At 42.9% G+C, this 72,089-nt stretch overlaps 2 protein-coding genes across 8 annotated transcripts; one reads left to right on the top strand and one right to left on the bottom strand.

Annotated features, from left to right (window-relative positions):
* Positions 1-6,917: 6,917 nt before the first annotated feature.
* LOC306913248 (rho GTPase-activating protein 18-like) lies at positions 6,918-25,079 on the bottom strand (the record flags this gene model as incomplete). Its single annotated transcript, XM_079489838.1, has 11 exons — positions 6,918-6,945; positions 7,897-8,018; positions 8,618-8,731; positions 9,867-10,109; positions 13,337-13,507; positions 14,594-14,746; positions 15,189-15,266; positions 16,289-16,380; positions 24,151-24,229; positions 24,508-24,719; positions 24,944-25,079. 11 exons carry the CDS (start codon positions 25,077-25,079, stop codon positions 6,918-6,920), a joined length of 1,428 nt encoding a protein of 475 aa, XP_079345964.1.
* Positions 25,080-30,291: 5,212 nt separating this feature from the next.
* Positions 30,292-49,956, top strand: l3mbtl4 (L3MBTL histone methyl-lysine binding protein 4). Of its 7 annotated transcripts, none has more exons than XM_079489442.1 (19): positions 30,292-30,377; positions 32,122-32,217; positions 33,331-33,386; positions 33,531-33,604; positions 34,423-34,539; positions 35,141-35,276; positions 36,773-36,861; positions 37,838-37,995; positions 38,737-38,813; positions 39,309-39,394; positions 39,688-39,798; positions 40,983-41,097; positions 41,944-42,040; positions 42,377-42,499; positions 43,348-43,443; positions 44,002-44,072; positions 45,835-45,965; positions 48,020-48,082; positions 48,995-49,956. In XM_079489442.1, exons 3-19 carry the CDS (start codon positions 33,356-33,358, stop codon positions 49,145-49,147), a joined length of 1,728 nt encoding a protein of 575 aa, XP_079345568.1. In that variant the 5' UTR covers positions 30,292-30,377; positions 32,122-32,217; positions 33,331-33,355; the 3' UTR covers positions 49,148-49,956. The 7 variants fall into 7 exon arrangements, with proteins under 7 accessions (XP_079345568.1, XP_079345571.1, XP_079345569.1 ...); XM_079489445.1 differs by having other exon boundaries at positions 32,122-32,228; XM_079489443.1 differs by having other exon boundaries at positions 30,341-30,443.
* The last annotated feature ends 22,133 nt before the right edge of the window (positions 49,957-72,089 follow it).

The following is a 72,089-nucleotide window of genomic DNA, read 5'->3' as shown; positions in this document are numbered from 1 at the left end:
TAATACAAGGGACAGCTTGGCACGCACGACAGATGACGCTCCAGAATGCAGCCTTGTAACTTTTATGTTTGTAGAAGAGGCAAACTAATAGTGTTTGCTTCCTTTGATTGAATAATTGATTGAACAAGTCAAACGCATGATTCAATTTGTCGTAATATGATTTGATTTGGGTGTGTTCTAAATGAAGTGTTTGTGTTGATTATTAACTATACTATTACGGTATACTAAAAAGGATAAAGATGAAGGGAAAAGAGGCCTTTTTACAGTACAATAATGTTTCAAGTTTATTCTGATCAAACATACTGTTGACGTCAATGATGAGTCAACAAAGACTCATCATGACACATACATAATTACATTAACACCCTGAGCGGCATAAACGGATTTCTCCGTCCTATCAAAACGCTCGACGCTCAGGACGGAAATTAATAAAAGGACGGAACTTTATTGATATCAAAACCGAGCGCATTGCTCCACAGGCTGGGAACGTCTGTTGGGCAACATTCGATGTAATTTCCGGTTGGGACGTCATCCAAAATGTCCCCCCCCATTTTAGTGGATGAGACCGAAAATCTTAAAACGTGAATAACTCTTGATCTTAAAATCAATCCGTCCAATTCTAATCAAAGATTATGTTTTTGGATGACGGGCCATCGCGGTCCCGTCGCTAGTCGTGTTAGAATGAATCATACCTCCTTAGGGCGGCTGTGGCTCAGGAGGTAGAGCAGGTCGTCCAATGATCCCTGGGTCGGCAGTTCAAATCCTGGCTCCTCCTGTCCACATGTCGAAGTGTCCTTCCTTGGGCAAGACACTGAACCCTACATTGCCTCCAATGAGTCGGTCGGTGTGAGCTTGCCACCATTGGTGTGTGAATGTGGGAAGTGAGGACACTGGCGTCGACTGTTCGCCGCTTCACCTCCCAATGTATGAATGAATGAACCATTGTAAAGCTACACACAAGAAACTGTTTCTTGTGTGTAAAATGTATCAGGTCTCTGAGACCCGATGAAGACCAGAGGCAGGCGAGGCAGACGGGACGTTACCAAGGGCACACTCACACACACACACACACACACACACACACACACACACACACACACACACACACACACACACACACACACACACTCAAATCAGTGCATGTGAAACGCACACATGCATGAAAAGCCCCCCCCCCACACACACACACACGTTCACACACAATATTCTTGGTTGTCCATGGAACTCAAAGAGACAAAAACTTTCCCCTGCTCAACTGTTGTCACAACATTTATAATAATAATGATTATTATAACCAAACCTGTAAAAAAACAAAAAACGATGCCTTCAAAAACAAAATGGCCGCTGGGATTTCAGTCACAGACGTTCTACGCCACACCCTCTGTTGTCACGGTTACGGGTCTGCTTTGATATTATTGGACAGAAGGACGAACAGACGGTCGGAGACAGACAGGACGCGTCGAAATGGTTTCAAATGACAAGCAAGACTGTGTTTTTTATAAATGAAGTTAACATACTGAGAGTTTTTTTTCCCCGAACCTCACCGCTGAAATGTCTTTGTGTTTTTAGTTTTAGTTTTTTTTATTACACTGTACAGGAGAGAGAGAGAGCAAGAGCGAGAGAGAGGTCAGATGGTGACATCATAGACCAGTGGTCAGGTGGTTCAGATGGGTGGGCCGTGTGCATTTTCTTAACACATTGACCGCCCATTGACGTATAACGCCTTCTTCCGTTTTCAGTGATTACGCTAGAGGGCGCTCCTCGCCAACCTACGACAAAATCCAGCCACGTCCACAATGACGCTAAAGGATTTTATTAAAGAGGTATCTATCTCTGATTTATTTTCCCAGATCGCGTATATTCAAGCCATAATTCAACTGCTCGAAAACTAAAGAACGGAAGTTCGCGGCCACCATTTTTTCTTCACAGAATGATAGAGTTTACATCAACGGAAAAAGGTTTCTGAGGGCGGATTAATGAATGAATAAATTCATTCCTGGCTGTCAATGTGTTAACATGTTTATTTTAATGATGAATCAATTGATTGTGTTCTTGCTCGGATCAATTATGGACAACTGGATTTATTGGTATCACTTCTTAAAGGACCACTTCACCACTTTTCAACTTATCTTCATATAATAGGTCCTCACTAATAATCATGATCAAATGGCACGATTTGTTCCTACTCAGTCTGTCTCATTGGAGGGTTGTGGGCAGTTTAGAAACCCGTCCACCAGTGACATCATCATTAGGAAGATTTTTTTTTAAACAAGATTTATTTTACAAAAATGTTTTTATTGTGAGAACGGTGACTTTCATTTTCGCAACTTTTCAGGACTATAAAAGCCTGCATTTTCTATTAGCTTGGATTCCCCATCGATGATGTCACTGGAGGACGGGTTTCTGAACTGCCCACAGCCCTCCTATGAGACACAGACTGAGTAGAAAAAGATTGCGCCATTTTTTCATGATTATTAGTGAGGACCTAGTATATGAAGATAGGTTGAAAAGTGGTGAAGTGAATGTTATCAATGTTATCATTACATTCTTAGTGTTTTTGTGCCAATGATTTGAGGTCTCACTTGCAATACCTTTGCGGCCCACCAGTGGGCCCCAGCCCACAGATTGAGAAACCAGTGTTGTGCAACGTCATACAGTGTGGGCACATACTGTATATGTGCAAAAAAGCAGCAAAAAAGCACCTAGAGCAGTTGTTCCCAAAGTGGGGTCCGGGACCCCCCAGGGGTCCTTGAGGGAGTTCCAGGGGGTCCCCAGCTAAATGATAGTTTGTAACCAAATGGACCCTTATGGGTCTGTAACTTTGAGGGTGTACAAATTGAACCAAATGGACTCTCAGAGTTAAATTAACATTGTCTAGTCTTTTAGAATATAAATTAGGGTCTCAGAGATACAAATATGCCATTAAATGGGGGAACCGTAGACTATAATGCATGTCAAACTGCTTTTAAACGGGTTGAGAAATACTGCTAATTAGTGTCAATTTGGGGGTCCTTGACGTGAAAAGGTTTGGTAATCAGTGTTTTAGACAGCTAGTGGACATTTGTTTTCCCGATGCTACAAGTTGAAGCCGCGCGGCGCGCAAGCGTTTTCTCAATCTGTGGGCTGGGGTGTGTTTACATTCCCAGGGCATGAAAACCTGCATGTTGTGATTGGTGGGGAAAAATACGTTAGTCCCGCCCCCTATAAATGCTGTTTCTCCCGGTGAGATGAGGCTGCTAACGGGGTTAGGTTTGTCATGGAAATTATCGTCGTTTTTTGATTGGTTCAACTTGGATCTGATCTGGCCTTCTGAGTGACCATATGTTTATAATGTAAATATTAGAACAGATATTTATTCCTTCTGTTGTTGCTGTTGATATTACTATTATTGATATTCTTATTATTGTTTTAGTTTTTTTTCCTCATTATAATTATTGCTGTTATCATTGTTATAATTGTGAAGCACACGGACACAGACAATCATTTTTTTTGTTGATTTATCATCTGATTCAGACATGAAATACAAACCGGTCAAACACTAAATCCTCCAGTTAATGCAGGATGTTTGATTGGTGAAAGACCAGATCCTAAAGTTAATCCAGGCGTTTCATCTCTTTGGTCAGTATTTTGTATTTTAATCTGGTCTGTCTGTCTGACAGCCACATGGACTCATGGGAAATGTAGTTTTAATGATAAACACAACATTGATGATGAAATTAACTGAATTCACCCTTTGTCAAGTCCCACCCATGGTTGTGCCCCTCTTCGCACCCATTGGTTGCCGTTTGGTGGTTGGACAAAAAATCCTTTCTCTCCATCCACTACCATTGAAATGAGGTGTTTTTCAGTTGCTTCATATTGATATTCTGTGCATTCAATTCTTATTTTAAACTTGGTGTCAGTAAAAAGGAACATCATGCATGGTGACTGGGCATATCATGTTTGTTGAGATTTTTCCAAAAATGATGTTTTAGCAAATTCAACATAAACAAGGCGGAACCAGGGTGGAACAAGGCAGAAAGAGGAGCCTGCTGGTTAGTCGGTCAGTAGCCTGGGGTCCACCTAGGCTACTGCAGGATCTGCCGGGAGAATCTAGACGCAGCTGTGCGACATGAGACTAATTAATTAGAGCGACAGAGAGAGAGGTGTGCATGTGTGCGTCAATTTAACAAAGGTGCAGACGATCAGAAATCAGCAGAGAGTGATCGACGTTCACGCTACTCTATGCCGAATTGAAGTGGACTCGGTCCCAGACTTTTCTTTTTCTCCCTGGAAATAAAAACGTCTGGGTTTCCGAGGCTATAGTCACTCAGGGACCAATCAGAAGGCTGACAAATGGTGAATTCAAAATAATTTGAAGGGGATTCACGTTCACATGGAATGTCTTGGCAGTTGACACGGATGGTCTCTAGAGGGTGACGACGAGGGAATGTCGAGGGAAAAGTCATTAGAGAATTCTCTGTCAGAGATCAGACAATGAGCTCTACCCACCGTATTGTCAAGATATTGTGCTGTTTCCTTCCTTCCTTCCTTCCTGCACAGATGTTACCCAATATAGCAACGTCGTGCACTGTGTTTGACCTGAATGGAACGGAGCCTTCATCCATTTAGACCTGAGGAACGCATCAGTGTCGCCCAATATAGCTTTTAACCACTTTAACCGTTATTTTAAACTTTACATTTTGTAAAATAGCAGATCTACAAGCTCATTGCGCGGCACCGAGTGCCGCGCTACGAGCTTGTAGGTCTGCTATTTTTGAAAAGTCGTGAAAATGTATAGTGCGAATCTTTTTAACTCAAATATTTGTTTCTAGGGGAGTCCGATCGCTGGAACAACATATTTTGAGATGGGGGTCCGCGGCCAAATACAGATAATTTTGGGGGCCCTAGGTTGAGCACCTGCACTGACATAGAAACATATGTTTTTCAGAAAACTGTCATGATTTAGTTTAGAAGACATTTGTAGAATCAGTTCTCAGGTCTAAATGGGTTAATCATTGGTAACAGCTGTTAAAATTCAGCTCAGTTTATTGCCAATATGGCTGCTGTGCATAGAGCCTATATAACATCACATCCATTTATTTATTGGTGATTTTTTTTTTGCTAAATGAAATAAATTCTAAGTGTTTTTGTCGTTTTTTTTTCTTTTCGTTTTTTTGTTTCTTTTATAAAGATACACATTTGCCAAATGCTGAAGTACGATGACTCTGTTAATGTAACCTGGATTTGTATATGACTCTGCTATAGTTTAACTTGGATTATATATAACTCTGTTAATCGGACCAGCTGGGTTATATATGGCTCTGGGTTAAATCTAGCCTGGGTTGAACATGACTGTCGTTGCATCCTGGTGTTTTTTGGAAACATTTTTATTTGTCTTGTATGACTGTAAACTACTTCAATACATAAAGATATATAAACCAGAATGACATTCTACAAGTATGACTGTTGTTTGTTAACTAAGATATGGAGCTGACCTGTTCTGACATTCCTTATGTTGATCTGACCTCATCAAACCCTGTACACTCAAGACACACTCCATATATGGCCAGTACAGAATTAATTCCATATGTTGATCTGACCCCCATGCCAAAGTGCCAGCGCTCGCCCAGCAGTTTGCTGTCACCCAGGCGGATGCATGCACGCAAGGGCGAGGTCGCTTCTCGCCCTCAGGCATCTTACTGGTTATTATTATTGGTATAAAAAATGATTTTTATATCTGATCATTTGCTTTTTCTATTACTACACCCCGAAGTAAGAATATTTCATTCTTAACTGTGAGGTATAAATGTGAAAATATATTGTGGACAACATCCAATATCTCCAATAGTGACACACAAGTACATCTTGAGAGGATCTTCTTTTGTGTGTCGTCAGATGTCCTGCTCAACATCGTGCAGACATGTCTCTGGTCCTACGTGGAAGAGTCAGGTATGAGGGTGCTGCGCATAGCAGGGAAAAATTAGCCATTGGGCCAGTGGGGCCGTGGCCCAGGGGCCCTTGGCCCCCGGCGCCCTTCGGGGAAATTGGACCTGAAAAGGGCTCCTGGGGCGCTTCATTGGCCATTGATTTTGTTAAATTTAGGTCAAAAAGATGATAAAAACACGAAAATGTCGCACGCATGGGCGCTATGGGGGCCCTGCAAAATATACCGGCCCAGGGGCCCTGGTGGGGGTTAATCCGTCCCTGGCGCATAGTGTGCGAATAATATGTTTTATCAGTCAAACTCTTAATATAAGCTCAAACCACACACCGGATTTCACTCCTCCTTCCGGGTAGGAACAGAGTGCATTCTGGGATGGATTGGGCCAAATCGTGAACGCGCTGTGCCGCTGACTATCATTGCGCCATTTGCGCACGTTCACGTATGAAACATAGCCTTCACGTGTCATGCCCCAATAACATGAACGCGCACAATGATAGTCAACGGACCAGTGCTGGCTCGAGCTGCAATACCAAATTCGGCCACTATGTCCATTTCGCCTCAGGGTTTCCTCCAGGTGCCGTCTCTATTAATATATACTCTAAGATCGGGCCACCAACCGGCCTCGATGTGCAGTTTGGTGCCTTGCATGGTTTCCTCTGTCATCGGTGTCTTATGTAAAGCGCCCTGGATAAAGGTGCTATATAAATGCCAAATACCATTTATTTACCATTTATCGACAAACCCACAAAAAGGAGAAAAATCCACAAGAAGTCACTGACTTTTATATTACGATTTAATATTACAAACATGTGTGTGTGTGTATATATATATATATATATATATGATATAATTAAATACAATTATAATAAATATCATACATAGAATATATAACAAGATCATCAACAGATGGTCCATGCAAATCTGCATGCGTTCATTCATGTGTGTGCGTGCGCGCGTGCGTGTGCATGTGCGTGCGCGTGTGTGTGTTAGGTCAGGTGTTAGGTGGTTTGAGGATCCAGCTGCAGGTTGGATTAACACGATAAACCTCCAACAACACAGTGTTTTCATGGAGACGCCTCTCACCTGACAGACAGACAGACACGTTAGTGAATCAAACAAATGTTATAGAGCTGTTACATGTGTGCGTGCGTGCCGCGTGTGTGCGTGCGTGTACGTACCAATATTTCCTCCTACTTCAAATAAACACTGGTCACCTCTGCAGACAGACAGACAGACAGACAGACAGTGTAACAGCGTTAATGATGTCATTATAATGTTATGTTTCACTCCATCAATCTGGAACGAACAAATCCACTGTTTGACTCTTGTGTTCATATAAAGTCTTAGGGCTCCATCTTATGCCATGCTTTATCCTCAAGTAATAAACATTTTCCGTGAATTACGCATTTAGGAGCTTCCACTGTGCGTAAACGTTATCTTGCGGCCACACAACCCACTATTCATTTTGCCGACTACTATATTTGCGGGTGAAGGTGTGTCTGTAGACGTGTTGATGCACTTTCCCTATATTTGCTATCTTATGCACTCCTGACTCTGAGATGGTGAGACCTGAGTTGGAGTTGCCTCGGCTTGAGTCATGTTGCACAACATTCACAGCTCAGAGGTCTCGTTCTGTCTTAATTCTCCACAAATCTTTGTGATTGGAATTTTAGTATAATCAGCAGTGTCAATTCCTTGTGCTTATTGTGTTTAATTGTCCAGTCAAAGAAGTTATTAGATTTGCACAAGTGTTGGAGCTACTGGACACAAAACAACAGCCTTAATATTTCAATGAAGTTGTTTGATCTAACATGATGTGCATCAGTATTCAGTAGGCCTATACAGGTACTCCAATGCATGGCATTCCAAAATTACGTCATAGGCCAGCCAATTCTATGACTTTAATGTTTGTTTGGGACAGTTAGGATGTAATTGTATGCCATTTTGTGCGTGCGTGCATGCGTACTAACTTGTCGTCAAAGTGAGACGTGACGTCTCTCACTCTGGTGTGTCCGTCCAGCTGCATCGCCATGGACACCTTAGTGTGGAACGGAGCATGAACCCTGATGACCCCTTCACACAACACTGTCACCTACATACACACACACACAAGCACACACGTACGCACGCACGCACGCACGCACGCACGCACACACCATCATAACCTTTATTTCAGCTCAAAGTACAGTTGAGGGGCAGGCCCTCATTTGGTCAATATTTAACAAGGTTAAAAAAATGCAATTGATTGATTGACTGACTGACTGACTGACTGACTGACTGACTGACTGACTGACTGACTGACTGACTGACTGACGGGCTGACTGACTGACTGACTGACTGACTGACTGACTGACTGACTGTCTGTCTGTCTGTCTGTATGTCTGTCTGTCTGTCTGTCTGTCTGTCTGTCTGTCTGTCTGTCTGACTGACTGACTGTCTGACTGTCTGTCTGTCTGTCTGACTGACTGACTGACTGACTGACTGACTGACTGACTGACTGACTGACTGTCTGACTGACTGACTGACTGACTGACTGACTGACTGACTGTCTGACTGACTGACTGTCTGACTGACTGTCTGACTGACTGACTGACTGACTGACTGTCTGACTGACTGACTGACGGGCTGACTGACTGGCTGGCTGACTGACTGACTGACTGACTAGCAGACAGGACGTAAGGTGTGTCTCACCTCGTTCTTGTGGTTCTTGCGTCCTAAAACTCTCCGTTTGGTTTTCTCTGCCACCGTTTCCTGTTTCCTGTGGGAGTTCATCCTCCTCAGCTGAGACAGCAGGAAGCAGGGCACCTACACACAGGAAGTGAGAAAATGAGAAAGTCTTTATTGGTCATGGAGAGAAATTCAGGTGTCACACCAATCACACATATACAGACTATATAGTGTGCGTGCGTGCGTACGTGTGTGCGTGCGTGCGTGCGTGCGTGCGTGCGTGCGTGCGTGCGTGCGTGCCCGCGCATGTGTGCGTGTGTATTGTGTGGTGCATGTGTTTGGTCCGATGTAATAATAGTCCTACATCATGAGTCCGACACCCTATACCCAAAACCCAAACCTAAACCTAACCTCACCAGTTAATTTTAACCTGCCCCGGGTTAGTTGTAGCCTGCCACGCGCGTATATCTTTTCTACGTCCGAGCATAGACATGGTAATGTCCTGCCTGCCTCTGATTGGCCTACCGACACTGCCGGCCTTACCAGAGTTTCCTCCGAGGTGGAAGATACATGCTGGTTACTGAAAAAAATTAATAATAGTACGATATAATACAAGAGGATGACAGCTTGGCACACGCGACAGTAACTTTTATTTTTGTAGAAGAGGCAAACTAATATTGTTTATGCCGTTGGCCTGTTCATGTGTAAACTTGAAACATTATTGTACTGTAAACGGTCTCTTTTCCCTTGATCGTTATCTTTTTTAGTATAACAGTATTAGTTTACTATAATTAGATTAATACCTTGATCTTTATCTTTTTTAGTATAATAGTATTAGTTTACTATAATTAGATTAATACACGATAATCAACACTAACACTTTATTCAATCAAAGCAAACGGCACAAACAATAATTATTAGTTTGCCTCTTCTACAAAAAATAAAGTTACAAGTTACTGTCATGTGTTGCCATTCTCTTGTACTTGTATTATTTCCCACCACGGAGTACCCTTGCATCTCGGAGGACAGGCAAGACGGATAGTGTCGGTAGGCCAATCAGAGGCCGGCGGGGCGTTACCATGTCTATGCTCGGACGTAGAATAGATATACGCCTGCCACGCATGTCGGACTAATCTAATCCTCAAAAGTCTAATATCTCCCCCCAGGCCAGAGGGATATCCCTTTGGTCTAGTCTAGTGGTTAAGATGTTGGACTTTCACACGGGAGACCCGAGTTCGAATCCCGGGCGTTACGTGTGTGTGCGCGTGCATACCATAAACAGAACATCCTGGTACTTGATCATCATTTTGACCAGGTGGGCGGAGTCGGCCATCATGGCGAGCTCCTCCTCTTCCTGCCGGCGCCTGGCAGTGACCACGCCCATCCACCTCCTCCCGTTGCCGTGGCGACGGCACGTGTGGAAGAGGTTGGGGGCGATCACCATGGCAACGTTCCACAGAGACATCCTGTTGTAGCGCTCGTGATTCACCACCTGTCTGAGGAACTGTAACAGCACCTGGAGAGAGAGAGAGAGAGAGAGAGAGAGAGAGAGACGATCTAAATGAAGAACTGTAACAACACCTGGAGAGAGAGAGAGAGAGAGAGAGAGAGGATCTAAATGAAGAACTGTAACAACACCTAGAGACAGACAGACAGACAGACAGGCAGGCAGGCCAAATGGAGGTCTGTGGTCTACAGTGGGGTTGAAAATCACTGCTATATAACCACAATGTGAAACCTATGGCATACAGTATATGCCACATATCTTTTCAAATCTGGCTATTATGTATCAATTTGGGGGTCGTTGACATGAAAAGGTTTGAGAACCAGTGTTCTAGATGGCTAGACTCCTACAGGGCCGTGACGTAAAAAAGAAGACTACAAATACGCAAATGATTTACGAGTAGCCTAAATATTATCACATAGACCAGAACCAAGCAAAGCGGCAAAGATAGAAGTTGCAAGAGTCTCTAAAAAAGATTAGGTCTGTGGGAGTTCTGCTTCAACCCGCTTGCCCTGTCGAGTGTCACCATTGTTTCCCGTCATTTTCCTCTGTTCCACTTCTTTCTTCCAGGAAATAAAACGTCTGGGTTTCCGAGGCCACTGTTCCACTGTCTGCAACTTGTTCCTGTCCTTGAGATCCGAGGCTGTCGATAGGAAGGTTGCCAGTTCCCGCCTGATGTCCTGCGAGAGCCTGGATTCTTCTCAGACCATACTGAACAACTGTTAGCTTGCATAACGTCTTCAGACTAGGACTTAAGTCTAAGATGTGCAGCTCATCTGTGTTATCTCCAAAGAGGATGATACGATCTCTGACCATGCAACAGTACATCCTTGAACACAGACCTCCCTCATTCGGCTGCACCTTCTTCCAGGAGAAGGTCTCTGGATTTAACCTCCACAGATCACTGAACGTCTTGCCCAGACAAAGGTTTTTGCCACCGAATATGTACAGCTCTCCGTTGTATGCAAAGGCTGAATGACGCACGCGGCCTCCTAGAGGAAGCTGCGCAGAAGGCGTTTTCATCCAGAAGTTGGTCAGCGTGTCAAACACTCTGATGCTGTTGTACGGGTCCCTGTAAGTGTCGCCTCGGCCTCCAAACACAAACATCTTCTTCCCGATGAAGGTGGCAGAGTGACATTCCGAAACAGATGCTGGGGTGCCTCGGGTTTTAACTAAAGACCAGCCCACTGTGCTGCTGTCCAACTTGTAGAGGTCTTTAGTGCATCCGGTCTGGCTCCATCCTCCATACACATACATGGCCTTCCTGAAGACACAGGCCGAGTGGCCCCATCTCGCCTCCGGAACAGTCCCAGACATCTTGGGCTTGTACCATCCATGGGTGCCGACTTCAAACGCATAGAGCGTGTTGCAGTACTGCCTCGGCTCGCCCTTGCACCCTCCCCAGATGTAGATTATTTTCTCTATCACCACAGCTGTGTGGCCCCAGCGCCTGGAAGGAACCTCTGGGAGACGTGCTATTGTTCGGGTGGTCACCGGGAGCAGCTTCGCCCAGCGCAAATAGACCGTGTTGAAGACATGCACATCAATCTGATCCTTGTTGTACAACCAGTAGCCTCCGAATGTGTACACCCTGTGTCCCGCTGCTACAGCCACATGGTCAACCCCCTCTGGTCCACCTCTCTCTTTGATCACCATCCAACGTAACATCTCGCTCTCTCTCTCTGGAGTGATTTGTCTGGTTGATTCCGATAATGAACGGGACTTTTTCTCGGACCCGTCTGGTCAGCGACTATCTGTCGGCGACTAACTTCTTAGAGGAACGAGTGGCATTCGGCCACACGACAAGGAGAAATAACAATCTATCTTCCTCTGTCTCTCCGTCCGTCTGTCCTTTCTGTTCCGTCTCGCCTCGCACTCTCTGTCTATCTCCTATATGTGCCTTTGTCTCTTGCGTCTTTCCAGTAGTGTGCTATGTGATCTTCATGTAATCAGACGACCTATGTAACCTGTGTATGTAATCACCCTACCTACAGTATGTATCCGTATGTAATCACCCTACCTATCTATATGTAACTTGTGAATGTACATAATCTCCCTAGTATGTAATCTGCATGCAATCATCCTGTTTATGTAACCTGTGTATGTATCCTGCAGCTTATATAGGGCGTACGGGTTGATGTGATGTCACTTTAGTGCCTTGTTTCCCAAACAGTGGGTCGGGAAACCCGTTTTTGAGGGGATAAGAGCGTCCCTCACTTCACACGGGTGTGATTTTGTTAATTCTATTCAGATTTCCTGGAGTTCCTCTGCTGAACACTACTTTTCAGTATAGAGCGTCGCAGTCCCGCCCCCTTTCATGACGACGCCAGGCCCAGGAAATAATTCCCAATGCATTTTTCCCATAGACATTTCAAAGAGACCTTTTAAGTGTTGTACAAAGCCAACTCGAGTTGTGACAAATCATGACAACAAACACAATATTTTGGACCAAACAAATAATTACAAAGAAGAAAAACAACAAAAAAAGTGTTTTCTTCTTTCGAATTATTTGTTCGGCCCAAAGAATTGTGTTTGTTGTCATGATTTGTCACAACTTGAGTTGGCTTTGTATGACACTTAAAAGGTCTTTAAATAAATTATTTTTGAAATGTCTATGGGAAAAATGCATTGGGAATTATTTCCTGAGCCTGGTGTCATCATGAAAGGGGGCGGGACTGAGACGCTCTATAGCAAAGCAGTAGAATTAGCTTTAGGCTAATCAGTGAATAAAACCTGCAGGGGAAAACATGCATTTTCAGAAAACCTTCAGGAAAAGATCAGGAAAGTGTGAAGAGTTGGAATGGCACATCTGTACAATACGTACCTGAAGAGCCCTGTAAGGCAAAACCACACCAATGCAACTCCTTGCAACAAAACAGACCACACCAATGCAACTCCTTGCAACAAAACAGACCACACCAATGCAACTCCTTGCAACAAAACAGACCACACCAATGCAACTCCTTGCAACAAAACAGACCACACCAATGCAACTCCTTGCAACAAAACAGACCACACCAATGCAACTCCTTGCAACAAAACAGACCACACCAATGCAACTCCTTGCAACAAAACAGACCACACCAATGCAACTCCTTGCAACAAAACAGACCACACCAATGCAACTCCTTGCAACAAAACAGACCACACCAATGCAACTCCTTGCAACAAAACAGACCACACCAATGCAACTCCTTGCAACAAAACAAACCACACCACACCAATGCATGCGTGCGTACCTTAAGTGTGTCTCTGTGGGCTTCAGGTAGTAACATGGTCAACAACTGGAGAGCTTGAATCTGATGGAAGGAACAAGACAGGCCTGTACGCACGCACACATGCACATGCACACGCGCGCACACACACACACACACACACACACACACACACACACACACACACACACACACACACACACACAATATTAGTTCCGATTTTATTATTATTATTATTATTATTTTGCTTTTGACCCCCCTTTACACCCCCTTTTTCTCACCAATTAATTATGCCAATGAATTCCTCCCCACACACATTTGTGTGTTGTGTACTATACTGACTCACCTGCCCGTGAGGAGCCCCCAACCGGGAGGATATAGAGCCTTTGTCCCAACACTCCCTGCTGACAGGTGGCGCCCCAACGCGTATAGGAGTATACTTGCAGTGACAAATATCACCCTCCCCCGAACACGGGACAACTGTGTTCGAACCCACAACCTCCGCGGCGGTGGGCATGTATGCACGCTTAACGGGGTGACTGTGGCTCAAGAGGTAGAGCAGGTTGTCCAATGATCCATGGGTAGGCGGTTCGAATCTCGGCTCCTCCTGTCTACATGTCGAAGTGTCCTTGGGCAAGACACTGAACCCCAAATTGCTCCCGATGTGCTGGTTGGTGCCTTGCATGGCTTCCGCCGCAATCGGTGTATGAATGTGTGTGTGAATGGGTGAATGTAATGCACAATCTATGTAAAGCGCCTTGGATAAAGGCGCTATATAAATGCACCATTTACCATTTAACCACTGCACCACCCTTTGCCCTTTATTGGATATGCTTGGCCTCAAACGTGGCACAATATGGAGGGTAGGGTAAGAACTCCACTGAAATAAATTGGGTCCAAAATAACTTACTCAGAGGTTGTAAATTAAATAGTTGCCTATACTGTATATATCCTTCACCCTAAATGTCACGACCAAAATCAGTGTGTAAATATGAAAACGTTTCACAAATAGTGACTTCAATTAGGCCTGGGCCATGGCTCAATGGTCCAGGCACCTTGGCTGGCAATCCAGTCTGGCAGTGTGCCGTGGGTTAGACTCCCGATCCCGACGGCCTTTACTGGATGTCTTTTCCCCATTTCCTGTCAGCCTACTGTCTGTCCCTCCATATAAAAAATAAAGGCGAAAGCCACAAAAAAAAAAAAAAAAAAAATAGTGACTTCAATTAGTGTGTGTGTGTGTGCGTGCGTGCGTGCGTGCGTGCGTGCGCGTGCACCTGGTACAGCGGCGTAAGCAGGGAGGTAGCGGGAGGTGAGGAGAGGAAGAGGAAGTTCCCTGATGAAGAGTTTGAGGAGTCCTGCCGCGTCCGCCTGTCTCACCTCCTCCCAGTTCACCTCGTACACCCACGCACACCTGTCTATCTGCTCCCGAAGAGCCTGCGGTATGACACGAGGGCACGCACACACACACACACACACAGCACACACGCACACACACACACACACACACACACACACTATACTTGAGAAGACATAATATTCTCTCTCTCTCTCAGATAGTACTATAGTGCAGTGGTTAATTTGTACACTCTCAGAGTTAAAATAACTTTGATTTTACAATATACATTGGGGTCCCAGAGATAGAAATGCCATGGGGGACCGTAGCCTAATTCAAACCTAGGGCCCTTGAAATGAAACGGGTTGAGAATCTTATGGGGGTCCTTGGCGTATATTTTATAATGGGGGTCCGCAGGCCAATGAGTGTCAATTTGGGGGTCCTTGACATGATAAAGTTTGAGAACCACTGCACTAGTACTATCTGAGAGAGAGAGAGAATATTATGTCTTCTCAAGTAGTAATAGGAATGGTATGAGTATACCTTCAGTCTGGCTGCTGAACCTGGAACTCTGAGAATCCCTTCAGTCTTTAAACCTGTCTGTTCCAGTAGGGACAGGAGCTAGACACAAGGTCAAGGTCAAGGCCAAGGTAAACTTTATTGTCCACAAGGGAAATTTCACCCCCCAGCTACAGCCACACATAAAACATCAATGACAACAAAATACATTACAGAGGAAGACACAACATTACACAATTGCACACATGATGTGGATAATCTAGCCTCACACAGTTACCGCTGTTTCAGAGCCTCGTTCAACATCTTAGTTGATGCTGCTACAAACGATTTCTTAAATCTGATGTACTTCCACTTTGGTTCTTTGTATCTTCTCCCAGAGGGCAGAAGTACAAACTCGCCATTTAAAACATGGGTAACATCACTGACAATGTTTTGAGCCTGTTTTAATGTAGCCTGCTCATAAATCTGCACCAATCTGAACAATTTGGACCTCAGTTGCACTGAGAGATTACCGAACCAAACTGTGATGCCAAACCTGACCAGGCTTTCCAAGACTGCTCGATAGAACACTAACATAAATCTTTGGTCAACACCATGAACCCTGAGACGCCGGAGGAAGTGCAGTCTTTGTTGTAGTTTACTACAGAGACTGTCAACATGTGTATTCCAAGTTAGTGAGTTGTCAATACAGATCCCCAAGTATTTATATGAGGAGACCTGTGAGATAGTCGAGTCATGGATGACCACAGGCCTGTGATCACCAATACTCTTGGGGTCAAACACCATCTCCTGTGTCTTCTTAACGTTAAGACACACACACACACACACACACACACACACACACACACACACACACACACACACACACACACAAAAGAGGCTTCAGTCTCAATGTGGTTTTTAGAAAAAAGAAAAAAAGAAAACACCAGAAGGTAGAAATTTAACCCTGCATGTCCAAAACTCACGTTGCGACGCATTACGAGCCTGTTGATTGCCTATTTGTGTTGGTGTAGAGGTGGTGAAAGCGTGCACCAAGTACTACAGAGGCAGCTCACGTCCAATGTACTGTATTCAGTGTAGTGTAGAGGGTTTAATTAGGTTGTTAACGTTCTTATTGTTGTTACCTTGGTGAGGAACAGAGGGACCTTGACACCAGGATGAGACTTCCTGTCATTCTCCAACAGAACAGAGAGAGGCACTCCAAACACACCTTTATCTAAAGAGACAGACAGACAGACAGACAGACAGACAGACAGACAGACAGACAGACAGACAGACAGACAGACAGACAGACAGACAGACAGACAGACAGACAGACAGACAGACAGACAGACGTCATGTCACTGAAGTGCACACATGATGCCGTTTTAGTTGTATACCACTAGTAGTATTAGTATAGTATTACTAATACTATGGCTTAGCCTACATAGCCTTCCTCTGACTCTGATACGTGGTGTTTGATGTAGTACTATTAGCTTTGGTATTACTAGACCGTTGCCCACCGAACAATGCAAGTTGGGAATGTACTGTATGTAAACCCAACCCGGTTTTCTTTTTTTTCCCAGATATGCTGATCCTGGACCCTCAGCGATATACGCACACCGAGTTTGAAGTCGCTGTTCAGGCGGTTCTCTAGATCAGTGGCTTTCAACCATCTTCACATCAAGGCCCATTATGTATTCATCATTTGAGCCACGGACCACCGTTTGATGACATTTAGCCTCTCAGACCCAAAACTAAAGAATATTTTGTTGAGAGACAACAGGCAGGGGTGGCCTTAGGGATCTGGCCTCCTTCTTTATACTCTGGTGGCCCGTTTCAAGAGCAAATATGAGGCCCCCATACATACTCTCGACAATTATGCAGCAACAACAACAACTCTCCTCATCCGGTCGTCCCTTCACAATAAAGTGTCTCCCCTTTACCTCCCAATGCTGCACATTTTAACAGGGAACTGTGTAACTTAACATAGCGTAGGAGCAAGCAAGGCAGCGAGTGAGCGAGTGACAGGGTGGGGGGGCCTGAGGCCCCCCAGAGGGGGCAATTCTTCTACAGTCTCTAATTGTGTAGGCTTCTTGTAAATTAAGTAGCCTAATGCAGGTGTTTAAAAATAATTTAACTCCTGAGTGTAAAAACCAAATGGACCCGTAAGGCTCAAGAGTTAAAGATCTAACAGGGGTCCATTTGGTTACCAACTCTCCATTTAGCTGGGGGGACCAATGGTTGAGAACCACTGCCCTTAACCTTTTCAGCTCCATATTTAAAACATACATTTTAAGGTGTTCCAGTGGTTAGAGCAAGGTTGTGGGTTCGAACCCTCATGGGGTCGACGTCAGCAAAGGCATGCGGTCGCAAAACGGGTTCCTAACTCCAAATGAAAATGGGTTCAGATCTGAGCCAAGTCTCCTGGGGAGGCACGTCTGAAGCATGTCCTGGACGGGGTGTCCGGTCCCGGACGTAAAACAAAATCCTTGTGACCCAAAGTTGCAATTAATTAATTAATTAATTAATTAATTAATAATACCATTACATAATGAATGAAGCAATGATCATCATTAATGGTTAATTCATAATGCATTTTTGCAAGCCTTTTTCTTTTTTTTATGTGGAAAATAACTGAACTACATATGATACTCTTTTTCTACTCTTGTCTGCTCTTTTTTGCACTCTATATTCTATTTTGTTTGCTGTGTTTTGCTGTTGATGTCGTATTATATTTGTGCTGCTGCATTGTCTGAAGGAAGCCAAACAAAAATAAATTTTACTCATATGTACCTGTACACATTACATTACATTACATTACATTACATTACAGTCATTTAGCAGACGCTTTTATCCAAAGCGACTTACAATAAGTGTATTCAACATAGGTAGGGAACAAAAACTACTAATCACCAGAAGTCTTTAGTGCATTTTCTGCAAAAACAAGCAACCAAGAGTATACCTAGCGCTAAGGTAAAAGTGCAATATATCAGCTACCTATTTCCTTAACCGGATGAGACAAAATAGCTAAATCAAATGAGCATGAGCTAAAACAATTAAGTGTATCGACTAAACAAGATCCAATAAACAATACAACAATAGAAAACAAACGTTCGTACAACTAGTTAACAACAAGTAGGTCAGGCAGAGAGGAAGGGTAGTGTTTCCTGAAGAGGTGGGTTTTCAACCTGCGGCGAAATATGGGCAGTGACTCTGCTGTCCTAACATCAGTGGGGAGTTCATTCCACCACTGTGGGGCCAGAACAGAAAAGAGTCGTGACCGTGTGGATCGGCCAGAAGGACCCTTGAGTGACGAGGCAATCAGTCGCCCCGAGGTGGCAGACCGAAGTGGTCGGGCAGGGGTGTAGGCATCGACCATAGCCCGGAGATAGGAAGGAGCTGTTCCTTTCACTGCCCTATAGGCTAACACCAGGGTTTTGAACTGGATGCGGGCCGCTACGGGGAGCCAGTGTAGAGAACGGAGAAGGATGGTTGTGTGGGAGAACTTGGGGCGGTTGAACACCAGACGAGCCGCAGCTTTCTGAACAAGCTCCAGAGGTCTGATGGCAGATGCCGGAGCACCAGCAAGGAGGGAGTTGCAGTAGTCCAGGCGGGAGATGACGAGAGCCTGGATGAGCACCTGGGCTGCCTTCTCCGTGAGGAAGGGGCGAATCCTCCTGATGTTGTAGAGGAGGAATCTGCAGGACCTTGTCACTGATGCGATGTTTGCCGAGAACGTCAGTTGATCGTCCAGGGTCACACCCAGATTTTTCGCAGTCCGAGTTGAGGTCACCACAGCATTATCAATGGTGATGGCCATGTCTCGGTGCGGACAGCCCTTCCCCGGGAGGAACATCAGCTCGGTCTTGTCCAGGTTGAGCTTCAGGTGGTTTGTCGACATCCACGCCGAGATGTCAGCCAGACAAGCAGCAATGCGTGCCTCCACTTGGGTATCAGAGGGGGGGAATGAGAGGATCAGCTGGGTGTCATCGGCATAGCAGTGGTAGGAAAAGCCATGGGAGTGGATGACAGCACCCAGAGATGTAGTGTAGAGAGAGAAAAGAAGAGGACCCAGAACCGAGCCTTGGGGAACCCCAGTTGTGAGCCTGTGTGGTTCTGACACAGACCCTCTCAGCATCACCTGGTAGGAGCGACCCGTCAGGTAGGATGCAAACAGGGAGAGTGCAGAGCCTGAGACACCCATCCCCTCGAGGGTGGAGAGGAGGATCTGATGGTTCACCGTGTCGAACGCTGCAGACAGGTCCAGGAGTATCAGGACGGAGGAGAGAGAGTTCGCTCTAGCGGCATGGAGCGACTCCGTCACTGCCAGCAGGGCAGTCTCTGTCGAGTGACCCACTTTGAAACCAGACTGGTTGGAGTCCAGGAGGTTGTTCTGGTGGAGATAGGAGGACAGTTGTTTAAAGACAGCACGTTCGAGAGTTTTAGATAGGAAGGATAGAAGGGAAACCGGTCTGTAGTTCTTGATCTCAGAGGGGTCAAGTGTCGGTTTCTTCAGGAGGGGGGTGACTCTGGCAGTCTTGAAAGTAGAGGGAAAGTAGCCAGATGTCAGAGAGGTGTTAATAAGGTGGGTTAAGAAGGGAAGAAGTTCAGGTGCAATAGACTGCAACAGAGTGGTTGGGACCGGGTCCAGAGAGCATGAGGTGGGGCGACTAGAGGTAACAAGGAGAAGGACCTCGTTAGGGGAGAGGGGAGAGAAGTGGGATAGAGAGGGGATGGGGGGGGGGAGAGGAGTAGATGAAGGTAGAGAGGGGGGGGTGGCAGGCAGACGGGTGTGGGCAGTGCGCAGGGCACCAGCCGGGGGAGGAGGGAAGGAGGATCGGATATCGTTCACCTTCTTGTCAAAGAAGTTGGCGAAATCGTCAGGGAGGAGGGACGAGGAGGGAGGAGGGGGTGGTGGTTGTAGGAGAGAGGAGAAAGTTTCAAAGAGTTTTTTAGGGTTGGAAGCAGAAGCCTGAATTTTAGTGCAGAAAAAAGCAGCTTTAGCAGCTGATAGAGAGGAGGAAAAAGTAGAAATGAGAGATTGGAAGGTGAGAAGGTCCTCCGGGAGGTTGCCCTTTCTCCATTTGCGCTCAGCCGCTCTCAGGCTCCGTCTCTCAGTCCGCACTGAGTCCGACAACCAAGATGTAACAATAAAGCACAACCTTGAACCTTGAACCTTGAACACACTCAGATTTACTCGTTATAACCACTGGTGTAAAGTAACAAAATATATTTTCTCAAGTAGCCTACTGTACTATAGTCTGTACTTAAGTTACAATTTTAAGGTATTTTAGTGGAGTATTTCCAATTTTCAATACTTTTACTTCTACTCCACTACATTCAAATATTGTAATTTTACTCCACTATATTTATTTGACAACATACTAGTTACTTTTATAGATTTAGATTTGTATTACTAATACTTCTCATAAAAATGCTTCCATGGCACACTTGATATGAACCACAGAGTGTAAGAAGGTGACATCTAGTGGCCGAATGCTGTCTAGCAGCAGCTTTACGGTGTGAATAAAATGTCTGTGTTTCATAATGTTGGTAACTTTAGTCTTGGTATTATTATTATTATATATAAGTTGTCCATAAACCAATGTTGAATTTTAAATGTTTTAAAGAGTTTTAAACCTAACCACGTTACTTTATTATAATGTTTATCTCTTCAACCAATCATCTGTCTAATACAGAACCCCGTGACCGGAAGACATTGAACACATTACCCAGCATGCTATGCGTGCAGTATTTTAAAGAATATAACAGGTTTTTTTATTAACAAGCTTATGTATTATTTCTACACGTGTTTGAGTGACAGCACAGATAAAGTGATATAAATAACAATAGCCTAATAATAATAATAATAATAATAATGTGATTGTAAAATATGTAAAATGCATCAGCAGCACCGTGACTCTGTGTGGTGTTGCAGTGAGTGACTAGGTCCAGCAGGGAGCCATGCATCTTCAGTACACTCTTGGTTCTCTTCAGATCGTATAAATCTTTCGCCTTTTACTAAAGATTTCCGTGGGGAGGACCATTATGAGTATCAACTAATTTTTTGATGCTCTGCCTCACGGCGGGGCTTCCTGCTCTGTTCAATGAAAAACATATATATAGCTTACAGACAACTATCACACTATAAATTATATGTCGGTGTTTTTCATTCAACCAACCGGTCCCTTTTCATTTCAAGGCCCAATATTGATTCAGGTTGAGCCTGACCACCATTTGATCAGACATTTTCTAGCCTTCTCACAGTCAAACCCAAAACGAAAGAATATTTTGCTATGGTTGGATAAGATTATGTCCACAATTCCATGCTGTTACTGTATTGATGTTGGTACCATTAGGAGAGATAACAGGCAAAACGTTGATCAAAATAACAATATTAGGCAGGCCTATTTTACATTAGACTTCTTGTGAATTAAGTAATGCAGATGTTTAGCAATAACTTAACTCTTGAGAGCATAACATGAAAACAAATGGAGCAAATGGACGCTCTCAAGAGTTAAAGATCTAATAAGGGTCCATTTGGTTACCAACTCTCCCTCATTTAGCTGGGGACCACCTGGGGGTTCATTTTACACTCTCAATAGTTAAAGGGATATTTCACTTTCAAAAAAAAATTTGGTCATTTTGTCGTCTATTCATGCTTTTGTAAACACCCCAGGCAGTTTTTAAGTTGCTTCAATCAGTATTTAGATATTTGATATTCATTTTAGCTGCCCCGCCCCCTTCCAATACAAACCCATTGTAACTTCAAACTCCATTTTAACCATGATAGATTCATCGAAAACACCCGTTCTTTTTTCTGGTGACTGATATTGTCCTTCTAATACCTGAGGGGCCGTGTTTTTTCAATGACTGTTTTCATTTATTTTTAATAATTCTTTTGTAACAGAACATCCTTTAGGAGGAGGCCGGAGGAGAATCTAAAATTATTATTAAAAATGAATGAAAAGGCCTAGTGGTACATACCTCTGGTTCTGTGTATGCGTGGTATTCGAGGTATTTGCAGTACTTGGTGTATTCCCAGGTTATGGTACATTGTTGTCAGTTCAATGAAGGAGATGAAGGCCAGTGCGCTCATGTCTGCTGGTGACAGATCTGCTACCGCTGTCACCCCCTGCTGGGCGAGCACTGCACTGCACTACACAGTGCACACGCGCACACGCGCACAAACACACGCACACACACACACACACACACACTGTGTGATTGGCCGGAATATGATCATGTATGATGACAAGAGCGCCCCTCACTTCACACAGGTGTGATTTTTTTAGGGGCTTCCTATGTCCAGCTTTGGACACAAACATTGAATGCCATTAACATTGAATGCCAACATTGAAGACAAAAGTGAGAGAACGCAAATTCTGATTGGCCGGAATGAGATGATGTATGATATTGTATGATGATAAGAGCGCCCCTCACTGTGATTTTGTGTGTGATTTTGTATGATCTATCTATCTATCTATCTATCTATCTATCTATCTATCTATCTATCTATCTATCTATCTATCTATCTATCTATCTATCTATCTGTCTGTCTGTCTGTCTGTCTGTCTGTCTGTCTGTCTGTCTGTCTGTCTGTCTGTCTAATTGGAAAAGGTTATACTATAACATTGTGTGAATAGAATGACAGGGTCAAAGGTCACACTCACAGGCAGGTCAGGGTTATTGTCTCCATTGACACAGTGACAGTCCATGCAGGCCCCGCCCCTCATTTGTTCGGACACACCCTCAGAGTATGGCGTGTCACGCAGTAGCCAATGAGAACACTCCAATTGGACGACGCTTGTGGATGAGTGTGTGTCCGATGGAGAGTGTGTGTGTGTAGGACAGTCCATGTGTTTTGTGTCTGTTGTAGGACAATCCATGTGTTTTGTGTCTGTTGTAGGACAATCCATGTGTTTTGTGTCTGTTGTAGGACAGTCCATGTGTTTTGTAGTGTTTTGCAGGCAACACAAAAAGTCCGTTGTAGGACAGTCCATGTGTTTTGTAGCGTGCGTGTCCGTTGTAGGAGAGTCCATGTGCACTTCCGGTATCTGATCCTGAATGGGTGAGAAACTTGGGAAAGTTGGACGCCCTGGAAGTGCACGTGCACACACACACACACACACACACACACACACACACACACACACACACACACACACACACACACACACACACACACACACACACACACAATGACAGATTAATGCACGGATCAAACATGTGCCGGGCGTGCAGAGGGCCTTCATGGAGCAAACGGGGACCCCTGGCTTTGCTACCTGAAAATCTATGATTCAGTAGTCAGTCAGTTATTTGAGAAGATCTACTTCCAATCTAACCTGACTCCGCCAGATGGGGCAGCAGAGAGTACACTGGGTTCCCCCCTCCTGCTCCCATCTGGGAACTCTCAGGCAGACTTGATGCCCGGCCACAAAACAAAACAGCAGCAGCTAGAAGCTAGAAGCTGCTGCTAGAAGCTGCTAGAAGCTGCTGCTGATTGGCCAGGCCGTTTTGTGGCCGGGCATCAAGTCTGCCTGAGAGTTCCCAGATGGGAGCAGGAGGGGGGAACCCAGTGTACTCTCTGCTGCCCCATCTGGCGGAGTCAGGTTACTTCCAATCTCCAGTAGGTCGATAAGGAGATAAAGAAAAAGGCCGCACACAGGCTTTGAGTGTCGGGCAAATGCTCTCAAGTGAGGGCATGCTTCTGCTTTTGCCAAGGAAAGTATAATGAAAGGATGTAGGAGTATGAGGTCAGCCAGTTGCTCTCCCCAGGTTGGCGGAGGGAGTGTAGTGCCCAGGATTACATTAGATAATTGAAAAAATGGGTTACAAAATCGTGGGATAAAAATTGTAAAGAGAAAGGAAGGGACGTGAGCCACGTGACTGGAGGCCGCTCATGTCCATAAAACTCTATGGGCACACTTTTGCGTGACAGGGTGTACCTTTCTATGTCTATGGGCAGGCAGGCAGGCAGGCAGGCAGGCAGGCAGGCAGGTACCTCTGTGTTTATGGATGGTCTTGGTAGACTTATGGTAGCGTTTTGGTTTGGAGGGGGGAGTGGGGTTCTCATCACTGCTCTGTCAGTGAAATAAATGAAAAGACAATAGTCAGCAAAACAGTGAACAGTACAGTTAGTACAATCAAACGTTATGCTAAAAGGATAACACAAAAAGTATCCAGAAGATCCTACTGCCAAGCCCAATTGTATTTTGAGCTCAGCCATGGAGTCATATCTTTAATGACTTTTGGTAGGTCATTCCACGTTTTGGTCGCAGCCAGGATAGTGCGTTTGAGCCGAATTTTGGGGTGAACGAGATCATTGCTGTGCTTGAACAGTGTCCAAACAAAAGCGTACCGTATTGAACAGATCTTGGACGTGTGGGATCGGCTGTCTGTTCTTCTTCCTCATGGTGTGGTTGTATTCGTGCAGCTTCTTCCTCACCGTGGCGGCCTGTTGCCGCGACAACGTGGACAGCAGGGCCTCCGTTGGCCCCTCCCCCGACGACGGGCCTTCCAACAGAGAGGATAGTCCCGCCTCCACCAGCCACGCCTCTTCTAGCTCCGGCTCTGGATGGGGAAAACGGGCGCAAAAAAAGGGGAAAAGGAGAAGAATGGAGCATATATATAATTGATATAATTGCAGATAATGATCAGTTTGACTATCCAAGCCATCTTATTTTTTCTTTTAACTTGTTAAAAGGTTTACTTGTGACCTATAAACACAGGTCCGCCACCCAACCTATAGGCCACAGTCCTCTTGGTACAGTGAGGTGTTGTATAGAGTATGGTACCATCCACGTGACTGGTGTCTTCCTCGTCTTCATCGTGCTCTTCATCTCCCTGCTCCTCTTCATCAATGCTCCTCACCTCGTTCCACAGGGTTTCCATAGCAGCATGGCGGCGCTCAACGCTCACGTCAAGTGACATCATCCTGGAGACATCAGAAAGACAGGATCTGACAGGATCAAGACCTGTTGTTCATTTCCACTGAGCCCACTCCACGACCACGTACTGCTCCATCGGAGAGTACACAGTAGCGGAAAGTAGCCTACTTTTACTTTACTTTAGTATTATGCCAATTATTCTATACTTGATACTTCCACTTCATTACATCTCTGAGGAAGATATTGTACTTTTTATTCCATTGTAATTATTTGAAAACTTAAGTAAAAGTTACAGATTTAGTTTAATATGACAAAACACATTAACCAATGGTTGTATTGGTCAGCTCTCAGTACAACAGTAGAAGACTGGTTGTACTGGTCAGCTCCCAGTACAACAGTAGAAGACTGGTTGTACTGGTCAGCTCCCAGTACAACAGTAGAAGACTGGTTGTAATTGTCAGCTTCCAGTACAACAGTAGAAGACTGGTTGTAATGGTCAGCTCCCAGTACAACAGTAGAAGACTGGTTGTAATGGTCAGCTCCCAGTACAACAGTAGAAGACTGGTTGTAATGGTCAGCTCCCAGTACAACAGTGTTATACTGTACAGTGTACTGGTCAGCTGCCAGTACAACCACAGATTTGGGGGCCGTTCACACCTAAGAGACAGCTGTCTCCTCGGTGTCTCCTGTCTCTTCTGTGTCGTAAGCTTACAATTCATTTCCAATGGGAGTCACGTGGTTTGACGAGACAACCTTGTTCCATGGGGAGGAGAAGGGCAGAAGCCAGGGAGCAAGCTTGTCTCGTCAGAAGGGCATCGATAAACACAGACGTTGTCGCCTGGATCAACCATAGGTCTGCTCATTCACAGACACACGCAAGACACTTGTGTCCTGTGTCTTCTGTGTTTCATGGCCGCCTCAATGCATTTCCAATGGGAGTCACATGGTTTGATGACACAACCTTGCATGGCTGTCTTCTGGCTTCCCCCCCCATGCAACAAGGTTGTGTCATCAAACCATGTGACTCCCATTGGAAATGCATTGAGGCGGCCATGACACACAGAAGACACAGGACACCAGTGTCTCTTGCGTGTGTCTTAGGTGTGAATGAGGCCCAAGTCTGCTCATGAGGGGCGCGACAATGCAAGCGTATAGTCACGGGCGTGTGTACGAAACGAGCACACATATGCGTCAATTTCACAGGACCGCGCTCACGTACTGCTTGCGTTGTCGTCCCTCGACTTCTCTCCTCGACTTGTGCAGAAAAAGAATGCAGGTCTCATTGAAAATGAATTACTATAGGCGTGTTAATCGCTGCCCATCTGAAAGGACCTTAATACTGTTGTACTGTTCAGCTGCCAGTACAACATGTATTAGACTGTGGTTGTAACTTGTACTGGTCAGCTCAGTACAACAATGAAGTACTCGCACTCGCTCGCACGCACGCGTTTGTGCTGGTGAGGTCAGCTAGGTGGTGTTCTTTCAACGTACTATTATAAATTAATATTTTTGTGCACGCGTGAGTGAGAGAGTTTGTGTGCGTGCAGGAAGTGATGTTTGTAAAGTGTGTATTGATTGATGTGTAATGGGCTGCTGTTTCCCGGGGGAAGCTAAAGTGCAGCACACAATGCACTGCTTAAGAGTTTCCTGGCTAACGCTAAACACTGCTTCATAACAGTGTCATGGCTAAAGCTATGCTTGCTACTAGTGTGTGTCCCAAGTCTCAACTAACATTCTAATACTGTAGCCGACACAACTAATGCTATACTGTTGCTGTCGTTGTTTTTAAAAAATAAAAAGGAACGGTTTTGGACGTACAGTTTCCACAGGACAACAACAATAACAATATACTGTCTATATACTAATGGTTCTTGACTTCCTGTGGGTCCTTAAAAAGTCTTTAAAAGATCCAATACCGGCTATGTCCTACCTACATTATCGTAAATTTATACTATATTTGCTGTAGGTGATCGAGAAAATGCAGCCTTTAGTCAGTCTGCTTTCTTGGTTAAAGTGGAATTACCCACAGCTATTAGAATAATATTCATTAGAATAATATTCGAATAGGCTATAATATAATCGAATACCGCTCCTTTGCACAGCTTTGTGTGTATGTCCGTTTAAGCACGGAATGTGTTTGTAGCACGGAATCTGATGATTCGATTGGCTGATATTAATAATATGATGACTTTGTCATCATCATGATGAAAGGCACTGCTCACTTCACACAAGTGTGATTTAAAAAAAATGTCTTCTCCATGTCTTTGCACGGACGGACTTCGGCTCGGGACACTGACGGGTGGTAAAGTATGCCCACTTGGTCTGGGGATATATTGCCCTCGTAAATCAGTATAGGGACTCGGAGTCGGGACACCATCTCCAAACAAATGCACAGGGCACCGGTCTCGTTATTCAATTATTCAAAAAATCAGGGTCCGTTCTCTCTTATCATCGTACATCGTCATACATAATCTCATTCCGGCCATTTACAATTTCTGTAATGTTTGTGGTTACATATGTTACTTGTGTAATACATTGTATATTAACATATCTACCATACAAAGTCTTACAACACAGGATGTATACACAACACACAGCAATGTATTCTGGGTAAACACTGAGGAGCCTGAGTAATGATGGCTATTATAATCAACAGCTTATCAATAATCGACAATCTGTGGTCAATTCAAACAGGGAAAAGAAGTAGGAAGTCTTACCTGCAGACTAGAAACAACTCCACAGCATAGATGATAATAATAATAAAATAATAATAATAATAATAAATAAAGAAGTAAAGGATAAACACATCCACACAGCGAGGTAGGAACTGCACACATAGGAGAGGATTGATTAGAGAGACTGAAGAGACAACAGATAACAGAGAGAGAGAGAGGGGGGGGGGGAGGGGTTAAATGTTCGTCTTTCCTCGCTCCTTTTAATCTTAAGTGAAATGCACGCACGCACACACGCACACACACACACACACACACACACACACACACACACACACACACACACACACACACACATTTTGATTTAGTTTTAGTATTATTTTAGTCATCTGAAATGTTTTGGTTTTAGTAGACTAATATTAAGATTTTAGTTGACTATATCTATGGTTGAGTTTGTCGACACATTTTTAGTTTGGTGCAGGGCCTTGATTTCATAGTAATGCCTGCTTTTACACTTGGTTTGGTTGCATCATGCATGCCAAAATGTGAGCTTGTAAATCTACTATTTTCAAAACACAACCAAGAGTGCAACCAAACAAACGTTTATAAACGTTTTCATTCTGTACATGAACTAAAGACCAAAATAAAACATTGAAAGTGAAAGTGAAACATAACATGACTCATCTTTTAGTCAGGAGGGGCAAACTCCATCCTCGTCTCTCCTTTTAGTTCTACTGGATCTCCTCCAAAACCTTTAGTCTAGTTTGTAGGCTATTTGTTGACAAATTGTCAACATACTTAGTTACTTACTTAGGGTGATATTTCCGTACATGCTAAACCCCTTATCCCTAAACTTCTTTTCCGTTTTTGCCTTTTTTTTAAACTATTTTGCAAAACATTTTTTAATATAGTCAAAATAGCCAATTTACAAGCTGCTCACAACGTGTCGATGTAGTCGGCTAGTTGAACTATTAAAAAATGTTTTTCAAAATAGTAAAATAAAAGGCAAAGAAGTTTATAGGGTCATGGTGGTCCGTGGACCACTGGTGGTCCATGAAGGTATTGCATGTGGTCCCTGACCATGCATCTAGTAATGTAGGAAAGTGAAGATTTGTATTTTAATTTAATTGTATTGACCACAAGTTGAGAAACAATGCAGTAAATTACCTGGTGATGATGACGACGCGTCAATGTTATTAGTTCCTGGGATGTCGGACATCAAGAACTTCCACAGAAAAGGGAGTTAGAATCTCAAGGGAAACCGTATTGGTTTGCCTGGTTGAGTCACCATTATAAGGAAATGTGCCCATAATCAATCGCACGTGTCTGTTCGCTCATACATACAGTAAGTTACAATGAACAGAAACGTGAGTTTAATATGGAAGGTTAATTCCCCCCCCCCCCCCCCACACACACACACACCACGCCCATATCCCCCCCTCCTCCCAACACAACAGTGGTCCCCAGGTTGATTCTCAGTCAGGGTGGTGGTCCACTCCCCAGGTTGATTCTCTCAGTCAGGGTGGTGGTCCCGGGTTGATTCTCAGTCAGGGTGGTGGTCCCCAGGTTGATTCTCAGTCAGGGTGGTGGTCCCCAGGTTGATTCTCAGTCAGGGTGGTGGTCCCAGCTGGTTCATAATCAGTTGAAAACCCCCGGGGATAAGGGGTTTAGCATAGATGAAAATAGAGCCCTATATAGTCATTAGGCTATAGCCTACAGTTTTTATTTAGTTTTCGTCTGTGAAAAAGGTAATCGACGAACATTTGTCGTTGACGAAATTAACTGGTGGCAGTATAATACTCGTATAGTAGTATAATAGTCCTAGTATCAGGGTATTGTCATAGTTATTATGTATTTATATGTCGTGCAGTAGCCTAGTTCCCACAAACAATGGGAGGGATTTTTGGGTCACAGGCCCATTTTTCATAGCCTGACTTGACCGTGAGCCATGTTACATTTTTTATGGGTGATGAATAAATATAAATAATATCCCTTTTCATACGTTTTTTTTTTTTACTTTACTACACACCCTCCGCCAACCTAGTCCCCATATGGGGACATGGGGAGTGTCCCGGGCCCCGGGAGAGCAACGGACCTGAACTCATGCTTCCTTCATGCCTGAGTGTCCAAGTTGCTCCTTCATACCTGACAGGGCAGGGGAGAGTTTCCCTGGTTGGACGTAGCGCGTGGAAGGAACACGTTATTCCAACCAGTTCCTTTCCCCTCCATCAGGCGCCTTGGCTGGCCAGGGGGAGGCAGTTGAGAGACCAGGATTACTGCATGTTTTTTGTGAGGGTACCTACCCAGGGGACGTTTTAAACATGTTTTTATAATTATTATATAAAAAGTTAAAACATAAATTCCCATGAATTCAAATGGTAAAAAACGTTTATGAAATAGTGAAAATAACAGATCTACAAGCTCACAACACATATGAGCTTGTAGATTGTCTTTCTTTCTTTCTTTCTTTCTTTCTTTCTTTCTTTCTTTCTTTCTTTCTTTCCCTCCCTCCCTCCCGCCCTCCCTCCCTCTCTCCCTCTCTCTCTCTCTCTCTCTCCCTCTCTCCCTCTCTCTCTCTCTCTCTCGCCTCACAGTGATTCCGTGCATGCGCATTACACTCAGTTCCGGGTTGGTTGTTGTATTGACAGCAGAGCTACGCTCGTGATACGGTAGGAAACAAACCGATCAGTTCATTCATTAATCAATACAGCTGATCAAACGTGGATTCACACGAGGTACTTCTACACACCCCTGACGACTGTTTGACGGCTTTTAACGCCGCTGTTGCTGGTGAGGCGTGTGTGTGTGTGTTTGTTTGTGTGCGTGTGTGCGTGCGTGTGCGCCCGCGTGCGCGCGTGTAACACGACGAGCCCACAATTTAACTGCTCCTAATTGTCTGATGACTTTTCGTGTGTGTGTGTGAGTGCACGAGATGGGAGGAATCAGGAATGTAGTATTTAATTGTACTACTGCAGTAGTATTGATACAGTACAGTAGTAGACATTAGTATTCATTATGTATTTACAGGCATATCAGACACGCCCCCATCCACCCTAGATCCCACATAAGCTTATTCAACTTCATACTCCTTATTTAACCCCCATTTTCAGCTCCCACTCCCCTAATTTATTGAAAGACAAGAACACAAGATATACAAGTCAAGAACAATGATGGAATGAAGCGTTTAAGCGAAGTCATTGGAGAGACAATTTTATTAAATGTAAACAAGGAAGTGAATGTGGTCTGTTGTGCGTTCTGAGTTTTGACTATAGGCTGTCACGATGTCACTTTACTTGACAATTTGCCACACAAATAATTGCACGTTGAAGACAAAGTGTAAACACAAACATTGACGGGGGCAGTACTTAGTTTAGACCGTTTTTGGTTTAGACTAGTCATTGGTTAGACCAGTCATTAGTCCTACAACTACAACCTATCTCAAACCCTCACCCTAAACCTAACCTCCCATGGGGCAGCACACCTAAACATAACCTTAACCCATGTCTAACCAATGACATTGACGACGCAAATTGTGATTGGCCGGCATGATTGGGTGGGAGACGTGTCATTGGTTGAGAATGAGATGATAACAGCGCCCCTCACTTCACACGGGAGTGGTTTTATTGTAGACCTGGACACACTGGTCGGTGTTCAAATACAATTACATCTAGGCTACCATTACTGTATTAACCTATTACTTTTATTTTATTATACTAAGCATGTCTGTTATATATGATTTTATGTTCTGATTCGTTTTAATATTAATATAACTAGAGCGGCCTACTTGGAACGATGCAAGTTGGAGTAGGCTGGACTGGATGCTAGGGCCGGGACAGTATGGGATTTTTGTTACCGCGGTAATCGTCCTCCCCCTTACCGTCGGTATGGCGGTAATTACCGCCGGCTCCATACATGGACCCTGGGCAGGGGCCCTGTCCAGAGCCCGGGAGGCATGCCCAAATATGGAGTGGTGTGATTGTGATGTCAGAACAGGCCGGCTCCTTATATGGACATGGATAGGGACCCTGTCCAGAGCCTGGGCAGAGGTCTTTTTGTGGCAGTTCTGGATAACCGTGAGTCCGACCGACTCGACACCGGGCATGTGCACCCCTGTGGTGGTGTGGACGGCGCGTGTGTCGAATTTGAAGTCGGTGGGGGGAACGGTTCCCGAGTTACGTGGATTACACACACACACACACACACACACACACACACACACACACACACACACACAGAGACTCGGTGCATTTATAGTTAGATGCATGGCAGTTCATCAGCTATTTTTGCTTGTATTTTTGTATGTTATGTTATAATATTCTGATTTATTTTAATATTGATATGTAAGTATGACAGTTAAATGACATAATTATGATTAGTTTTAATATTATTATATTAAACAAACCTCTCTTTCAGAAACAAGTATCTGATTGGATTGGATGAGTTGAGTTGGGCCGTCACTCTGCTATGACGCTGACGCCCTGATTGGCTGCAGGAGAGGGTCAACACAGAGTAAGACGCACGTATGTGCGCGCGCGCGCACTCACACACACACACACACACACACACACACACACACACACACACACACACACACACACACACACACACACACACAAGCAACTAAGCTGTTATGATGCGTTCAGACCTGCAGATACAAAGCTACAGGCTACCATTCATATCCGATGGAAGCCAGCAGCATGAAGATACGTAAACAAAGCTACAGCCTACAATCCAAGTAGAGCTGGCTTAAACTTCAGCTACAAAGTCCACACACTTCCTGCTTGAAATGGGGGGGATTATTTCCATCAGCCAGTTCCCTCACCCTGTTCTTTTTTTCTTTGTTTATTTTTTTCCCCCTTTTATATTTTCCTCACTCGTCGGACACATGCTTGCCGTCAACGCGCGGATGTGGTGATCAACACTCCAACGGCTGCTCGACGAGAGATACACTGTGTCACTTTGCATATCGTTTGTAGCTGCCAGTGTGAACCATAGATGGTCTGTAAAAAAACTGGTTTCTACAGACCCGTTTTCAAGCCCTTTTTTCCCTGCAAATTCAAATCCATCGTCTTGGAATTTCCGGCCCCGAAAAGCAACCAGAAGCGAATGCTATTGGATGGAAGGGCAGCGAGGGCGGGGTCTTCACTCAGTACAGCCAGTAGAAACCCTAGAAGCATACTCTACTTATACATCATCAAGTTTAAAATCAATGGGACCATAATTTACCAAAAAAAAGCATAATAATTGAAAAGGAAACTTTAAGCTAGCGACTGAAAGCATATCAAGTAGGCCTATTTATGACAATGTTTACTAAGGTAATTATAAAATCCGGTCAAATCCCCATTGTAATCAACTGTAAAGGCTCATACATAGTCTGGATTTTCGGTGATTTGGTGACCACCAAACTACAACATGACGTCACAAGCCGCGGTGAAGAGCAAACCACCGCCCCAGCCCTTCTCTCTGTTTTTACTCACCACTGCGCAACGTTATTTCAGCTCCGGTGGTCACCTCACCACCGGAGCGGTGGTCACCTCACCACCGAAAAACCAGACTATGAATGAGCCTTTAATCGACTTTAGTGTGAACACAGCATTAACCCTCATGGCTGCTTGTTTTCAGGGCTGAACTGGAAAACCCTGCAACCATGAAAAACAAAGTAACCAGCAGTACACAAGGTACGATGACACACGCACGCATGCAAACACACACACACACACACACAAACAGATATTTATTTATTTACTTTTTGCTGTAAATCAGTGGTTCTCAAACCTCCCGTGTGTGTGTGTGTGTGCGCGTGCGTGTGTGCGTGCGTGCAGGAAAGCGCTGGAGTTGGTCCAGATACCTTCAAGAGCAGAATGCTGAAGTTGCCCCTTTAAATCTGTTTACACAGGTAACACACACACACACACACACACACACACACACACACACACACACACACACACACACAAACTTTCTCTATCAGAACAAATGTCAACAGGTTAATGATTTCTAAAAGATCTAGAGTGGTAACCGGAAATCCCCACCCAGTCGCTCGCCCAGTCGCAATGCGCAAAAAGGGAGTATCCCCTGCCTTTTCCCACTTCTACAAGGACTGGGGACGATGACGTTGCGGGGTCTCTCCGCGTTGCTTTGCGTCATAGAGTTACCTTGTGTGCAGGCTCGTGAGTCGAGCCTATTGGTTGAAACCGTTGTCACTTGTTCATGCATAGCGCCCCAGCTGCACTTCCAGAGTCTCCTATTGGTTGAAACCGTTGTCACTTGTTCATGCATAGCGCCCCAGCTGCACTTCCAGAGTCTCCTATTGGTTGAAACCGTTGTCACTTGTTCATGCATAGCGCCCCAGCTGCACTTCCAGAGTCTCCTATTGGTTGAAACCGTTGTCACTTGTTCAGCCACCAAAGAGACTCCAGCTTCACTTTTCCCTCTCGGTTCTGGGGGCGTGGCCGCTGTGCAACGCATTGTGAGCTTTGTAGATCGGCCACTTGCTATTTGTTAAGAAGGATATTTGATACTGTCAAAGTCTAAAACCAAGAACATTTACTCGTTTGTTCTAGTTTCTTAAACTCACAGTACTTTCAATATTGTTGTTTGAAAATGTGCTTTATTAATAAAGTGGATTGAATCCTCTCTCTCTCTCTCTCTCTCTCTCTCTCTCTCTCTCTCTCTCTCTCTGTCTCCGTGTCTCTGTGTGTGTCTCTCTATCAGTACCAGGCGTTCTCAGTTATCAGTACCAGTACCAGTAATGGTTTCCAGGTGGGGATGAGACTGGAGGGCATTGATGCTCTGCACCCCGCCATGTTCTGTGTCCTGTCTGTCGCCGAGGTAACACACACGCACACGCACCTCATGTGTGCGCGCCTCACGCGTGTGAGGACTTTAACATTTTAGGACGGCATTGAAAATAGCAGAAAAATAGCAGATTTAGAAGCTTCTAGATCTGTTATTTTAAGTATAAAAATGGGAAAGTTTACACACAATATTGCAACACGGCAACGTTATTCTTTCTGCAACAACGGGTGTCGTTGTTTAGACTAGCAATAACTTCTTCCTAGAAGAGCAAATAAAACTCCATCTTTACAGTAGAAAAATCTCTTTTTAACTCTGCAGTCCTGATGTAGCTTATGACTCCAGCTCTATAAACAAATGCAATGTTCTTGGAGTTCTTCTAACTAGTCAACTTACATTACCTTAAATAGACAGTCAGCTAATTGCATTTACATTCTTTCTTGGTCTTCAGCGAAACGTATAATTGTCAATTAACAACAGATTAAATTGCTTGGTTATTTAAACTCCAGTCAGTGTACAAATGTAAGCCAATGGAATTGACAGTGAACTTTGGGTGATGTCACCCAACTTAGTTTATCAATCCGACGTAACGCCTATGACTGCAGGTGATTTGTTGTTTGTTTGTGTGTCCTCTCAGGTGGTTGGCTACCACCTGCGTCTCCATATTGATGGTTACTCGGAGTGCTATGACTTCTGGGTAAACGCAGACTCGCAAGACATCAGGCCTGCAGGCTGGTGTAAACGGCACAAACACAGGCTCCACCCACCCAAAGGTAAGAGCCAATCAGAAACCACACTGGCACCACCCACTCAACAGTAACAACCAATCACAAAATCACATCACAGGCCCCACCCACCCAACAACTAAGAAAACAGTCAAATAGAGCGTCACAGTCGCGCCCCCTTGAGAGACCCGGAAAAGAATTATCCGTTCATCTTCCTCATAGACTTTTCAAAAAGTATTTATTTAAAGACGTTTACGCCGCGGACAATAAACACAATGTTATGGGCCGAACAAATAATTAGAAAGAAGAAAAAAATGGCAGGTTACAACACTTTTTTTGTTGTTTTTCTTCTTTGTAATTATTTGTTTGGTCCAAAATATTGTGTTTGTTGTCATGATTTGTCACGACTCGAGTTGGCTTCGTACGACGCTTAAAAGGTCTTTAAATAAATACTTTTTGAAATATCTATGGGGAAAATGCATTGGGAATTATTTCTGGGGCCTGGCATCGTCATGAAAGGGGGCGGGACTGCGAAGCTCTATACAAACAAACAAACAAACACAACAATTTGTATGTGTGATTGTCTGCAACAACAGTTACGCCAACATTATGTAGACAGTAGACACTGGAGTGGAAATGTATTTATGTATTGTTTTATTCATGTATTTTAAACTTAAAGGACCAATTCACCCATTTTAAACCTTATCTTCATATAACTGGTCCTCACTAATGGCCATTATAAGATGACATCATTTGGTGTACTCACAATTTGCAGTTTTAACAAAAACAATGTCTAAACAAAAGTTTAGACATACTAAAATGAATGTTATAGCAGTGATTCCCATGAGGATATTGCAAGTGGGCCCCCAAATAATTGATTAATCGTTTACCCGCCAGGAACATAGGAATTTTAAAACGTAGAATCTTGTAGCCTGCCACAAACGGAAAAGCCGTTTTAACAGCGATGTATTCATTAATGCATGTTTTAATACGATCGTATCGAAATCTACCGTCAGTTAGCTTTGTTATGCTTCTGACACAATGGGCGCGGCCATTTTGAAAATGCGCGCGCATCCACTAACATTGTCGGCTCTGTTTTCAGACGGCTTTATCTCACAGAAGCGACATTGCAGAGGACGCTTTGTCCCAGACAAGCGTTTTCAACGGCCTGTAGCAGGCGCTGTGATACTCGCGGTCCACTTTTTCCACCACCGACCGAGAGAACGAGCACCAGCTTCGTCAACACACACGGAATGGTTTCATAGTAAAATGCGATTACGGATATTTGGCTCTTCAAAGTAAGTGTCACGCGTGATTAAACCATGGCAATACGCAATCGAGGGATTAATTAATGGCGGCAGGCTAAGAGTTAAGATGGTAATGACAATATAACATTGGCAATTTATGTATAAAAAAAATGGCATTTTGTCTCGCAAGCAATTTCAAGATTAAGTAGACCCTGACCCAGAAAAGGTTGAGAACCACTGTTATACAATATGACTTTAAGTGTGCGTGTGCGTGTGTGTGTGCGTGTCTGTCTCCAGGTCACAGTGAGACAGGTTTTGACTGGGATAAGTACCTCCAGTCCAAGAACGCTCAGGCTGCCCCTGATTCTCTGTTCAGCTCTCAAACGGTTAGTCTGTCTGTCTGTCTGTCTGGACGAACTTTATCATAAAACATTTGTTGACTAAATTGTAATATGTGACACAGTGCAAGTATTAGGTCTAGTTTATTTGAATGAATTCTTAATAATATATTGCAGGGGAGAGTATACTATTGCAGAGGAGAACAGAGTTCTCATGTGAAATGAACATGCCCAGAAAGAAGAAAAAGAACAGAAATTGTCTGTAATATTATAGATCTGCAGGATACTGGGCATCTGGGCAGCTTAACACTGGGTTCCTAAAATGTTTTTTGGGCCCCCCCATCTTTTCACCCTTCTCACCCCTGACCTGTTTGCATGCCTGCTTAAAGAAAGATGGAGTGCTGTGATTTGTTTCCACCCTAAAACATGATCATAAGGAGGAAGATTTTTTTTCCAAAAAGTGTACAGTATTTATTCAAATGTACTTTGTTTGTGCACATGCCCACCAGTTCATTAAGTATGCCTGGTTTGCCTGGTGGGTGGTGATGGGTGGTGATCCACCTGAACTGAAGTCGCACCCACAGCTGTTGTTGTGTGATAAAGGGGGAGGGGTTAGGGGAGGGCATGATACTGTGATGTCACTATATCACTCTATCAGTTTTTTGACAGTTTTTTGACTGTCAAGGTGTCAATCTCCAGGAAGAAACCCTAAATACAAAGGGAAGATATCATTGCACATAACAACCAAACCAAGGGGTCTAATGAAGTACTGTCACCAGTCATAAACATGTAAAACTGCAAAAAATACAAAAATCACGGCACGCCATCTTTAAGTGTACCAATGAAACCACTGAAATATAACTTATAATCACAATGTATTTATATTCTGGTGATTCACTCTCCAAAATGTACGTGGAGTCTGACTTACATGATAATGCCTGATTTATGACAAACTCACAAGCTGTGAGCGTTATTATTATTATTAGTTAACAGTATGTGTGTTCTACTGTGTACATTGTGTTAGCCCTCTACTAGCGCCACCTGTCAGTTTGAGGTGGGAATGCGTCTGGAGGCGGTGGACAGGAAGAACCCGTTTCTGGTGTGCGTGGCGTCCATCAGTGATGTCATCACACAACGCTTCCTGGTTCACTTTGACAACTGGGACGACACCTACGACTACTGGCAAGTAGGGATGGGGTTAACCCATTCTGACCTGAGATCAGATTCTAAAAATGTCTTCTACACCCTGACAGTTTTCTGAAAAAGCTATGTTTCTATGTCAGTCGTTCTTTGATTTTTCAAAAATAGCAGACCTACAAGCTCGTAGCGCGCCACTCGGTGGCACGCTATGAGCTTATAGATCTGCTATTTTTCAATAGCTAAAGCATAACATAATGCTAACACAAAAAGGGGTTCCCGCCCAAAATGGGTTAAGAACCGCCTCTATCGCGGGATCAATTCCGACGTCGTTGAGAATCGGAAATCAATAAGGTTTTTGGATTATCAGTTCTCTTACGTGACTCCATGTCAAATCACTGGCACAAAAAACATGCAATCAAAACACTGGCACAAAAAGCATACAGTATGTCATTCTAAGAAAGCGTTTGACTTCTGTTGAAATGCCTCCCACAACTACCAGTGAAAACAAGGAACATAAATGCAATAGCTTGCATATACATATCGCTTCAATGTTGTGCATAAGTTGTCTGCAGGAATTAAATGAAAGCGCTAGAGTGCCTCAGAGTAGCACCAATTTGCCAACAGATACCAATAGAAGAAAATAATCGATAGTGGGATTCAGAATGAATCGGATCAATAAGGATCATTAAAAATTAAGTGGATTGATACTGAGGAATGTATTGATTATTCATAACTGAACGTATTGTTTATTGATGACTGAATGTATTGATTATTGGTTGACAGGTGTGACAGCAGCAGTCCGTACATTCACCCTGTCGGCTGGTGTGAGGAAAACAAGAGACCACTGACTGCACCTCAGGGTACACGCACGCACGCACGCACGCACGCACGCACGCACGCACGCACGCACGCACGCACGCACGCACACATCTCTATTTTGAGGGGAGCATTTGCCGAACACAGACAATCTACCAGCTCACAACCAGACTTAACACGGTCAATTAAAACATGTATTGGTCAATGGCCGAACGAAAACCTTGCTCACAACACGTCACATTATCTCATATCTCATTATCTCATTACACACAAACACTTACAAAAAAGAACTCACTGGCTGCCAGTCAAACAAAGAATCCACTTTAAAATACTGCTCTACTGTGTGTGTGTGTGTGTGTGTGTGTGTGTGTGTGTGTGTGTGTGTGTGTGTGTGTGTGTGTGTGTGTGTGTGTGTGTGTGTGTGTGTGTGTGTGTGTGTGTGTGTGTGTGTGTGTGTGTGTGTGTGTGTGTGTGTGTGTGTGTGTGTGTGTGTGTGTGTGTGTGTGTGTGTGTGTGCATGTGCGCGCTTGTATGTGCAGGTCATCCCAGTCCAGAGAGCTTCCTGTGGTCAGAGTACCTGGAGGAGAATAACTGGACGGCTGTTCCCATATCTGCTTTCACTGTGGTACGCACGGATGCATGCAAACACAAGCTCTCTCTCTCTTTCTCTCTCTCTCTCTCTCTCTCTCATATATATAATACTGCTCCAATCAGGATGATTGACAGGTGTGTGTGTGTGTGTGTGTGTGTGTGTGTGTGTGTGTGTGTGTGTGTGTGTGTGTGTGTGTGTGTGTGTGTGTGTGTGTGTGTGTGTGTGTGTGTGTGTGTGTGTGTGTGTGTGTGTGTGTGTGTGTGTGTGTGTGTGTGTGTGTGTGTGTGTGTGTGTGTGTGTGTGTGTGTGTGGTCCAATCCAAACAGAGAGCTCCTCATGGTTTCTGTGTCAACCAGAAATTGGAGGCGGTCGACCGGAGGAACCCCATGTTGGTCCGTGTCGCCACGGTAACAGAGACGGACGAATACAGAGTTAAGGTACTGTGTGTGTGTGTACACGTGTGTTAGAGGTCTGCATGAGTCCAAGTTGGACCCATTCCGAGTCTCAACGGATCCAGCGATTATCGGAGAATAGTAGCTGACCTGAGATCAGATTCTAAAAATGTCTTCTACATCCTGACAGTTTTCTGAAAAAGCTATATTTCTATGTCAGTCGTTCTTCGATTTTTAAAAAATAGCAGACCTACAAGCTCGTAGCGCGCCACTCGGTGGCGCGCTATGAGCTTGTAGATCTGCTATTTTTCAATAGCTAAAGCATAACATAATGCTAACACCAAAAGGGGTTCCCGTCCAAAATGGGCTAGAACTGGCGATCCAACCAATATACCCATATATGGACATTTCAATGCATGAGCACATACTGATGACATCAGGGATCTCCATAAATGGACATAAGAGGTACAAGACTGACAGATACAGAGTTCTCCACATATGGGGCATAAAAGGGACACAGATATACAAAGGATCTCTATATATGGGCATAGACAGACTGGTACAACGGGTACTCTGACAAAGCCCTCTGCACTGCGACTCAGACATATTGGTCGGCTCGGCGGTGCGACATAAGTGTGAGGGTCACGTAGCGTATAGCGGCCCTGACCTCTAGTTATAAAAAAAAATAGCAGACCGAATTTAGTGATTGACCAGAATCAGTTTTAAGCATTATGTTGAACTTTAGCTATTGAAAAAGGTTGAGCACCACTCCCCCACTGACATAGAAACAAACAACGGTTTTTGAGTGGTACAACCATAGAGTGCAGCCACTCCAATGCCCAACTTTGTCCCTATGTCTGTCCCTTTGTATGTTTAGGGTACCAACAGTTGCACCACTCACTTCAGACAGGTCCGATTTTCAGAAAACTGTTAGGATTTAGAAGCCCTTTTTTAAAATCGGCCTCTGGTCTAAATAATGGGTTAATTAATTATGTAATTTTCAGCCAGTGAAAAACCGTCACCGTTGACACCGTTATCTGTTATCTGTGTTTGCCGAATCTCACTTTGTGTGTGTGTGTTTGTGTGTGTGTGTGTGTGTGTGTGTGTGTGTGTGTGTGTGTGTGTGTGTGTGTGTGTGTGTGTGTGTGTGTGTGTGTGTGTGTGTGTGTGTGTGTGTGTGTGTGTGTGTGTGTGTGTGTGTGTGTGTGTGTGTGTGTGTGTGTGTGTAGATTCATTATGACGGCTGGTCGGATAGGTTTGATTTGTGGTGTGACAGTGAAGATGGTGACCTTCATCCTGTTGGCTGGTGTCACCAAACAGGACACCCCCTAGAGCAACCTCCAGGTACTGACTGTTGATGCTATTCCTAGCTGCTATTCCTAGTTTTTTACTGTTCCTAGTTTTCCTATTCCTAGTTTTTTACTGTTGCTGCTATTCCTAGTTTTTTTTTACTGTTGCTGCTATTCCTAGTTTTTTACTTGTTTGTTTATTTGGCAAGGGGAAAATGATTAACATATATTGTATTAGTATATTGCACCAGAGGTGTCTTAAGAGCTATTTTGACATAGTCAAAGTACACAAACAAACATAGGAAACATGCAACACAGTCCTAGCAGACAAGGGAATATTCTGTAATAAGAATAATAATCGTGAACATTTTAGAAAATAATTGAATATCTTTTACACCAATCTTGTATGGGGGTGCACAACATATTTTCGGATGGGGTCCGCGGCCAAATCCATATCATTTTGGGGGTTCTTGACATGAAAGGGTTTTAGAACCACATGTTATAGACAACCGCCTGTCCGACCGGCTCTCCGCCGGGCAGCGCCCTCCCTCGGATCTTCGGCGACGCGTGCTCGGCTTTGATGTCGGTCGGTCGAACGTTTCTCGATATATGTGAACTAGAGCACTTCCCGTCTGTTGGTCTAGGACTCATTTTTTGGGTACCTTCATTTTTTTGTTTCCTATATTTTGTTTTTAATTATTGGCATTTCTAAACATTTTCAAAAAAACATTCCCGAAAAAGCTAAATGTTTCCATGAATTAAAAACAAATTCCAATTATATTTTTTTTCAGTAATTTCGTGAAGAAATCATAGAAAAATCAAAGGAACTCCATAAATTAGAAAACAAATGAAATGAAAATAGTTACTACTACCTACCGCTAATGCTAATTTTGTGTCTTAGGCCCCTCCCCCATCCCCTCCTCCCAGGGGGCGTGTCCTACTCCAGGATGTCGAGGTGTCGGCCATGTTAGAGGTGCAAAATACACAGGACACCACAGGTCAGTCTCACACACGCACGCACACACACACACACACACAAACACACGAACATTACAAACAAATGCAACGTAAATATATACTGGAACTAGCAAAGATGCTAAATTTAATCTGCAGACCCCACACAAAACATAAACATATAACAGACAGGCAGAGAGCACACTACACCCCACGCACGCACGCACGCACGCACGCACACACACACGCTCGCACACACACACACACACACACACACACACACGGTGTGAGATTCGGTGCAACATCGTTGTTTGACAAGTTTAATTTGAAGCTGCGTGTGTGTGTGTGCACGTCTCTCTCTCTCTCTCTCTCTCTCTCAGTGCCTTCGGTTGTCCATATTCAGACATGAACCTGCGTAAGGAGGTGGGGCTTCCTGACCGGCTGGGCGTAGACAGAATCATCACCCTGGTGCCGCTCACCCCCATACCCCGCGACACACACAGGTACTACACACACACACGCACGCACGCACGCACACGCCACACACACACACACACACACACACACACACACGTACCCCCTCCCTCCTTGGCAGTCCATCGTTGTCGAAGAGGACATAGCTTCCTTACGCTGTGATGAGTTTGGTCAGCGGTTGCATCGTCGCTGGCCACCATGTCACTGTAGACCAGGGGTTCTCAACACGTGGGCCGCGACCCCTCGGGGGGTCGCCAAATTATTTTTTACATATAGTACACATAGTACATGCATATACCTTCCCTAATGATTATATCTGGTTTCAGTATTTATTTATGGTGTTATGTGCTGCAGTCAGAACTGCAGCATCACTCCCAATCTTCCGCCGTAGTCTGAAAACCCACCTTTTCAGACTCCATCATGGCCCATAGCACTTACCCTACCCCCTTAGATAGCATTTCTGTAGACTTAGATATCATTTGATACAGACTTATAGCATGTTATGCAGACAGCACTATACTTGCATTGTATGTAGTCATAGCACATCATAGTACATATGTATAGCATAGTATAGTATATATGTATAGTTTCATTATATAGATATTCCACTGTTACGTTCTTAGCTTACGGTACGCATGTTTCATGATAAATGCTTTTTATGTGATGTATTCCCATGCTTTTTTGTTCTTGCTTAATGTAAGTCGCTCTGGATTAAGGCTAAATGCCTAAATTGTAAAGTGTGTGTGTGTGTGTGTGTGTGTGTGTGTGTGTGTGTGTGTGTGTGTGTGTGTGTGTGTGTGTGTGTGTGTGTGTGTGTGTGTGTGTGTGTGTGTGTGTGTGTGTGTGTGTGTGTGTGTGTGTGTGTGTGTGTGTGTAGGTCGGTCACAGAGGAGGAGGAAGACAGACAGGAGACTCCGTCTGTACGAGAGAGGCTCGTGCTCACCTTGGGGAAGAGACCCAGACACACAGACAGGTAGACACACACACACACACACACACACACACACACACACACACACACACACACACCACTGGGGCAGTACTAGGCTTGGGTCCTAGAGTGGTAACCGGAAATGTCCGGCCATTCATTTCTATGGAGTTGCTCAACCAGCGCATACAACCCCCCTTCTTTCGTGTTGGTTTTGATGATGTCATTGGACACTTCCGTGTCGTTTCGCGCCATCATAGTTTTGTCTAGCATGTGCAGTGGTGTCTACGTGCAATCCCGTGCAACCACTCGTGAGTCGAGCCCATTGGTTTATGTATTGGGCCCAGCTGCACTTCCAGAGGTGGCCACCAGGAGCCTTGAGCTTCACTTTTCCCTCCTAGGTCTGGGGGCTTGCTATTTTCCACAAACCACAATGGTGGTTTGTGGCCATTAAAAATAGAGAAATTACGGTAATGCCGAAGGCCTGTTGTTTTGGTTTTGAGACAGTTGGACCTGTTACTTGCAGAGATGGATCAATGAATAGAATCAATGTAATTACGCGATAAGATCATTTAATAACAAACGTTGAAATGTTGATTGCAGCTCTCAACCAACCAAATTCTGTCGAGTCAAAGAGGAGGAGAAGGAGCTACCGGTGAAAGCCTCTGTTCCAGGTCAGTGTGTGTCTGTGTGTGATTATTAGTGTTCAGGCCTGACGTCGAAATTAAAAAAAAAAAGTTTTCTAAATCATGACAATTTTCTGAAAGATTTGAGGGACATTTTAACGATTTTTCAAAAATAGCAGACCTACAAGTTCATAGCGCGCCACTCGGTGGCGCGCTATGAGCTTGTAGATCTGCTATTTTTCAATAGCTAAATTATAACATAATGTATGTAACCACCAAAAGGAGTTCCCGCCCAAAATGGGTTAAAGCGCAGGTAAGCAGTCTCACTGTACTGTAACCCAGGGCAGCGGTGGTTAGAGGTGCGCCCTTGTTGCCGAAAGGTTGCCGGTTCGATTCCCCGGACGGGCAGGACAAATCCGGGTCAGGAAGTGATTGGTCATCACTCACCTAGACTCGCGTAGCCAGACAAATATTACACAATCTCTGAATGCTATATAGAGTCTGGAACAACACCTCCTGAAATCCGAGTAAGGAAGCTGCCATTTCCGTTCCTTTGTTTTATTTTTGTATTTCCTTTTCTGTTAAGCAACAAGCTATATTATGCTTAGATGATTTCTACTCATATTAAGATAAATTTGCGCGACTATAAAGACGAAACGGAAGTGGGGAGGAGGTTCCACTGCCGCTTTATATTTTACTCATGAAAAATGCTCCAGACTGTATGATGAAGCATTTGGAAATTGCGAGAGCCAACAGTCTGGTAACGTGAGACTATCACACACCCAACACCGCTGAAGTGCCCTTGAGCAAGGCACTGAACCCCCCAACTTAGTGGCCAACAGTATAAGACTGTGGTTGTACGGGTCAGCTCCCAGGTTTTAATGTGTGTGTCTGTCTGTGTAATAGTACAATGACCAGCTCAGTGGCCTTGTGGTTAGAGTGTCCGCCCTGAGACTGGGAGGTTGGGGTTCAATCCCTGGGCCGGGTCATACCAAAGACTAAAAATGGGACCCAGTGCCTCCCTGCTTGACACTCGGCATCAAGGGTTGGATTGGGGGTAAGTCCCTGTGACATACTAGCGTCATGTCCAGGGGGTGTACTTGTACATCAAGCTGCCTCACGCTACAGAAACAGGAGATAGGCTCCTGCCCTATTGGCCCCATGGCTCGGCAAGGCTACTGTCTGTGTGTTTCTATGTGCAGGGCGTTGCTGAAAATGAGCACTTGTGCTCAGCTACTACCCTGGGTAAGTAAAGGAAAAAATAACATTTACTTACACCCCTATCTGGTGTCTGAAAAGTGTACGTCATTTAATATGGTGAGACTCTTAGTTTGAAAGCCGTTTCACTCGGAAACCGAGACCCAGGATGTGAACTATCGCTATGTAACGGGTGCCGCGATGGTTATTTAATTCACCATACATTTTGTAACCGAGGATCATATCGCTTAGAGAAATGAGGCGCAAATCAAGCTTGTTTTGAGCCAAAAAGAAGAATCCGAGATATTATGATTCATCGCACCGCAACCGAGTGTTATGAGTGAGTACAGATTTACAATTTATACAATTTAAAATAGGCGTCAAAAGGCGATATCGGCGGTAAATGAGTTAATGCATTGATGATATGGAGCAGAAACGGCAAGTGTGGTACTAATTTTACATTGTTTTTGAAAACAATTATAATTATACAAAGTTAAAATATGGAGATATAAGAGGGTTCTGTCTGACAGCACCGATTATTTGAATAATCGAGTCCTGACATTATGGATTATGGACGTTTAAAATCAATACCTTTGTGAATATATGTCAACAGGTGATTCCAGCATCCATCAGTCTGTGTTCCAGTCCAGAGAACTGCCTCTGTGCTGGGAGCAACACAGCAAGCTGATGCCTTCACTGAGCCACCTGGAGCCCTCTACTGTACAGCACTGGTCCATAGAACAGGTAACTACCTTCTACTGTACAGCACTGGTCCATAGAGCTGGTAAACTACCTCCTACGGTACAGCACTGGTCCATAGAACAGGTAAACTACCTCCTACTGTACAGCACTGGTCCATAGAACAGGTAAACTACCTCCTACTGTACAGCACTGGTCCATAGAACAGGTAAACTACCTCCTACTGTACAGCACTGGTCCATAGAGCTGGTAAACTACCTCCTACGGTACAGCACTGGTCCATATAGCTGGTAAACTACCTCCTACTGTACAGCACTGGTCCATAGAGCTGGTAAACTACCTCCTACTGTACAGCACTGGTCCATAGAACAGGTAAACTACCTCCTACTGTACAGCACTGGTCCATAGAACAGGTAACTACCTCCTACTGTACAGCACTGGTCCATAGAACAGGTAAACTACCTCCTACTGTACAGCACTGGTCCATAGAACAGGTAAACTACCTCCTACTGTACAGCACTGGTCCATAGAACAGGTAAACTACCTCCTACTGTACAGCACTGGTCCATAGAACAGGTAACTACCTTCTACTGTACAGCACTGGTCCATAGAACAGGTAAACTACCTCCTACTGTACAGCACTGGTCCATAGAACAGGTAACTACCTCCTACTGTACAGCACTGGTCCATAGAACAGGTAAACTACCTCCTACTGTACAGCACTGGTCCATAGAACAGGTAACTACCTTCTACTGTACAGCACTGGTCCATAGAACAGGTAAACTACCTCCTACTGTACAGCACTGGTCCATAGGACAGGTAAACTACCTCCTACTGTACAGCACTGGTCCATAGAACAGGTAAACTACCTCCTACTGTACAGCACTGGTCCATATAGCTGGTAAACTACCTCCTACTGTACAGCACTGGTCCATAGAACAGGTAACTACCTCCTACTGTACAGCACTGGTCCATAGAACAGGTAAACTACCTCCTACTGTACAGCACTGGTCCATATAACAGGTAAACTACCTCCTACTGTACAGCACTGGTCCATAGAACAGGTAAACTACCTCCTACTGTACAGCACTGGTCCATAGAGCTGGTAAACTACCTCCTACTGTACAGCACTGGTCCATAGAACAGGTAAACTACCTCCTACTGTACAGCACTGGTCCATAGAACAGGTAAACTACCTCCTACTGTACAGCACTGGTCCATAGAACAGGTAAACTACCTCCTACTGTACAGCACTGGTCCATAGAGCTGGTAACTACCTCCTACTGTACAGCACTGGTCCATAGAGCAGGTAACTACCTCCTACTGTACAGCACTGGTCCATAGAACAGGTAAACTACCTCCTACTGTACAGCACTGGTCCATAGAACAGGTAACTACCTCCTACTGTACAGCACTGGTCCATAGAGCTGGTGAACTACCTACTGTACCTACCTACCTTAACCAATCACCATTTGAATGTCTCTTCAGTGACAGTAACAACAGCTAATGTTTCAGATGCATTTAGCTTGGGTACAAATGTAAACCGTGTGTGTTTATAGTTGTCTGTAATGTCTAGTCTTAGTGAAATGGACTTGAGTTGCAACTGTACTTCTCTGCACACCGAATCGCTTTGTCGTAAAAAAATAGCAGATCCACAAGCTCAAAGTGCGATGCGTTTTGAGCTTGTAGATCTCCCCCCCCTCCCCCCTCAGAATAGTTGAATCCAGTTTAGATCCAACTAAAATCTGTTCAATGACTGTCGTCCAGAAACCTTTGTCGTACGAGAGCGTAGCGCCAAAGGAGTATCTTTCTGAAAAGAAGGTGAACGTGTGTCTGGGGCTTTATAAATATTGAACCAATGAAAAGTATTAACAAGTGCTTGTGACTACATAACAACTCCATTGGATCCATTGGAACACATATTGTTCTTTTCTCATTTCCTGAGAAGTAACGATGTTAAGGTTTCCACCCGACAGCGACCATATATTGCTTCCTGTATCTGAAGTGAGACTGAAAACTAATGTCGTTGAGATTCCCAAGCATCTTGTGTGCATGTACTATAATTGACATTAATTGTCATTGCATTTCTGTGTGTCTAGGTATCAGAGTTTGTCCAGTCTCTTCCTGGCTGTGAGGATCAGGCCAGTCTGTTCAGAGAAGAGGTGAGCGTTTAACACATTCCACATGTTATAGTATAATTGACAAGATACAGTGACTGCCGGGATTGTTTAACAACGCTCCGCCATAAGGAATGTAATTACCTTCCGCTCCTGGCGGATTGATCCGTCAGATAAGCTTTATTATCGCTATCAAACCGGATCACTGATTTCTATTTTTTCATTATTATTTTGGCCTGGCCTTTCCTTCTTTACCGAACCTAGACCGGGTTGCGTAACCTCGCCTCCGTCCGCATCCCATTATACAGGCTGACTAAAAGCTGAATAACTCTAAAATCTACGGAGCTTAGGGGGGTGCTTAATGTCTGGGGCGGCGGTGGCTCATGGGTAGATTGTCTGGATGGTAACCGTAAGGTTGCCAGTTCGAACCCGGGCTCCCCCAGAGTTACTGTCGAAGTGTCCTTGAGCAAGACACTGAACCCCTAATTGCTCCTGATGTGCTAGTTGGTGCCTTGCATGGTTTCCGCTGCCATCGGTGTATGAATGGGTGAATGTAATGCACAATCTCTGTAAAGCGCCTTGGATAAAGGCGCTATATAAATGCACCATTTACCATTTATATATACATTCTTGGTTTCTGCTTCTGGGTGGCTGGCTGGGTCTGTCCGATCCCGGCATGGAAATAGCGTTATAGCGTTTGTTGACCACCAAGTGTCACTCAGCCTAACACACACAAAGACACACACACGCACACGCCATGGAGGAGGGCTTGCACAGTACTACAGCACGAGTACAGTACAGCACCACTCTGTTCAGACGGGGCTGATTTTTTAATTTAATTAAGTTAATTAATATAACAAATTAGGCCAATTTATCGCTTAAGTTGAATCATGCAAAAACATCTATTAGTTTGATTAACTGCTGAAGTCCTAATTACGATATCTGTCCGTCTATCAGCAAATCGATGGGCGGGCCTTCCTGCTTCTCACCCAACAAGATATCGTCAGGATCCTGTCAATCAAACTCGGCCCCGCCCTCAAGATCTACAACTCCATTCTGATGTTCCGACATGCCGAGAGCAAATCAGTGGCCAGAGGCGTGGACCCATGACCCAGCTGGACCAATCACAGCAAAGCTCAATTTACTGACTCATCCATTCCAGGAAGACTCTCCTCCCATGAACTTACATCATGACGGCTGCGTCCGAAATGACATGCTCACTAGTGTGCTATCTATGGTTAGTATGGTTAATGACATGCTCACTAGTGTGCTATCTATGGTTAGTATGGTTAATGACATGCTCACTAGTGTGCTATCTATGGTTAGTATGGTTAATGACATGCTCACTAGTGTGCTATCTATGGTTAGTATGGTTAATGACATGCTCACTAGTGTGCTATCTATGGTTAGTATGGTTAATGACATGCTCACTAGTGTGCTATCTATGGTTAGTATGGTTAATGACATGCTCACTAGTGTGCTATCTATGGTTAGTATGGTTAATGACATGCTCACTAGTGTGCTATCTATGGTTAGTATGGTTAATTTCAGACTTACTAATGAGACCGCACGGAAAGTTGGGAACGTGCACCATCTTGTGACAAAGCAGAGGTACTACACACACGTTCCCATCTCATCACTGCGTATAGCAATTAAAGTCATACTGTGAAACATTTTAAATTTAAAAATAGCCATTCCACATGAATGTGTTTCTCGAAAAACACTATTAAACGTTGTTTTTATTTGCAAGTCTCTCTCTTCCCCCGACACTCAGGCCAAAATGACGTAGGCACAGGAAATGTACCGGAAATGTATTTTTATGTATGTATTTCAACATGCTGAACCTTCCGTTTAACCCATTTAGGCCTGACGTCGAAATGTTCACGATTTTTCAAAAATAGCAGACCTACAAGCTCATAGCGCGCCACTCGGTGGCGCGCTATGAGCTTGTAGATCTGCTATTTTTCAATAGCTAAATTATAACAATGTTAAACACCAAATGGGTTAATGACCACAGAGGTGTCGCCCTAAAACGACTGAAATTAATGTTACGCAGTATGACTTTAAACAATGTTTGCTGGAAATGTCGTTTTCAACAAATAACTACATCCCACGTGTGTAATCGAAGAGTGATTGACATTACGACGGGGGTTCGGTCGCTGCACGTGTTGTATGTTGTTGTCACTACCACAGTGCATTGTGGGACATTTCCATATATTTATTTCAGCTTGGTGTCCATTATTGCATATCGTAACATGGGGATGGGACGATAATCGTTCTTAAGTCATACACTGGAATGAATTTGCTTTTTCTGAGCTGCATGTCTGATACCACTTAAATCGCCTACTACTCTTTTTAGGTAGTCTTTTTCACTCTAGTCTACACCAAATATCTGCCAAAAATAGCCGATTTTTCAACCTCATAGCTTGTGATCTTGCAGATTAGCTATTTTTGCTACCCCCCCCCCCCTCTCTATCATGCCCTCTAGGTGCTGACCCCCTCCCTAATATAATCCATTTTGAATTTCCTCATTTATTTTGATGTTTGTTGATATCATATTCTTTCATTAATACATGTATTGTGATAGCAGAAACTAACAACCCCCCAATGCCGCCACCACCATCAATACCACACACACACGGAAATAGAAAAATATAATATGGCTTATTTTAGATTTATATCCCGAAATTTACACACAAAAAAAAAGATTGGCCATAAATTATCATTTGGAAATATATTTTATACCCTGAAAAATATATTTTTAGATATATTTTGATTATTGTATTTTTGCAATACCTTTTGGACCAATTGTACGTTTTTGTTTTGACAATGTGTCTTGTATGTGTCACTATTACTTTAGATAATAACAAATAACAAGGAATAATTTACAATAACTACTAGACACTGTATACATGCACGGCTGGTCATTTAGCTTCGGCTAACTACTGGCCGTTATAGGTATCAGGCTAAGCTAACTGTACGTAAACTACTGGCCATTACATCTAACTAAGCTAATTTTAGCTTGCTAATCTGACTGTAAATTAGCTGGTCCTAAGTACAGGTCAGTACATTTAGGTAAGCTACATCTGGCTAAGCCAAGTGTATGTTTTTTCGTGATGACTACTGGCCATTATAGCTAGCTCAATAAGCTAACTATGTTAACTACTGGCTGTTATATTTAGGCAAGCTCATATACGTTAGCTGGTGCGAGTTACTGGCCGGTATATCTAGCTGGCTAAGCTAAACTACATTAGCTTGTGATAACGACTGGCTGTCATAGCTAGCTGGCTAAGCTATCTGTACATTAGCTGGTGCTAAGTACTGGCCGTTATAGATAGCTTGATATATTAACGGTATGTTAACTTGTGCTAACTACTGTCCGTTAAAGCTATTTTGCAAAGCTATCTTAATTTTGTTTCCAGTCTGATTTAAGGCTTGTTGAAAGAATCAGGTATTTCAGTATATCACAGACTTCTAAAATGTGTGTTGATCATTGAACAATTGTTACTGTTGGGTGGAAACCATGTGTGTCCAAAACTGTTATCCGATTTACTAATTCACAACACGGCGTGATGCTTGTAGATCTGTTATTTTCACTGCTTTTGTATGACACTCTTGTATGATGAATTGGTTCATTTACAAGGATGATACAAGGTTTCTACCGGACACCGACAATATATTAGATTTGTTACTGCTGTCTGTACCGTCCACACAGAAATATTTATTTTCATATAAACAATATTCAGGAACATAAAGTTAAGAAATATAATATATTCCCTGAATGATATTTGAAATGCCAAATGGATTTTTTTCTTTCTTTTTCTTTTTTCTTTTTTAATGAAAAGCAAAGTGTGAAAAAAAATCTGGATTAGAATTCAGGTGTTTGCATATTGTTTGGTGATACACGTTATTTATATTGTATGACACTTTATGGACGTCAAATAAGACTTAGAGTAAACGTTCTTTCTCCTCTGTCTGAGTTGTTATTGTGGTGTCACACATACACACACACACGCCCAATTTTGCCATACATTTTTCATACATTAAAGCTGATATAAGTCGTTTTATGATGACAGCGGATTCTTTGGCGATTGCTTATTTATATTCAGACGGCTAACAATATAAGACAGCTAGTCTCTGACTAGGGTCAGCAGTCTGCCTCCAAAACTATTCTTTTATCTGAGAAGCTCTGACATTGGTCCAGAAATCATGGTGCCCACTCTGCGTGCGACTAACCAACCAGGGTGCCTTTCATTCAGATTGGTTAGACCTGGTTTTAGCCCATTGTCGGCCGGTTCATGCACCAATGGGCTGCTACTGACGGAGATTCTCACAGATAAAAGTATAAAAAGAGCTTCTGCCTGCCTGCCTCTTTTTAGGGGCCTGGTACCCCAAAATGAAAACAAAATAGCCAAAAAAAATTGCGGGCCCTTGGGGCGTGCGGCTCGCCAAGGGGGGCCCTCAAATTTGCTCCAGCCCGGGGGCCCTCAGTAAGGTAAATCCGGCTCTGTCTATTGGCAGTTAATAGCCAATAGACAACAAGCAGATCATGGACGGATCAGCCCTGGTCCAGTGCTTATAGCAAGTCTCTCACTAACTGGGAGCACCAGTGGTCCTTGATCTATACAAGCTCACAATGCATTGTGAGCTTGTAAAAATTCTTATACATTTGAAAACTTGTGAAATGGCACATTCTGCATAATGAGTACTTTTACTTTTACTTTTACTTTAAGTACATTTTGAGGCCAATACTTTTGTACTTTATTTTTAACTTTACTCCTACTCCACTTTACATTGCTGGTGTGTGCAGGAACAGAACCCTGCCACTAGCTGGCAGCAATGTTCGCGAGTGAGTTAAATAACACTACAGTATCTACATCATTTACCATTCACACACCGAAGGCGGAGGAAACCATGCCAGGCCTGCTCATCACCATGGAAACCATCAGACAGACAGACAGGCAGGCAGGCAGGAAGGCTTGTCAGTAAATGAGGAAGTTAAAGTGCAGTCATTTGACCAATCAGTCATTTGACCTTAGGGTCATTCAAATCATCATACATCATATTAAAAATTGTTGTATGGAAAAATGGTGGATCATGGTAAATTCAGGGGTTGAAACTTGGGGTACCATTAAAAACCTATAAGGCAAAAATGCCAAATTTTAATTATGCAAGTATCACATGCTACATAAAGCAAAATTGAAATGTGACAATCTTTCCTTATATAGGTCTTTATTGGTACCCAAACTTTCAACCCCTGAATTTACCACGACAACAATTTGTAATATGTTTGGATGATTTGGAAGCAATTCAATTTCAGTCGAAGGTCAATGTCAAGGTCATTTTCTATCCAAATGAACAAAACTGGCATATCTTGGTCTTGACTTTTATGTTGACCTTGCCCTCATTAATACATAGCAAATGAAATTACATTTAGTAGCAAACAAATATCAGTCAGACCATCTGTTCTCCTCTTGCCAAGGCCTTATTTTAAGGCGAAAATTAGCCCAGGTTGTAAACCGGAACGGTACGACCCGCAATATCTTTATAATTCAACCAAAATGATAATTCCAGAGACCTTTCTGAATTCATAGATGAAAATATTCTGTGGGTCTTGAAAGATTAGTAAAAATGCTGGCAGTGTGTGCAGAAACAATGAGTTAATATTGAACTACCTCTTCCTCATAAGAACTGTCCTGTTCAACTGTAGGTATTGAATCTTGCTTGCTTGCTTGGTTTGTTGTTTAGGAAGCTTGCATAGACGTGCATTAACAAGCCTAAAACTCAAGGACTACATCTGGTGCAGGCGCTCTGCGCATCCAGTGAATTGCTAACTGTCCACAATCAACAGTTGTCCATCCACTCTATGGGATCTGGTGCAGATGGGTGAGTCTGCAGAGAGCATCTACATATTCAAATTGGTGGGAGTCGACTGGAATAGTTTGTGCTATTGCCATTGGGAATGCATTGGGCGTTTAACTTAAATAACTCAGAAACTACAAAACATTTCAAAGTAAAAAGTTCCAGCATGTGTCTCCACAGAAAGCTGAATTATAAAAAGTGTGAATGGAGTTTCTAGGTGAAAGTGCTTTTTTGACGTGCCAATATCTGCCATTGAGCCCCATTGTAAATGTCTCAAATTTGAAAGCACTATATTTCTAAAACGATGAAACATTTCAAAGATTCCTTTTCAGGCAAACATGTCCACCGTAAGATGAACGTAAATAGGTTTGAATGGGGTTTCTAGGTGTAAGTATGTAGGACTAGTAGCATGCCAAAGTTTGTGCTATTGCCATTGGGAATGCATTGGGCGTTTAACTTAAATAACTCATAAACTACAAAACATTTCAAAGTAAAAAGTTCCAGCATGTGTCTCCACAGAAAGCTGAATTATAAAACGTGTGAATGGAGTTTCTAGGTGAAAGTGATTTTTTGACGTGCCAATATCTGCCATTGAGCCCCATTGTAAATGTCTCAAATTTGAAAGCACTATATTTCTAAAACGATGAAACATTTCAAAGATTCCTTTTCAGGCAAACATGTCCACCGTAAGATGAACCTAAATAGGTTTGAATGGGGTTTCTAGGTGTAAGTATGTAGGACTAGTAGCATGCCAAAGTTTGTGCTATTGCCATTGGGAATGCATTGGGCGTTTAACTTAAATAACTCAGAAACTACAAAACATTTCAAAGTAAAAAGTTCCAGCATGTGTCTCCACAGAAAGCTGAATTATAAAAAGTGTGAATGGAGTTTCTAGGTGAAAGTGCTTTTTTGACGTGCCAATATCTGCCATTGAGCCCCATTGTAAATGTCTCAAATTTGAAAGCACTATATTTCTAAAACGATGAAACATTTCAAAGATTCCTTTTCAGGCAAACATGTCCACTGTAAGATGAACCTAAATAGGTTTGAATGGGGTTTCTAGGTGTAAGTATGTAGGACTAGTAGCATGCCAAAGTTTGTGCTATTGCCATTGGGAATGCATTGGGCGTTTAACTTAATAACTCAGAAACTACAAAACATTTCAAAGTAAAAAGTTCCAGCATGTGTCTCCACAGAAAGCTGAATTATAAAAAGTGTGAATGGAGTTTCTAGGTGAAAGTGCTTTTTTGACGTGCCAATATCTGCCATTGAGCCCCATTGTAAATGTCTCAAATTTGAAAGCACTATATTTCTAAAACGATGAAACATTTCAAAGATTCCTTTTCAGGCAAACATGTCCACCGTAAGATGAACCTAAATAGGTTTGAATGGGGTTTCTAGGTGTAAGTATGTAGGACTAGTAGCATGCCAAAGTTTGTGCTATTGCCATTGGGAATGCATTGGGCGTTTAACTTAAATAACTCAGAAACTACAAAACATTTCAAAGTAAAAAGTTCCAGCATGTGTCTCCACAGAAAGCTGAATTATAAAAAGTGTGAATGGAGTTTCTAGGTGAAAGTGCTTTTTTGACGTGCCAATATCTGCCATTGAGCCCCATTGTAAATGTCTCAAATTTGAAAGCACTATATTTCTAAAACGATGAAACATTTCAAAGATTCCTTTTCAGGCAAACATGTCCACCGTAAGATGAACCTAAATAGGTTTGAATGGGGTTTCTAGGTGTAAGTATGTAGGACTAGTAGCATGCCAAAGTTTGTGCTATTGCCATTGGGAATGCATTGGGCGTTTAAGTTAAATAACTCAGAAACTACAAAACATTTCAAAGTAAAAAGTTCCAGCATGTGTCTCCACAGAAAGCTGAATTATAAAAAGTGTGAATGGAGTTTCTAGGTGAAAGTGATTTTGACGTGCCACTATCTGCCATTATAAAATTCTCACATTTAAAGCACTATATTTCTAAAACTATGAAACATTTCAAAGATTCCTTTTCAGGCAAACATGTCCACCGTAAGATTAACCTAAATAGGTTTGAATGGGGATTCTAGGTGTAAGTATGTAGGACTAGTAGCATGCCAAAGTTATAATTTTTTTCGGACGGCATACTATAGCATGTCGTTTTTCGTGATTTTAGACAATTTGAAAAAAAGATGAAAATCATGAAAAAACGACATACTATAGTTCATGGTTTCGGACGGCATACTATAGCATGTCGTTTTTCATGATTTTGGAGGATTTGAAAAAAAGATGAAAATCATGAAAAAAAGACATACTATAGTCCATGGTTTGTCATATTTTCATGATTTTGGGACACTATGTCAGAGGCAGGACTTGAACCTGCAGCCTCCTGATTCCCAGGCAGGCTCTGTACCCAGTGAGCCACTGTGCATGCTGTTCTTAAAAGGCCGAATAGATAATGACAGAAGAGCCAGAGACTTGTTTCCATTGTGGTTCATAAACATTCAAACGTCTAGAGATAAACAACAGCAAAATAAACAATAGACAAATCTCCTGTTATTTTATTTTTTGTATTTTATTTTTGTATCAATGTTGTACTCAAAGGGAACAGGAGACTGTGTTGTGGCAGGTAGCAAGTAGATCAGTGACTTAGCACACTGGCTGCATGACCTTGAGATTGTGGGTTCAAACCCAACTCAAATCTTTACTTGCCAAAATCTGCCATTGACCCCCATTCTGAATTTCACAAATTTAATAGCACTATATTTCTAAAAGTATGAAACATTTCAAAGATTCTTTTTCAGGCAAACATGTCCACCGTAAGATGAACCTAAATAGGTTTGAATGGGGTTTCTAGGTGTAAGTATGTAGGACTAGTAGCATGCCAAAGTTTGTGCTATTGCCATTGGGAATGCATTGGGCGTTTAACTTAAATAACTCAGAAACTACAAAACATTTCAAAGTAAAAAGTTCCAGCATGTGTCTCCACAGAAAGCTGAATTATAAAAAGTGTGAATGGAGTTTCTAGGTGAAAGTGCTTTTTTGACGTGCCAATATCTGCCATTGAGCCCCATTGTAAATGTCTCAAATTTGAAAGCACTATATTTCTAAAACGATGAAACATTTCAAAAATTCCTTTTCAGGCAAACATTTCCACCGTAAGATGAACCTAAATAGGTTTGAATGGGGTTTCTAGGTGTAAGTATGTAGGACTAGTAGCATGCCAAAGTTTGTGCTATTGCCATTGGGAATGCATTGGGCGTTTAACTTAAATAACTCAGAAACTACAAAACATTTCAAAGAAAAAAGTTCCAGCATGTGTCTCCACAGAAAGCTGAATTATAAAAAGTGTGAATGGAGTTTCTAGGTGAAAGTGCTTTTTTGACGTGCCAATATCTGCCATTGAGCCCCATTGTAAATGTCTCAAATTTGAAAGCACTATATTTCTAAAACGATGAAACATTTCAAAGATTCCTTTTCAGGCAAACATTTCCACCGTAAGATGAACCTAAATAGGTTTGAATGGGGTTTCTAGGTGTAAGTATGTAGGACTAGTAGCATGCCAAAGTTTGTGCTATTGCCATTGGGAATGCATTGGGCGTTTAACTTAAATAACTCAGAAACTACAAAACATTTCAAAGAAAAAAGTTCCAGCATGTGTCTCCACAGAAAGCTGAATTATAAAAAGTGTGAATGGAGTTTCTAGGTGAAAGTGCTTTTTTGACGTGCCAATATCTGCCATTGAGCCCCATTGTAAATGTCTCAAATTTGAAAGCACTATATTTCTAAAACGATGAAACATTTCAAAGATTCCTTTTCAGGCAAACATGTCCACCGTAAGATGAACCTAAATAGGTTTGAATGGGGTTTCTAGGTGTAAGTATGTAGGACTAGTAGCATGCCAAAGTTTGTGCTATTGCCATTGGGAATGCATTGGGCGTTTAACTTAAATAACTCAGAAACTACAAAACATTTCAAAGTAAAAAGTTCCAGCATGTGTCTCCACAGAAAGCTGAATTATAAAAAGTGTGAATGGAGTTTCTAGGTGAAAGTGCTTTTTTGACGTGCCAATATCTGCCATTGAGCCCCATTGTAAATGTCTCAAATTTGAAAGCACTATATTTCTAAAACGATGAAACATTTCAAAGATTCCTTTTCAGGCAAACATTTCCACCGTAAGATGAACCTAAATAGGTTTGAATGGGGTTTCTAGGTGTAAGTATGTAGGACTAGTAGCATGCCAAAGTTTGTGCTATTGCCATTGGGAATGCATTGGGCGTTTAACTTAAATAACTCAGAAACTACAAAACATTTCAAAGAAAAAAGTTCCAGCATGTGTCTCCACAGAAAGCTGAATTATAAAAAGTGTGAATGGAGTTTCTAGGTGAAAGTGCTTTTTTTACGTGCCAATATCTGCCATTGAGCCCCATTGTAAATGTCTCAAATTTGAAAGCACTATATTTCTAAAACGATGAAACATTTCAAAGATTCCTTTTCAGGCAAACATGTCCACCGTAAGATGAACCTAAATAGGTTTGAATGGGGTTTCTAGGTGTAAGTATGTAGGACTAGTAGCATGCCAAAGTTTGTGCTATTGCCATTGGGAATGCATTGGGCGTTTAACTTAAATAACTCAGAAACTACAAAACATTTCAAAGTAAAAAGTTCCAGCATGTGTCTCCACAGAAAGCTGAATTATAAAAAGTGTGAATGGAGTTTCTAGGTGAAAGTGCTTTTTTGACGTGCCAATATCTGCCATTGAGCCCCATTGTAAATGTCTCAAATTTGAAAGCACTATATTTCTAAAACGATGAAACATTTCAAAGATTCCTTTTCAGGCAAACATTTCCACCGTAAGATGAACCTAAATAGGTTTGAATGGGGTTTCTAGGTGTAAGTATGTAGGACTAGTAGCATGCCAAAGTTTGTGCTATTGCCATTGGGAATGCATTGGGCGTTTAACTTAAATAACTCAGAAACTACAAAACATTTCAAAGAAAAAAGTTCCAGCATGTGTCTCCACAGAAAGCTGAATTATAAAAAGTGTGAATGGAGTTTCTAGGTGAAAGTGCTTTTTTGACGTGCCAATATCTGCCATTGAGCCCCATTGTAAATGTCTCAAATTTGAAAGCACTATATTTCTAAAACGATGAAACATTTCAAAGATTCCTTTTCAGGCAAACATGTCCACCGTAAGATGAACCTAAATAGGTTTGAATGGGGTTTCTAGGTGTAAGTATGTAGGACTAGTAGCATGCCAAAGTTTGTGCTATTGCCATTGGGAATGCATTGGGCGTTTAACTTAAATAACTCAGAAACTACAAAACATTTCAAAGTAAAAAGTTCCAGCATGTGTCTCCACAGAAAGCTGAATTATAAAAAGTGTGAATGGAGTTTCTAGATGAAAGTGCTTTTTTGACGTGCCAATATCTGCCATTGAGCCCCATTGTAAATGTCTCAAATTTGAAAGCACTATATTTCTAAAACGATGAAACATTTCAAAGATTCCTTTTCAGGCAAACATGTCCACCGTAAGATGAACCTAAATAGGTTTGAATGGGGTTTCTAGGTGTAAGTATGTAGGACTAGTAGCATGCCAAAGTTTGTGCTATTGCCATTGGGAATGCATTGGGCGATTAACTTAAATAACTCAGAAACTACAAAACATTTCAAAGTAAAAAGTTCCAGCATGTGTCTCCACAGAAAGCTGAATTATAAAAAGTGTGAATGGAGTTTCTAGGTGAAAGTGCTTTTTTGACGTGCCAATATCTGCCATTGAGCCCCATTGTAAATGTCTCAAATTTGAAAGCACTATATTTCTAAAACGATGAAACATTTCAAAGATTCCTTTTCAGGCAAACATGTCCACCGTAAGATGAACCTAAATAGGTTTGAATGGGGTTTCTAGGTGTAAGTATGTAGGACTAGTAGCATGCCAAAGTTTGCGCTATTGCCATTGGGAATGCATTGGGCGTTTAACTTAAATAACTCAGAAACTACAAAACATTTCAAAGTAAAAAGTTCCAGCATGTGTCTCCACAGAAAGCTGAATTATAAAAGTGTGAATGGAGTTTCTAGGTGAAAGTGCTTTTTTGACGTGCCAATATCTGCCATTGAGCCCCATTGTAAATGTCTCAAATTTGAAAGCACTATATTTCTAAAACGATGAAACATTTCAAAGGTTCCTTTTCAGGCAAACATGTCCACCGTAAGATGAACCTAAATAGGTTTGAATGGGGTTTCTAGGTGTAAGTATGTAGGACTAGTAGCATGCCAAAGTTTGTGCTATTGCCATTGAGAATACATTGGGCGTTTAAGTTAGATAACTCAGAAACTACAAAACATTTCAAAGTAAAAAGTTCCAGCATGTGTCTCCACAGCAAGCTGAATTATAAAAAATGTGAATGGAGTTTCTAGGAGAAAGTGCTTTTTTGACGTGCCAATATCTGCCATAGTAGGGCAGATAACATGCAAATTACAGGAGAATCGTTCACTTGCGGATACAAGCACCAGAATTGGCACACATACTCCTTAGGGGTTGCTCTTTTGAGAAAACCACTGTGCCAAAAGAAATTTCAAGATGGCGGCCATTGAATATACAGTAATATTGCATTTCGCAATAAAATCCCATAGACTTGTCCTATTTGAATGATCTTGTTGTCAAATCATAAATTTTTCACTATGTAGATTCCAAATTTGGACCCATGGACTTACTCACTGGCTTCCTTGTACCATATATCAGTCCCGGAACCCTAATATTCTGCTAAATTAGAGGTTTGTGTTATGTCTGACTCCGGTAAAATGGATGGCAGTTTATATCTTAGTATAATTAGATGTTATGTGTGTGTGTGTGTGTGTGTGTGTGTGTGGGGGGGGGGTCTAATAAGCCCTGCATCTTTTAGCTAGTGTAGATTACATGTAGTTTACCATTTATGATCAGTTAGACAGCCGCGCCTGAATTGACAGGGTATGCCAGCAGGGGAGAGCCGAGCCAATGGTAAGGGCTATACATGACTTATTCATGGACTTACCAACATGGTGTACAGATCACACTGGACTTAAATGATACTGGATGAACGATCGGACTAGGTGTAGATCATATATTTTATTGTCGAACCTAGTCATATCCCATACCTTATTGTGCATGATGGCGGTAAAAGGATAACCCCTCTGCCTTGATTCACTGAATACAGATAATGGTCATACTGTGATACCTTGATTACCATTCACCAAGATGTCTAATATAGACCCAGGACCGCCTAAATTCAAGACTGACTGGAGCAAGTGTTGTCTTTGCAAAGACAAGAATAGTAAAGAGCTCTCGTCACCACATGCAAGACAATCACAACATGATGGCTACACTATGATTGCAACTAATATTCCCCTCTTTCACACAATGAATGAGATGCATATTAATAAAATGGATCCAGACAGACTTGATGATCGTGGTGGCATTGAAGAAAATCTGAGGAGGAACAAGGCGCAATATCACAAAAGTTGTCGCATTACGAAACTGGAGAGTGAGAATCACAAAACGAAAAGCAGAGTGCGCTCAGCCAGTGGAATGCAGCTGGGTGTTGATGCATCTGCAGGTGAACTATATGTCTGCAAGTCGAAGGACTGAAGGACCCTCACCAGATCTGGTGGTCTCCACTAGATATGTGACTAGCTCTGAGATTTCCTGTAGGTGGGCAACTGGGCATCCTCTTCGGTTGAATGTTCCTTTTCCAGTCTCTTTGTGGTTGTGAGGTACAACCTCTCTATTGTAAAGGTCTGCCAAGCATGCAACATGGAGCTCCTGTGCAATAATATCTCCACCACTGAGTCTTGCAAGAAGTTTTCCGTCATTTAAAGTTTGGGCACATTCATTATAACTCTTATTGAGATTCATCGTCATAGCTTTCTATGACGACGCATACCCTGTGAGTTCAGAGTATGCAGCATCTTTGTCACATCTGAAACATGGTTGGCTTTGAATGCTGGTTCTACTCCACTCTCTGCTTTGAATGCTGGTTCTACTCCACTCTCTGCTTTTCATTTTGTGGTTCTCACTCTCTCCAGTTTCGTGTTGTTGAACATAATGCGACAACCTTCATGATATTGCGCCTTGTTCCTCCTCAGAGTTTATTCAATGCCACCACCAGGGGAATATTTGTTGTTGTTGTGATTGTCTTGCATGTGGTGATGAGAGCTCATACTATTCTTGTCTTTGAAAAGACAACACTTGCTCCAGTCAGTCTTGAATTTAGGCAATCTATATTAGACATCTTGGTGAATGGTAATCAAGGTATCACAATATGATCATTATCTGTATTCAGTGAATCAAGGCAGAGGGGTTATCCTTTTACCGCCATCATGCACAATAAGGTATGGGATACAACTAGGTTCGACAATAAAATCTACACCTAGCCCGATCGTTCATCCAGTATCATTTAAGTCCAGTGTGATCTGTACACCATGTTGGTAAGTCCATGAATAAGTCATGTATAGCCCCCTTACCATTGGCTCGGCTCTCCCCTGCTGGCATACCCTGTCAATTCAGGCGCGGTTGTCTAACTGAACATCATACATGGTAAACTACATGTAATCTACACTAGCTAAAAGATGCAGGGCTTATTAGACAACATTTGGGAGTCATAAAGAACAAAAATACTTAAATGCACCCGGGACGTATCCTCAGTGATGTATCCCAAGGTCATCAGGGTTTCGGGTCTCACGAACATCATACCCCTCACTCGGGTGACCCAGCCGGGGTGATCAAGTCCCAACTTACGTCTCAGTAGCTACCCACGATCAGACCCACTAGGGAAAGACCAGGGCCACACAATCCGTTGGAACTACTCTGCCGGGACTGGGAGGCACATAATTCTGGCATGTGGAGGGACTAGGCTCTGTGGGTTGACTCCTGTCCGGGCTCCTATGTCTCACCAGGTCCACTCCTGCTCTCACCAGGAGTACCGCCAGGACCTGTTGCACCAGAGTCCCAGCACCAGACACTTCATTCAGGAGTGGTGGTTTCTTGAGCCGCAATGGTTCTGCAGGCTCCACCTGGGCAACGGTTTATTTAGCTACACCAAACAAATTACTCAGTTGATACTGAACGGTGCGAGCGGTACCCCCCCCCCCCCCCACACACACACACACACACTTACACACACACACACACACACACACACACACACACATACTAAACCTCTAACAATACTAAGATATAGACTACCATCCATTTTACCCGAGTCAGACATAACACAAACCTCTAATTTAGCAGAATATTAGGATTCCTATGGTACAAGGAAACTAGTGAGTAAGTCCATGGGTCCAAATTTGGATTCTACATAGTGAAAAATGTATGATTTGACACCAAGATCATTCAAATAGGACAAGTCTATGGGATTTTATTGCGAAATGCAATATTACTGTATATTCAATGGCAGCCATCTTGAAAAATGGCCGCCATCTTGAATTTCTTTTTGGCACAGTGGTTTTCTCAAAAGAGCAACCCCTAAGGAGTATGTGTGCCAATTTTGGTGCTTGTATCCGCAAGTGAACAATTATTTCCGCTATCTGCCCCGCTATGAGCCCCGTTGTAAATGTCTCAAATTTGAAAGCACTATATTTCTAAAACGATGAAACATTTCAAAGGTTCCTTTTCAGGCAAACATGTCCACCGTAAGATGAACCTAAATAGGTTTGAATGGGGTTTCTAGGTGTAAGTATGTAGGACTAGTAGCATGCAAAAATGTGTGCTATTGCCATTGGGAATGCATTGGGCGTTTAACTTAAATAACTCAGAAACTACAAAACATTTCAAAGTAAAAAGTTCCAGCATGTGTCTCCACAGAAAGCTGAATTATAAAAAGTGTGAATGGAGTTTCTAGGTGAAAGTGCTTTTTTGACGTGCCAATATCTGCCATTGAGCCCCATTGTAAATGTCTCAAATTTGAAAGCACTATATTTCTAAAACGATGAAACATTTCAAAGATTCCTTTTCAGGCAAACATTTCCACCGTAAGATGAACCTAAATAGGTTTGAATGGGGTTTCTAGGTGTAAGTATGTAGGACTAGTAGCATGCCAAAGTTTGTGCTATTGCCATTGGGAATGCATTGGGCGTTTAACTTAAATAACTCAGAAACTACAAAACATTTCAAAGAAAAAAGTTCCAGCATGTGTCTCCACAGAAAGCTGAATTATAAAAAGTGTGAATGGAGTTTCTAGGTGAAAGTGCTTTTTTGACGTGCCAATATCTGCCATTGAGCCCCATTGTAAATGTCTCAAATTTGAAAGCACTATATTTCTAAAACGATGAAACATTTCAAAGATTCCTTTTCAGGCAAACATGTCCACCGTAAGATGAACCTAAATAGGTTTGAATGGGGTTTCTAGGTGTAAGTATGTAGGACTAGTAGCATGCCAAAGTTTGTGCTATTGCCATTGGGAATGCATTGGGCGTTTAACTTAAATAACTCAGAAATTACAAAAAATTTCAAAGTAAAAAGTTCCAGCATGTGTCTCCACAGAAAGCTGATTTATAAAAAGTGTGAATGGAGTTTCTAGGTGAAAGTGCTTTTTTGACGTGCCAATATCTGCCATTGAGCCCCATTGTAAATGTCTCAAAATTGAAAGCACTATATTTCTAAAACGATGAAACATTTCAAAGATTCCTTTTCAGGCAAACATGTCCACCGTAAGATGAACCTAAATAGGTTTGAATGGGGTTTCTAGGTGTAAGTATGTAGGACTAGTAGCATGCCAAAGTTTGTGCTATTGCCATTGGGAATGCATTGGGCGTTTAACTTAAATAACTCAGAAATTACAAAACATTTCAAAGTAAAAAGTTCCAGCATGTGTCTCCACAGAAAGCGGATTTATAAAAAGTGTGAATGGAGTTTCTAGGTGAAAGTGCTTTTTTGACGTGCCAATATCTGCCATTGAGCCCCATTGTAAATGTCTCAAATTTGAAAGCACTATATTTCTAAAACGATGAAACATTTCAAAGGTTCCTTTTCAGGCAAACATGTCCACCGTAAGATGAACCTAAATAGGTTTGAATGGGGTTTCTAGGTGTAAGTATGTAGGACTAGTAGCATGCCAAAGTTTGTGCTATTGCCATTGAGAATACATTGGGCTTTTAAGTTAGATAACTCAGAAACTACAAAACATTTCAAAGTAAAAAGTTCCAGCATGTGTCTCCACAGCAAGCTGAATTATAAAAAATGTGAATGGAGTTTCTAGGAGAAAGTGATTTTTTGACTACAATGTCCTTATCTTTACCAACTGCACCATCACTACCTTAGCCTGACTGAGTGAGATTTCCGTGCGCTTTTATCTTCTTCTTTCTTCAAAGTAAAGTTTCAGAGTAACGACCAGAGGGGGATTTGAACCCAGAACACCTGGACAGCCACTTAACACATTGAGCTACCAGGCTGTATGTGTTCTGTCATGGTTTCTCCTCTGTATTATGTAACTGTGATTAAAATCCATGATAAATGAATTGCATTTTTATAGACTTTTCCAAGTGCTCAAAGCGCTTTACAATGGTTCATTGGGAGGTGAAGCGGCGAACAGTCGACGCCAGCGTCCTCACTTCCCACATTCACACACCAATGGTGGCAAGCTTACACCGACCGACTCATTGGAGGCAATGTAGGGTTCAGTGTCTTGCCCAAGGACACTTTGACATGTGGACAGGAGGGCCCTTTCTGAAACCAGTCCCTTGACTTGAAGTGCTCTCAGGAGGTTCCCTCGTCAGAAAGTGCCCCTCCAGCTGAAACAAGTTCCCTTGATTAGGGTGCTGGGTATACAAAACTGTTTGGAAATACACTCGCCCTCCTTGTGCAGAAACAGGAAACAGACACCATTCGTTGCCATGGTTACCATCACGCAATTGTGTTACCTGTTATTTTGTTTGTACAGTTATATTGCATTGCATCGTGTATGTTTGTGACATGTGGATCTCATTAATATGGAAAAAGGAAATACAGCGTGACTGTCAAAAATGACATGTCATATACATCCATGGTGTTTATAAATCATTGTGTTAAAAGTTGTTGTGTGGTTTCATAACTTTCATTTATAGTTTTTTCACGGTGGGGTAAATAAAGAGCCCTTGTGAACATCAGTTGGAGCATTGTCTATTCTGCATCAGATGACGATTGTTTAGGAGGAGTTTATTTATCATTTATTTGTGGTGGTTCTTACATTTTTAGGTCGCGGTTTCCATGCGGACACAGAGCAGGGCTGCACAAGGCAATCGACTCGCTCTTGAGGGCTTTATAAGCCACTTCCACTCAAGGCTGCTTGGTTTCGGACGATATGCGCGTGAACGCGCATATCGAGGGCAAGTGTGTAGAGCGAGTGGCGAGGAGCTGGTTTCAGAAAGGGGGGAGGAGCCTGGATTTGAACCGCCGACCCAGGGATCATTGGACGACCTGCTCTACCTCCTGAGCCACAGCCGCCCAATGATAGCACTGAAATGTACAGAGCACAATGCTCTGTACATGATCCCAAGGCCCCATTTGAAAAGTGACACCAAGAAGAACAACTTAAAACTTAAAATCACAGAGGGCTCATGGTGCTTTTGAGTTTGTATTTTTTATTCGAGCCTTGAAAAGTTCAAATTACTGCAGCATTGAGCTATATAGGAGCATTGGGACTTGAACATGGAATGTCTGTACGGAGAGTCTGATCATTAGACCGCTGCACAATCAGTCAGAATCTCACCCAAAGTCTCCTGGTAATTTTGTATGTTAGCCTTTAGTTAGTAAAGTTGAAACTTGAACAAAGAATCACATTATTGAGATGTTGAAGTGTTATTTTGTATGTTAGTGTAACAGCTGGGAATCGAACCTGGGTCTCCCACATAGAAAGCCAACTTCTTAACCACTAAGCCAAAGGCCTATGACACAGGGGAGATATTAGACTTTTGAGGTCATCAGGCTGATGCTGTGAGCCACTGCTACAATATCCTCCAGTTAATAAAGCTGAATAAATCCCATCATTAAAGTCTAGGAAGACAGGGATTTTAACATGGAATCTCTGTGTTATAAGAGTCTGATCAACTCACCACAGAACTATTCTCTTTATTCAGACCGCAGCCATCTTGCGAGCAAGGTGACACACCCATAGAGAGCCCATTCATCCAAACAGAAAAGTCCTCTCTTATATTAAACAACATCAAAATCACCAACATTGCAGCTGTAGGGAAAGCTTGAATTATCCTCTTTCAATCTGTATGTTTGTAAGTGTTTGTTTCATAAAAATCCACCGTATAATTTTCATCATTTTTTAAATCGTCGAAAATCATACTATGTCATTGTCGGCGATTATATACGGTAGTCATAATTTTAGCGTAACTATTGTTAAAGCCACTGGGAACCAGGGCCAAATTAGCCCGGTGGGGCCATGGCCCCATGGGGCCTTTGTTTCTCAGGGGGTCTTCAGGGTGGTAATGGGTTCCTGGGGCCCTTCATTGGCCGTTGATTGTGTTAAACTTAGGTTTAAAAAAAAGATGATAAAAAAGGGACCCTCGAGTCGTGGGCTGTCAGATTAGAGTCTCCCTCAGGAGCTCTGGAGAGTTGTCATAACATTACATGACTGAACACATGGCAACACAGAAACCAAGGTCTCTCTCTCTCTCTGTGTGTGTGTGTGTGTCTCTATTATTCACATCTTGCAGTAGTCTGACTGTCTGGTTGCTATGCACCACAGCCGTATCCTAGCAACAACAACATCCCGGAATCTCTCTGACAACAGCAGCAATGGAGGAGAGGAGAGACTCCCCCAGGTGTCGTCGTGCCCCCCCCCCCCCCCCCCTCTCTCTCTCTCTGTATGTTCTGCAGTTTCATTGCTTTGCAGAGAGCGTAGAGCTCTCAGAGGAAGTGCAGCGCTCCATGGCGGGAGACACAGAGACGCACCATGGATGCACCACGATGGAAACTAGCCAGCAGACAACTAAACACTTCAATGGTTCTGAAGGTAAGGCCAATAATATGATCATATAATGCATTATAATGATAAGCATCAGTCAATGTTGGTGATGAAACACTTCACTGCAAAATGTAAGTTCTGCTGTTATTGTATAGCAGTAACAGTTCCTTATAGTCATCATTATAAACCTATGTTTTACTAATTATATAAAACATTCCAGACATTATAAACCCTCGTGTTTTATATACAAACCATACAAACAATATGGTAGAAACAATATTAGTCATTATAAACCTATATTTGGTTATATACTTGGTTACATACACCTGTATAAACCAAACTTATACGGTATGTTTTTCAAACACCTTCGTCATTCTAATCTCAGGCTGTTCGAAGGCGCTATAACAGCCCCTAAGTCTTGAACCACAGGCTGTAGACTCAAAATGTTCAACTCATTAGATTTCCGCCATATAGACAATTCTTCCAAACAGACCTGCATATTTTTGTCCAAAACCCATAAAGGAATGCCACGCATCGTCTCTGGGGTCATGTGATGAAATGTATAGGCCTAAAGGTATAATACATTTTTCTTCTTTTTCATATTCTTTGGCTATAATTGGCTTCCAAAGTTTATGGGACGAGCTTATTTTACATTAATGGCTAAATAAGTGCATTGTCCGATCGATTCCAAATGTCACCCTAATGCAGTAACCCCTTTATATTGCATAGCCTACTTGGTGCAGTACCTGTTTACAGTGACCAATTCTCACCAAATGAGTTACACATAATATGATGACCGTTCAACTCTTTTGAAATTCCCCACAGTTTGGCTGTATCCTTCCAGTTCCAAACTGGAAAACCACCCAGTTGTGGAATTCAATTTAATTTTCATCAAATGCAATGTGATTTCCGGGGGGCGTGCACACACGCGCGCACACACACACGCACGCAGAAGTTTTGTCCCCTCAGCCATCGTGGCATTGAACAAACTGCCCCACCGTTAGGATGGTTCTGTATACAGTGGGGTGTATGTATTGTCTTGGTGTTTAATATGTTTTCTGTACTATGTGTTAGGATGGTTCTGTATACAGTGGGGTGTATGTATTGTCTTGGTGTTGTGTTTTCTGTACTATGTGTTAGGATGGTTCTGTATACAGTGGGGTGTATTGTCTTGGTGTTGTGTTTTCTGTACTATGTGTTAGGATGGTTCTGTATACAGTGGGGTGTATTGTCTTGGTGTTGTGTTTTCTGTACTATGTGTTAGGATGGTTCTGTATACAGTGGGGTGTATTGTCTTGGTGTTGTGTTTTCTGTACTATGTGTTAGGATGGTTACAATTTACAATTTACAATTTAGGCATTTAGCAGACGCTCTTAATCCAGAGCGACTTACATTAAGCAAGAACAAAAGCATGGGAATACATCACATATATAAAAAGCATTTATCAAGAAACATGCGTAAGCTAAGAACGTAGCTAGAACATATCTATATAATGACACTGTACATATAAACTATACATATATACTATACTATGCTGTACATATATACTATGAAGTGCTATGACTACATACAATGCAATTATTGTGCTGTCTACATAACATGCTATAAGTCTGTATCAAATGCTATCTAAGTCTAAAAAGTGCTGTCTAAGGGGGTAGGGTAAGTGCTATGGGCCATGGTGGAGTCTGAAAAGGTGGGTTTTCAGACTACGGCGGAAGATTGGGAGTGATGCTGCAGTTCTGACTGCAACAGGGAGTGCATTCCACAGTTTTGGAGCCAGAAGGGAGAAGAGTTTGGGACGTGTGGAGCGTTGTCCCGGCGTTTTTAGTGAGGGTACTTCCAGCTTCCCTGCATTGGCTGATCTGAGTGCGCGGGAGGGTTTGTAGGGTTCAATCATACTTGCAAGATATGGGGGAGCCATACCTCTGGTTGCTTTGAATGCCAGCATCAGGGTTTTGTATTCTGTGCGGGCAGCGACCGGGAGCCAGTGGAGGGAGCGGAGCAGGGGGGAGACATGTGAGAATTTTGGCTGGTTGAAGACCAAGGTGGTTCTGTATACAGTGGGGTGTATTGTCTTGGTGTTATGTTTTCTGTACTATGTGTTAGGATGGTTCTGTATACACTGCGGTGTATTGTCTTGGTGTTGTGTTTTCTGTACTATGTGTTAGGATGGTTCTGTATACAGTGGAGTGTATGTATTGTCTTGGTGTTTAATATGTTTTCTGTACTATGTGTTGTTTTGTTGTGGGTGTTTGAACAGACCTGTGAAGATGAATATCCTTCTCGGCAATAAAGATTATAAATAGTGTCGCATTTTACATCGATCGGCTTTATGAAAAATAATATATATGTGGGCTACTTTTGACAAATGAATGACCTAAAAATACAAGTTGTCATTTTGTTTGTTTTGAGTAAATGCATACAAGGCCTCGTAATTATGTTAATTTGACCCCTGTGATGAGAAGGAATGCTTTTTTTTGTAAGACATTTCTTATGGCTTTTTTTTGCCTTTATTTGATAGGGTACAGTAATGTGACAGGAAAGAGGGAGAGAGAAGGGGTTCTAGGGGATTCTAACCCATGGCACGCCGTCGGCCTGGATTACTGGCCTAGCTGCCTGGACCGCTCAGCCGCGGCCCAGGCCAAGATGCAATGCTTTAATATGATGAGCACTGATGACATCTCTCTCTCTCTCTCTCTCTCTCTCTCTCTCTCTCTCTCCCCCAGGTGATGGCGTAATGATGTAATATGATGATCGCTACAGGGGGGTTGTTGCGTATAAACGCACGGCGCCTGGAAGACAACAAAAAACCTCCCAAACGCAGGAAACGCAAGAAGAAGAGGTACGCACGCACACACACACACACACACACACACACACACACACACACACACACACACACACACACACACACACACACACACACACACACACACACACACACACACACACACACACACACACACACACAAAATCCGTTTCCGGAAAATGGAAATTTAGAGTTTACATGCATAAACTTTCCTTAATGATTATATCTGGTTTCACTATTTATTTATGATGTATTTTCTCTATTATTAAGGATATTGCAGCGGTCAATTTGTATTGGGGGTGGGGAGGGGAGCATGGCAGGGGTCCCGAGACATGGCCAAAGCATTGTCAGGGGTCCCCAGCCAAAAACGTTGAGAACCCCTGGTGTTCCTAAGTACATTTACTTAAGTACACTGCACTTTTTAACTTAACTTTACTTTTGAAAACTTTAGTTATACTAGTTACTTTGTTACTTTTTAATTATTATTACCACACCTACATTAACCACATCAGCCCTGGCCTTTTGCACAGTGTGCATTGTGAGCTTTTTTCAACAGATTTTTATAGCATGCCAATTAATACTTTCTACTTGAGTACTTTGAGTACATTTTGATACCAATACTTTTGTAATTCATGTATAGGCTATTTCTACATTGCCATATTAATACGTTTAGAAAATGTACTTTTTCCACTATAGATAGTCAATAGATTGCCATATAAGTCTCATTAAACACCATCTGTGACTGTGTGTGTGTGTGTGTGTGTGTGTGTGTGTGTGTGTGTGTGTGTGTGTGTGTATGTGCGTGCGTGCGTGCGTGCGTGCGTGCGTGCGTGCGTGCGTGCGTGCGTGCGTGCGTGCGTGCGTGGGAACCTGGTGCGAACGCAGGAGAAGTGAGGTGGTGGTCGTCAAGGGGAAGTTGAAGCTGTGTTCACTGTCGGGCGTGTTCGCGCTGCTCGGCATCATGGTCCTGATGGTGGGCGGGGCCATGGCCTCGCTGGGGTACTGGCCCAAAGACACAGCGTTTACCTCCATCAACACCACCATTACTACTGTTACTACCAATACTACTAGTACTACCAGCAGTATTAATACTACTACTAGTATTATTACTACTACATCTACCAATCCTGAGGTATGTACCCCCCTTCAATACTTCTAAAGGGCCTTGCAAACGGGGAGCGATAAAACGCGCCTATAGTTCATTTTCAATGAGACCTGCGTTTTTGCTCGGAGAAGTCGCGGCGCGACAACGCAAGCGTATTTACGTGAACGCGGTCTCGTGAATTTGTTGTGCGCGACTCACCAGACCTGGATTCTGTTTAGCTTTTGTTTTACGCTTGCGTTGTTGCGGCCCTCTTCAACAGACCTGGAGGAGTGTTGATCCAGGCAACAATGCCTGCGTTCCTCGCTTCACGTTTGCAAGGCCCTTAATGCAGTGGATCTCTCGGTCCTTGAGGCGAGTGCAGAATCGCCTTCA

Source organism: Electrona antarctica (assembly GCF_951216825.1).
Source record: "Electrona antarctica genome assembly, chromosome: 20".
NCBI lineage: Eukaryota > Metazoa > Chordata > Actinopteri > Myctophiformes > Myctophidae > Electrona > Electrona antarctica.
The sequence above is the reverse complement of the archived record's forward strand: the minus strand, read 5'-3'. Positions and strand labels throughout refer to the sequence as shown.

Bases quoted from the DNA above. Each gene is read 5' to 3' on its own strand.
- l3mbtl4 (XM_079489442.1), top strand. From the start codon at position 33,356: ATGAAAAACAAAGTAACCAGCAGTACACAAG. The intron at 42,500-43,347 runs GTACTACACACA...GTGTGTGTGTAG, and splicing joins ATACCCCGCGACACACACAG to GTCGGTCACAGAGGAGGAGG. The intron at 45,966-48,019 runs GTAACTACCTTC...CTGTGTGTCTAG, and splicing joins AGCACTGGTCCATAGAACAG to GTATCAGAGTTTGTCCAGTC.